Below are 72,089 nucleotides of genomic sequence, written 5' to 3'. Positions count from 1 at the left end.
AGGAGCTGAGAAGAAGGTATATCCTTTTGCATTAGGGTAGAACGTTCTATAAATATCCGTTAAGTCCATTTGGCTCATGACTTCTCTTAGTCTTTCTACGTCTCTGTTTAATTTCTGTTTCCATGATCTGTCCATTGATGAGAGTGGGGTGTTGAAATCTCCTACTATTATTGTGTGAGGTGCAATGTGTGTTTTGAGCTTTAGTAAGGTTTCTTTTTTACGTATGTAGGTGCCCTTGTATTTGGAGCATAGATATTTAGGATTGAGAGTTCATCTTGGTGGATTTTTCCTTTGATAAATATAAAGTGTCCTTCCTTATCTTTTTTGATGACTTTTAGTTGAAAATTGACTTTATTTGATATTAGAATGGCTACTCCAGCTTGCTTCTTCCGACCATTTGCCTGGAAAGTTGTTTTCCAGCCTTTCACTCTGAGGTAGTGTCTGTCTTTGTCTCTGAGGTGTGTTTCCTGTAGGCAGCAGAATGCAGGGTCCTCGTTGCGTATCCAGTTTGTTAATCTATGTCTTTTTATTGGGGAGTTGAGGCCATTGATGTTGAGAGATATTAAGGAATAGTGATTATTGCTTCCTGTTATATTCATACGTGGATGTGTTATGTTTGTGTGCTTTTCTTCTCTTTGTTTTGTTGCCAAGACGATTAGTTTCTTGCCTCTTCTTGGGTATAGCTTGCCTCCTTATGTTGGGCTTTACCATTTATTATCTTTTGTAGTCCTGGATTTGTAGAAAGATATTGTGTAAATTTGGTTTTGTCATGGAATATCTTGGTTTCTCCATCTATGTTAATTGAGAGTTTTGCAGGATACAGTAGCCTGGGTTGGCATTTGTGTTCTCTTAGGGTCTGTATGACATCAGTCCAGGATCTTCTGGCCTTCATAGTTTCTGGCGAAAAGTCTGGTGTGATTCTGATAGGTCTGCCTTTATATGTTACTTGACCTTTTTCCCTTACTGCTTTTAATATTCTTTCCTTATTTTGTGCGTTTGGTGTTTTGACTATTATGTGACGGGAGGTGTTTCTTTTCTGGTCGAATCTATTTGGAGTTCTGTAGGCTTCTTGTATGCCTATGGGTATCTCTTTTTTTAGGTTAGGGAAGTTTTCTTCTATGATTTTGTTGAAGATATGTACTGGTCCTTTGAGCTGGGAGTCTTCACTCTCTTCTATACCTATTATCCTTAGGTTTGATCTTCTCATTGAGTCCTGGATTTCCTGTATGTTTTGGACCAGTAGCTTTTTCCGCTTTACATTATCTTTGACAGTTGAGTCAATGATTTCTATGGAATCTTCTGCTCCTGAGATTCTCTCTTCCATCTCTTGTATTCTGTTGGTAAAGCTTGTATCTACAGCTCCTTGTCTCTTCTTTTGGTTTTCTATATCCAGGGTTGTTTCCATGTGTTCTTTCTTGATTGCTTCTATTTCCATTTTTAATTCCTTCCACTGTTTGATTGTGTTTTCCTTTAATTCTTTCAGGGATTTTTGTGTCTCCTCTGTATGGGCTTCTACTTGTTTATTTATGTTTTCCTGGAATTCTTTCATGCATTTTTACGATTCCTCTCTGTAGGCTTCTACTTGTTCTCTAAGGAGTTCATCATGTCTTTCTTGAAGTTCTCCAGCATCATGATCAAATATGATTTTGAATCTAGATCTTGCTTTTCTGGTGTGTTTGGATATTCCATGTTTGTTTTGATGGGAGAATTGGGCTCCGATGGTGCCATGTAGTCTTGGTTTCTGTTGCTTGGGTTCCTGCGCTTGCCTCTCGCCATCAAATTATCTCTAGTGTTACTTTGTTCTGCTATTTCTGACAGTGGCTAAACTGTCCTATAGGCCTGTGTGTCAGGAGTGCTGTAGACCTGTTTTCCTCTCTCTTTCAGTCAGTTATGGGGACAGAGTGTTCTGCTTTTCGGGCGTGTAGTTTTTCCTTTCTACTGGTCTTCAGCTGTTCCTGTGGACCTGTGCCTTGAGTTCACCAGGGTCACTTGCAGCAGAAAAGTTGGTCTTACCTGTGGTCCCGAGGCTCGAGTTCGCTCTCGGGGTTCTGCCCACGCGCTCTCCGTGGTGGCAGCGACCAGGAAGATCTGCGCCGCCTCTTCCGGGAGCCTCCGTGCACCAGGGTTCCAGATGGCCTCCGGTGTTTTCCTCTGGAATCAGTAATGTGTGCAGAGAGCAGTCTCTTCTGGTTTCGCAGGCGTGTCTGCCTCTCTGAAGGTTTAGCTCTCCCTCCCACGGGATTTGGGTGCAGAGAACTGTTTATCCGGTCTGTTTCCTTCAGGTTCCGGCGGTGTCTCAGGCAGGGCTCCTGCCGCTCCTGGGCCCTCCCCCACAGGAACCCAGAGGCCTTGTACAGTTTCCTCTTGGGTCAGGGATGTGGGCAGGGGTGGGCAGTGTTGGTGGTCTCTTCCGCTCTGCAGCCTCAGGAGTGCCCACCCGACCAGGCAGTAAGGTATCTCTCCCACGGGTTCTGGGAGCAGAGAGTGCAACATCTAGTTTTAACAAACTTATGCACTCACATGCTTTTCTGGTATGGGAGCTGTCATCACCCTGGTAGATTTTCTGGAAGGACAGGGTTCTACCGGCCCATGTCCCTTTCAGCCCTTTACTTTAAGCCAATTATCAGAAGATCAGTGCACAGGTTCTTCACTGGGTATGAGAGAAAGCAGGCAGGATAACCAAGAGGAGGTGTAGGCACAGGGTATGAGCTGCTTTGTACCCTCCACTTCCCTACCTCCCAGCTTTATTGATCCCAGTGAAGGAGATATCAGTTGGTGACAGTTGCTGTGACCCCACTGTAATGCTGCTCTTATGTTCTCAGGTCAACCTGGCCTATGCCTACGAGACCAAAGATGCGCTGTGCTTGGTTCTGACCATTATGAATGGGGGTGACCTGAAGTTTCACATCTACAACATGGGAAATCCTGGCTTTGAGGAAGAGCGAGCCTTGTTTTATGCAGCTGAGATCCTCTGTGGCCTGGAAGACTTACACCGTGAGAACACTGTCTATAGGTGAGCAGTGTTCCCAGACTCTGGCTGGGCCCCTGCATCCCTCCAGCAGTGTCCCAGGATCCCCAGGAACTCAGCTAGTGAGATGGACCACTCTCCTTATGGTGTCTCTGGTCTCTAATGATTAGAGAAATCAACCTTGTAAAATTATATTCTCCAAATTCCTCCTCCAAGGAGAGGCTGTGATCACTGCCACCCTGTCATCCTTTTCCCACTCAGAGGATCCTGGTAACTACTATCTGGAATCAGTCTCAGGGAGATGTGTGGAGGGTCACTGTCCAAGGACATCACATATTCTGCCATACCCAATCCTGAATCCGCTCTAACCTTCACCTTCCTTCCCTCTCAATACCGCCATGGCTTGGACTCTATAGAACCCCATACCAAAATGCTTCTCACAGGGAGCAGGGCTTCATGGTATCCTCAGAGTGCAGAGGATTTTTTAAAGCTTTGTTGCCGCTCCTGAACTTTTTTTTTATTTTATTTTATATTTTTGATAACAGGGTCTCATTATGTAGACCTGGAACTGGCCTGGAGCTCATTATGTAGACCAGGCAGTTCTCGAACTCAGAGAGGTCTGTCTGCCTCTGCTTCTAGAGAGCTGGCATTAAAGGCATGTGCCACCACACCCAATACATTATTTTTATTTATTTATTTTTTTAAACTTACACATGTATGTGTTCGTGGGTTTGTCTGCATCCATACCTGCTAAGTCTAGAAGGGGCAGTGGCTCCCCTGGAGCTGGAATTACAGATAATTGTAAGCTACCTTATATGGTGCTGGGAACCAAACTCTGGTCCTCTAGAAGAATATTAAATACTCTTAACCACTGAACCATCTCTCCTGCCTCCCCTACTGCATTTTGAATAAATATTGTCTTACTCCCTTATGTGTTCAGGAGAAGGGACTGATGTTTTGATTATTGGTTGTTACATCACATTTTTCAAGGGATCTACGGGAATACAATTGTTGTAGCAAATTAAATTCCACCACCGTCTGTTTAAAAAACTGTGATAAGTGCCTGAAAGGTAGGGACTGAGTGATATTATTAGTCACTGGGCACTGTCAGCATAGGGACCCTGCAGTCCTCACAGACACTCAGGCACCCACATGGTCTGTTGACGTTACATGGATTTCTGGGTAAAGATTATCTTGGTACTCCAAGAGGTTTTTACAAATGAATGTTCTCCATGGCTCCAAACTCTAGTCCCTGTGTTTCTGGGATTTGTTTTTTATTTTTTTAATTGAAGTAAGTTAGAAGATTCCCGCTAAGGGCTGAAAACAAAGAGCCTCCTTGATTGTCTTTATTTAAAAGAAAGGAGTTGGGTGGGCAACCCTGGAGTTCCACATTCCTTTCTTCTAGGGCAACACTAAGACCTAAGGCAGTGGTTCTCAACCTTCCTAACGCTTTTACCCTTAATACTGTTCTTCGTGTAGTGACCCCAACCAAACTTGCTTTCATTGCTACCTCATAACTAATTTTGCCACTGTTACGAATTGTAAGGTAAGCACTGCGTTTTCTGATGGTATTAAGCAACCCTTGTGAAAGGGCCACTTAACCCCTGCCCCGAAGGGGGTTGAGAATAACAGGTTGAGAACCACTGGCCTGAGGTATCTCTCCTTGTCCTGACCTCCTACTCTGGATTGTCTGTGAATTTGATCCTGTCTGGTGGTTTCTGACAAGCTGTGGTTTCCAACACATGGCCACTGGTATCTTGAGGTGAGAGTTCTTGTCCTTATTTAGAATTACTAGCATATCAAAAGAAACCCATGTAAATGATTTAAATCAGCAAAGGCAGTTTATAATTAAAAAAGGATATGTAAAATACCCACCTCATTTGGTAAGAATGCCCAGGATTAGGGTACATGAACCACCCACAAGGACACCTGCCATTAGGTAAACGAAGCTGGCTGGTGCAGAACTGGAGCCTCCATCCAGATGCCAGTATTATCACTCCTGGGATGTAACAACGTGGTACCTACCCCCATCTAAGCTGCTCCTTTACCCAGCGTTTACTGGGAAATCCAGCGTCTTCTGCATGTTCTCTCTAGTAAGACAGAGGTTCCCCTTTATGAGTAAGATCCTGTCTCTGAGGAAAGGAGATATTGGGGATAAGGTGAAGCGGCCCCATTGTACTGGCAGCTGTGTTTTCTGCCTGAGCTGCTTCCCAGGCTTTGATACAGCTGGACTTAGATATGCCAGCTCCCTGGGGCTCCAACTATAGGAGGAATGTTTGCTCTAGTCTATCTCTACCTTACAGCTTTCTTCCCAGTGGTAGAGCTGATGCTCTGGACTTTGTGACTTATTTCCAGGACCTGCTCTGACCGCAGGCTATTCTGTGATGTCCAGTCTTCCCAGGGAAGCCTCTTCCTCCAGGGAGTCTCTGACCATACTAGCCAGTATCCTCTGCCCCCTGAACTACTTGTGTAAAGGACAAGCACCAGAATTGGCCTTTACTAACCCCCTAGCCAATGGCAAACCCCAACATTTATGTTAAATTACCTGGAGGAGAAAAATAAGCCCATAATGGTCTTAACTTAGAGAAACCAGACTACCTCAGTCCAGAGATAGGAGGCAGATAACTTTTGATACCTAGGCCTACTGCCTGGAATGGCCATGTTCAGATGCCTGTTGTTTTCATCTTGCAGAGATCTAAAACCAGAAAACATCTTGCTGGATGATTATGGTAAGTCAGGGACTGGAAAACGGGGGGGGGGTCTTTTCAGTATCTGAGACTAGTGTTACAAGATACTCAGAGCAAGGGATTGCGGAGGCTCTTAGGAATGGAGGGGTGGGGCCAGGACCATGGGAAGGTCCATGGGACAGAGGACCTCTCTCCTGTACCTTACTCTTCGGCCTGAGGGAGGCTCCTACTTCATGAAGCGGAGTAGCTCAGTTTACTGTGACATCAGAGCCAGCGTCATCACTGAGCATCCATGCTATTTGATTTGCTCCTTGTTCTGTTTGTGAGGTAGAGTCCTCAGGACTATCCTGACCACTATGGAGAGGATACATGTATACATGCATACATACATAGATACATAGATACATACATACATACACACACACATGCATACGTGCATGGTGAGGGTACTTCATGATGGCCCAATGAAAACAGCTGTTGACACTAACCAGCTATAAATATGTCATTATTTGTGCACTATCATTATTACTTGCTCTTGGGTGCTAGCATGTGGGAAGCAGCTCCTCACACATTCAGTCTCTCATGCCTACAGAGTACTTTTCCCGTGTACCTGACTAGCTCTTCCCATCTCCATAGGAGAGGTGGCATCCAAGTGTCTATCTTGTGTATAATAGGCCTGAGGGCTCAGAGGAACCAGCTTGACCTTGACAGTAACACCAAGTCTTCTGCATATTCTTGGGACACACAGCATGTTCACCCACAATTGGTGACCTGGAGAGAGCTATGTGAGGAGGACTGGGGAGCACAGGGTCCTCTGGGAGGTCCAGGCTACATGTGTTCTATTATCTACTCACACTGAAGCCCCACAAGGGGCAGTCCACTGCTGGTACTCACAGGCCATCTGAGCCACTCAGGCCCGACAGGCATTTATGGACAAAGGCATGTTTTCCATCATGAGTATGAAATGTAGCCATCACCCTGCCTAGAAGGTGTGACAGAGATAGAAATAGAACGCTCAGTGTGATGCTGCCTGGGTCTTGGGAGTAGACTCTGAACTCAGATTCCAGGCCAGGCACCACCCTTCTCATTTCTCCATCTCTTTGAAGGGGAACAAACAAACCACCTCCAAAGACCAATCAGGAAGGCAGGGAGTGGCTTCCCAAATTGCTTTACAATTTTTTCCCCTTAAGCAAATTGTTGCAAAATGTCAAGAACCTCATATTTTTCCTGTGAAGCAACCACTGAATCAGCCAGGACATTTTAAACTCTGTGACCTCAGCCTTTCCGGAAGCTCATTGGGGCATTAAGTGTGTCAGGTCGGCCAGTGGCCAGCCTTGTCCAAGCGTCTTTCTGCATCTTTATTAATATTTCCCTCATCGTGTGCAGTTTCTACACATCTTACTTATACTCGTTAAACGGTTACCCTGAGAGAACAGACCAATGTCACATCTTCATTGGACAGAAGCCTAGAAAGTCTGTGGCCCTGACCAGGGTGTCCACATGACCTCAGGAACCCATTAACCCTGCTGTCCCCAACAGGCCACATCAGGATCTCAGACCTAGGACTGGCTGTGAAGATCCCTGAGGGAGACCTTATCCGTGGCCGGGTAGGCACTGTTGGCTACATGGGTGAGTAATACCTTGTGCCTATCACACACTGAGCCTCCCCAAGGGCATCTGTTCCCAAATCCCCCAGTTTTTGTTTTGCTGGTCAGAGTTGCTATGCTGGTCTTCCACAGAAATACCTGGTAGGGTGGTACACTAGGACTAAAGGTGTGACCTAAACTGAGTTCTCTGTAGTCCCTAAGCACAGGCCAACCTAGGTCTCAAAAACAAGCCACCCTAGGAGTTTGGTGACCAGAGCCTAACACCAGCATTTCTAGGGGAGCCCTTATTGAAGTAGGGTCTACTTGGATGAAGTGTCCAATAGAGATACCTTTTTGAGGAGACTCCTGAGAAGATCCTAGGGGATGTCAGAGTTCCCTGAAAGTTCTAGACCCAGCCCCAATTGCCCTCTGCCCAGGCCTGCACCCGCAGATGATATGCAGCATTCAATATATTATCTCTGGTTTTTGAGGGCCCAGACAACAAAACACTTGGCAAACTGGGATATGTGTGTGTGTGTGACGGTGAGAGTTCTGGTAGATCTGGTAAGTCTGAGAGCTATATAGAGAATAGATGGATAGGTGTTGGGTTCATAGCACAAAGGTTCTTATACCCACAAATCTGCAGAGAAACCAGGAATGTTAGACAAATGGGATCGTCTTTCCAGTGGGAAAGATGAAAAACCTGTTCTTCCATCCAGAAAGCTGAGAATTGGAAGTGGTTAAGAGCCTGGTGTTATCTGCTGAGCCAGGCCATATCAAGTTCCTACAACCAGGACTGGAGGTAGCTAGAAATCTAAATGACTCCTATAGCCAGAAGCTCCCCAAAAGCTCCTATAACCAGGATCAGAGGGGGCTAATAAGCCCAAATGACCTCTATGTTATCTCTTTGACTGAGACCAGGCCAGGCCCTTAGGCCCTTAAGCTAGAACAGGTAGCCTATCTCTAGAACCTATTTCCTTGGAAGGAATTACACTACCATAACTTGAATTTCAATGTAATTATGCTTTGTTGTGCACTGATTGTATTCCACCAGGAAAATTTTTTTTTTCAAAATAAATACATCGGGAATAAATCTGATCCAGGTTGATGAAGTCCATCTATACAAGGTTTTCATTCTTATCTGAAAACATAGTTCACTTCCCTTATGACACCTGTAAGGAGCTTCTCAGATGGGGGATGGATAAATGGATGGTGGATATATGCATCATGGAAGGACAGATGGGCAGACGTACAAATACAGATACACCTACCCATGTACCCATGTGGAAACATGCTTACACATTTGAATTGCTCTCCTTTTGAACACAGTGAATCATTTTGTCAAAGTGGTAGTGAAGATACAATAAGAGATTTTGTTTTATGTGTTTGTGGGTGGTGCTTGCATGTGTGTCTGTATACCCTGTGTGTATTTAGTGCCCACACTGGCCAGAAGAGAGTGTTGGGTCCCCTGAAACTGGAGTCACCTGCCACATGGAAGCTGGGAATCAAACCCAGGTCCTGTACAATAGCAGTCAGTTTATGCTGCTAACCACTGAGCCTTCTCTTACACCTCGCCCCCCAAAAGATGACCCAAAGTTCAAGTAGATTGAATTTAATCTTTAGATGAGCACTCTTCTTCATTGAAATTAATATGTATGCAATGTGTCATGCCTGTCACTGGGGACAAAGCAGTGAAAGCTATATTGTGTGTTCTGTCTGAGGAGACATTTCCATCCACCATAATCAGAGTTCTGAAGCTACTGCCAGAATTGGGCACAGTGAAGCACATTAGGGAAGGCTTTCTCTGGACAAAGTGGTGTTTACACACCTGCTGGGTTACAGTTGGAGGTTGAAAGGAAGCAGCCTCAGCTTAAAACTCCAGTATTTCTGTGAGAGTGCTACGCCCTGGGGCACTGCTGAGATGAGGAGCAGCATTGGACTGTGTGCTTAGGCTGCATTCTGCTGCCAGTCGTCCATTACTCTCTCCCCTCCTTCTGTCTCAGCCCCAGAAGTTCTGAACAACCAGCGATATGGCCTGAGCCCCGACTACTGGGGCCTGGGCTGCCTCATCTATGAGATGATCGAGGGCCAGTCACCATTCCGAGGCCGAAAGGAGAAGGTGAAGCGGGAAGAGGTGGATCGCCGGGTGCTGGAGACTGAGGAGGTGTATTCCCCCAAGTTCTCTGAAGAGGCCAAGTCCATCTGCAACATGGTAAGCTCCCGGAAAGCCAGATGCTGCCCAGAGGCTGCTGCCCAGCGGTGGCTCCAACCTCTGCTTAGAACACCTGGCATATCGGACAGGATACCCCATGAATCAAGGAATGGGGGTTTAGGTGAGCACCCATGAAGGTATGTATAGCCTTGTGGAAAAGTCAGCAAAGAATAAAGATAATGGCCAAAGTTGGTTCCCAAGCAAGTTCCTGCCCTGGAACTTGGCCTCCTGTCCCCTCAGCAGAAAGGTGGTCTCAGCTCAAGGTGGTTTAACAGCATCTACGGATGGGCGGGACCTTCAAGTGAAGAGGTTAGAATGACTGGGGTGTGTTGGGTCCAGTTGTGGATACTGGACAGCTAGAGAGAGGAAGTAGTGGTGGGGGCTATAAGATCTCCCCCTCAGCCAAGGTGGACTCTGGTCCTTAGGCCCCTCCTTGGATTTGGTATGAAGTCAGCTACTTCCTGCTCCTGCCTGGCTCTCAGTCTCCTAAGACTCACCACAGGAAGATGCCCTCTGATGCCAACCATATGGGAACAGAAAGGACCTGACTGCCTAGATCCACATACTTACAAGCTTATGTGGCAAAGTACCTTCCTCTAGAGCCACACTGTATGTACCCTGAGCAGCAGAGAAGCCTAGCCTGAAAGGGGCCTCTTTCCTGAGTCCTCAAGTAGCCCTGGGGAAAGTTCAAGTGCACACACACCAGTAGCCCAGGGTGGAGCTTAGAAGAGAGCAGGACTGGAAACTTGAAGGGAAGTAACTAAGCTTCTATATTCAGAGGACCAGGGAACCCTGGGGGCTTAGCTACCCCACTCCCAGGTAATCCCTTTTCTGCAACCGCCCTTGCCTTGGCTACTTCTGTGTCATAAAGCTATGGTAAGGATTTGGGGCTAGATCTGTCCTCTGATCATATCTACAGGAAGTGTCCCTCTGCCACTGACGTGTAAAAGACATGATGAAGAAACGCATGTAACATATAGACCCCAACCCCATAACCTGCTAACAAGTCTCAAAGAAGCACTGCAGCAAACTGTCAGAGCAGCACAATCAGGATGAGGTAGTGGAGGAATAGGCAGCAGAGGTTAGGGATGGGGAGAAATGGCGGCCAGTAATACTTGTTATGTCACGGTCAGCTATCTGTGTGGTATAACAAGTCTTAGGTCAGGGTTAGGAGTTCCAGGAAGCCAATCTCAAGAAACATCAACAGGGACATGAACATACTGAGAGAATGAGGCAAGCATGACCTCTGCTTCTAACCACTACCCCTATCACCAACACTCCACTTCCCCACAAACCTCCATTTCAACCCTAGGTTTTGTAAGCTGGAGCGCTTGCTGTAACGAGGACCAAAGCTGTCCCTCTCCTGCCCCCTTGTGGCCACTGGGGGAAAGGTGTTGGCTGAAAAGTACCAAATGATCTTTGCCACATGGAAGTACCACCAGAAACTTCAAGCCTTGCTCTTGGGGTCTTGGATTCTGGTCTGGACTTTATCCTCTTATAATCCAACAGAACCTCAGTCTGGCTACTCTGCTCTTATTCCTTTATTTATTCAGGCTACTGCAATGCCCGACCTGTAGACCATAAGGCAGCACAAACAGCAGGGAAGGTGTTCTCCATTCTGTCTTGGCCGACATGCCCCTTGAGATAGAGAAGTCCACACATCCAACTTCCCTGTCCCTTGGGTCAAATCCTGAAACTGAGGCCCCTGCTGAGTCCCATCCATGTACCTTCCCCACACTCCCTTGAGTTCTTTACCATTTGAATCTCCTAGTCATTCCAGATCATACTCCGGAGGGAGTCATTCCCTCCACATACAGGGAACCTACTCTGCCTTCTCCCACCTCACTCACACCTTCTCTCGTGCTAATGTACACCTGATATCATCCTTGACACCATATAGGTGGATAGTTTGTTCTACCTGGGTGGCATAATTTAGATATGGACAAATGTTAACAACCAAGCTTTCAAATGAAGAGATTTCATACTAAAAACCTGATTTTCTAGCACTTCCTTTGGAAAGCAGAAGTCTTGTTTAGCTGCCATTCCTTCCTGGTAGAAGCCGAGAAGCAACCCAGCCTTGGCTCTCATCCGTTTTTCAATCTTCTTATCCTAGATGATGTCACCAATCTGCTAGCACTGTGGGCTCTAGGGCCTGCATCGACAGGCTCAGCCACTGCACAGCCTTGCTTCTTGGCGTGTCTTGGAATGGATAGAGCATAGCCCAGTTACTTACATCTAGAATAGAGAAACTTGGAGCCAGAGAGGTGGCTCAGCAGGTGAAGCATTTTTTTTTAAATGCAAGCCTGGTGACCTGATTTTAAGTCTGGAACCCCTTTGACAGGTAGAGGGACAAAACTGACTCCACAAAGTTGTTCTCTGATCCCCATACACACACTGTGGCACATACATCCACACACAATAAGAAGTAAACATTATAAAACAAAATAAAATAGAAAAGAAGGCCAGATGTAGACACTAACATGATAGGGTATAGAAGGCAACGGAAAGCATGACAGAGGTATGATCTGGTGCTTTCTCTGCTGATACGTCAGTTCTTCTGACTGAGGAGATATCCCCCCCCCCTGCAGACTCCTGGGGAGGCTAGAGCTACAGTCACAGATGCCCCTTTGTCCTTCTGGCCTCTGGGCACATGGAAAGGCCCAATCGTATGGCCTCACAGGACTCTCTTGTCACAGCTGCTCACCAAAGACTCGAAGCAGAGGCTGGGCTGCCAGGAGGAGGGGGCTGCCGAGGTCAAGAGGCACCCCTTCTTCAGGAACATGAACTTTAAGCGCCTGGAGGCTGGGATGTTGGACCCTCCCTTCGTTCCAGATGTAAGTAGCCGCTGTTGCTCCCAGGAGCTCTAAAGTCATCTCTGCAAGCCATGCTTCCTATTGGATCCTGAGTGTGCCTTACACAGCACTTCAAATCGGCTAACCCATCTGCCCTCCTAGAGTACCAAAGATCGCTCACTGCCCCTTCCTACACTCTGGCTACTTTGTGGCCGTGTTACAGATCTCGATGTCAGAATGTACAGATGGCATGTGAACCCTGGAGCCCCCTTACTGGTTGTTCAGAGACTTAAGTACTCTCTCCAGAATAGGGTGCCTAGACAACCTTCAGGTCCTAGAAAATCCAGTGAAATCCAAGACACCTCCTGTTTCTGAATCTGCCAGATATACTGAAGGTTGAAATGAGACCAAAATGGAAAATGAGTATTGAGGACCATCCCAGTTTAACTGAACATCCACTGTCCGGTTCAATTAAGATTCTCCTGGAAGATACTGTACCGGGTCTGTATAGCATCAGGTTCACATTCACAAAGGAGCCCCACCCAGCAAGGACTTTTTGTGGTTGTGAACTTTCAAAGTCCCAGTAGATTAAGGTTCCTTGTTGGGGCCTTGGGGATGGAGCCAAGAACTATGGATGCTATAGAAACGTTGGGGATGGGAACTAGCTTGTGTTAGCTCATGAAAGTTGACGGATGTGGTAGGAATATCTTCCCAGCCCTCTTCTCAGTCACCTCAGGACAAGAGCCTGCAGTAGACCACGATGGGGATGTTGACACCTTAGCAACTGGTGAATAATACAAATCAGAGCTTTCTCAGACCCCTCTCCCAAAACCAGCTGTTAACCATTTGTTTGCACAGCAGTGAGGAAGTAAGGAACAATCTTTGCATCTTTGGTATTCTCCTGTAAGTGAAGGTTCCCTGATCATCCAGGGAGGAGGGCAGTAGCAGATTCGAGGAGCCAGGACTAGCTACTGGATGCTGAACAGTGTCCATGGTCACCCACTGGAGACCTCTGTAGCCAGATGTGGCATCCACATCATAGGTCCAACCAGCACCATACTAACCAGGTGTGACAGAATCACACTTGTGATCCCAGCACTGAGGAAGTGGAAGCAGAAGGATCAGAAATTCAAAATCGGGTTGGGGATTTAGCTCAGTGGTAGAGCGCTTGCCTAGGAAGCACAAGGCCCTGGGTTCGGTCCCCAGCTCCGAAAAAAAAAAAGAACCAAAAAAAACAAACAAACAAACAAACAAAAACAGAAATTCAAAATCATCCTTAGCTGTACAGCCTGTTTGAAAGGTCAGCCTGGACTACATGAGACCCTATCTCAAAAATGGGTAGAACAGCTGAGAAGATGTCTCGTTAATAACATGCTTGTTTGTCTTGCTAGTATGAGGACTTGAGTTCAATCCTCAGCACCCACATGAGGCTCTCTGGGGCTTACTGGCCAGCCAGTCGTGCAGAATTGGGAACTCCAAACCAAGAGGCCCTGTCTCAAAGGAAGGGTATGGTGTTCCTAAGAATGGCACCCAAAATTGCCCCACCCCAAGAAATACTAATCTTATACTTAGGTCCCAAATGGTCTTGGACCAAGCTTTGCCCATCAGAATTTTTCAAATTTTGTCGTTTGGTAGGTATTTTTAAGTTTGTTGAGAGCTGTGGTAGAGCCACTAATATCCCTAGACAATGTCTAGAGTAACAGCAAGGACACAACAGTTGTAGGCTGGGGCTTCGCAACCTCCTCCTGTCCTTGGACTACCTATTGCTATGGTGATGGGGTGAGATCACTCATGACATAGGATATATTTCAAAGCCTCTCCACATGCTCCAAGCTTTTTGCCGGGCTCCAAGGGATACTGGATTATTTCTTCCATGGAAATCTCAGTCTGAAGAAGTGAAATGTCAGCAAACACCCCTTAAATAAAATCGGGACTAGGAGTCACAGGAAAAGAATGGGAGGAGAGGGGAGGGGAGGTAGTGGAGGCAGCAGAGCTGAAAAAGTGTTACCCGGGACGTGGAGTGTTGCATGGGAGGGAGCATCTCTGATAATCAGTGCAGCTAGCCATCTGGGACTGTCCTTGTTTTATTGCCAGAAGTCTGAGGTACTGAACAAACAGGCATAGTTGTTCACCCTGGGTGTGACAGCACCCCCCCCCCACAACTAGGTTTCAGGGCTCCTCAGTGTACTGCATAGAAGTCAATATTCCCTTTCCCTGGCCCACAGTAAATGGTCCACATGGCACATGGCCCTTGCTCTGGACAGCCAAAGCCCTTAGCATATCATTGGGGTAGGTGGTGAAGGAAAATTGTGGGCCCCAGAAGATGATGACCACCCCCATCTTGTCTATCCTCTGCCCACAACCACCCATTCATAGTTCTCCTGACCTTCAGGTAGTAGCCACATTCATAATTCATAGGCACTATTACTGGCTTAATCTTTTTCACTTCACTTGACTTTTTTCAAAGCCAAAATAAATGTATCTAAAAAGAAAACCAGGAATATAATAGCCTGATAGGCTTTGGCTTGTTGAGATAAATTTTTATCAATACAAACATTTTTATCAATAAAAAAAATTTATCTGTATATCTCTGAGGGCAATCACAACTCCCAAGTTCCTGAACACATACCAGGGCCAGCTACATGAGCTTAGCATGTGTAGTGATCCTGGCCCTAGTTGACTCAATTTATTTATATTCACTTTATATCCTAATCACAGCCCCCTCCCTCTTCTCTTCCCAGTCCCACCCTTACAAATCCCTCCCCAGATAAAGGGAGCTCCCGGTGGGCAACCGCCCTTCTCTGGGGTATTTAGTTCCAGCAGGCACATCCTCTCTCATCGAGGCAGAGCCACATTGTCATAGCAGCTCATACTCAGCACAGCAGCAATATTCGAGCAGCACTATGGCCCAGGTGTTCCATTATTGCGATTTGCAGGAAGAAAACTAAGGCTCTGAAGACACAGATGGCTTTTCCCAAGGCCCCTAAATTTCACAGTGGAGACCACCTGCTTCAGAGTCTGTATTGAACACATGACTTCCTGCCCTGCATTTGAAGGAACTGGAACATACTCCGGCTGTCTTCTCTCTCTGGCATGTTTTGAAGCAGAGTCCCTCTTGTGCTTTTGCTCTGGTGCTAGGTCCAAAGCATCCATTCTATCTGTAGAAGAATGAACCACAGATTCCCAAAATGTAATGAGTACAACCTCTCTTCTAAAAGAGGAGGTATTCGAAATAGTGCTTGCTTCCTGATGCTCTGAGCTTCTCGGTGGCCAAGACAGCTGATGATTAAGGTGCCCAGAGATTCCAGAGAGTGTGAACTTAGACACAGAGGTAACCTCTCATCTACTTGGACTTACCTAGAAGGAGACCACAGGACTGTGATCTATGCGTATAAGCCGTAGTAAGAAGGAACTCTGGACTGGGCAGCTGGGTACCTCTAGCTCTCATTTCACTAGAACCTGGTCCCCTTGCTGGATCTGAGAGAGGGAAGCTCAGTCTGAGGACCCAAATGAGGAAGGCTAGGAACATGTCCCCACTGTTCTCCATCAAAGTCCTAAGGGCCAGGCTTGAGGACCTGACAGCCCCAGAGAGGGCCCATGTGATGGAGCCCTCTGTCTCTTATAGCCCCGGGCTGTATACTGCAAGGATGTGCTGGACATCGAGCAGTTCTCCACTGTGAAAGGTGTCAACTTGGACCATACGGACGATGACTTCTACTCAAAGTTCTCCACAGGCTCTGTGCCAATCCCATGGCAAAACGAGGTAGGCAAGGCATGCCACCAGCTTTTCTCCAAGAAGGGCGGATGTTCAGAGAAAATGGAAGTGCAAGTGCATAGAAGGGTCACTGGGTAGGGTAGAGGGGCTGACTGGGGTGGGTGTGGAAGCTAACAGCGTAGCTGAGAGAGAACAGGTGCTGAAAGCAGCAAGGTGCCTTCCCAGAAGGTCTACTGGAAATGGAAGGGAAAATGGAGTATTTTCTGGAGGCACAAATATTAAATTGAGGAAGTCAACCGATCTGAATGCTATAGGGATGATAGTCAAGTAAGCTGTAGAACTTGGTTTGGAGGGGGAAGAGTGTACCTCTGGTAGATTCTCTTCTTAGGGTAGAATTCTCTAGTAAGTTACAGAGGAGCCAGCAGGGCTGGAGAGAACGTATCCCAGAGGGAGGCGCTACAGGGGGAGCGCGGTTTTTCTGTTTTGCTTTTCAGATGATAGAAACAGAATGTTTCAAGGAGCTGAATGTGTTCGGACCCAACGGTACCCTCTCACCAGACCTGAACAGAAGTCAGCCTCCAGAACCACCAAAGAAAGGGCTGTTCCACAGACTCTTCAGGCGTCAGGTGAGAGAGCCAGCCTGGCCTTAGCGCTGGGGCTTCAGCCCCCTTCCATACCCCAGAGCTTCAGAATGCTTCCTGCCTGGGTGGCTTGGTAGCTTGGAATTGTTAGTTTGTCCAAAGCCCCAATACCCTTGTTGGTGATGGGACCCCTGCAGACAGAAGGGACCAGGACCCACATCAATACTGCTGGCACAGGGAAGTTGGTTCTTGTCACAGGGCTGTATTGTATACTGAAGGATGCTGAACATTACCAACCTCTGCCCACTAGACACAGGTAAACCCAGCTCCTCTTCTCCAATAGTCACCACTAAGTGCCCCTTGCATAGCAAAACCACCTCAGACTAGGAACACTGTCCTGTTGTTCAACCCTGGTACTTGCTAGCAGCCTAAGGAATTTTCCCATTGGAACAGACTTTTTTCCCTCAAAGTGTATGCCTAAAGGAAGGGTTGATATGGACCAAACGGAAGAACAACTCTGGGGAAGATAACCCAGGAGCCCCACTCCACAGCTACAAAGGTGCAGTTGCACCCCTTTTGTCCTGACCATTCAAGATGCTGGAGCCCTGTGATTCTCATCTTAGAGCTAGGGAGCCCCTCTCTACTTGTCTTCTACACAAGGGTGTGCCTGTGGTCCCTTGACCTGAAATCTTAGGTCTCTACCTCAGGTAACAGGGATGAAGGTAGTTATTTACAGAGATGCACTATATGAGACAGTTGTATCCACACACCTCAGCTTCCATCCAACAACTCATTCATCCTACCACCGTGTGTTAGGCACCTCCTGTGTACCAGGAGAGCAGCTGACTCACTACCTTTGGGTGTCCTTGTGAGGCGTGAACATGCCTATGGGCTCCATTGACCTGTTTCAGTTACATAAACTGAGGCTGAGAGAAGTCAAAGAACTTAACCCTAAGTCACATAGGATATTTGTTATCTGGGAAATGGCAGGAAGCATCTTCAGGCCCATGATAAGTGCAGTCTGAGCTCTGCCCCCTGCCAAGTTGTGTGTTTTCAATAAGAAGTTCATGTAAGTTTCACATCCTACTCTGTAATATAGTCATGGTTTTATAATACAATGAAATGTTTAAACGTTTCCATCAAGTAAAACTACAAGTTCTAGAAAGAAATTATTCTTTCCCTCTGCTTATAGATCATGGATCTTCCCAGGAACCAGATAAAATCCTCTGCTCAAGGAGCAGCCAGTAGACTCGGGTCTGCTGGGGAGAATGCACAAAAGCAAAGAGAGGCAGGCTGGAACATTCTGGCTTCTGCTTCCCCTGCTTCCATAGCTACCACTAATGAGTCATCCATTGACTTTGAGTTTACCAAGAACTGACTCTCTCCTTTCTTCTCCTCAGCATCAAAACAATTCCAAGAGTTCACCTACTCCTAAGACCAGTTGTAACCACCGCATAAATTCAAACCACATCAATTCAAACTCCACTGGAAGCAGCTAGTTTCAGCTCTGGCCTTGAAGTCAAAAGTGGAACCAGCTCAGAGCCTTCTACTTGGAAGCAGAACTTGTAACCAGGGGAGCTCCCACTGTGGCTCAGTGGCCAGGAAAGCTCCACTGGGAACCAGGATAGGATACTGTTCCCCCAATAACAAACCTCCAAGTTTCTCAAAGAAATTTCCACTCAGGTCTGTTTTCCAAGGTGGCCCCAAGCTGGGGTGGACTAGAATTTTCCTTGTTGAACATTGCAATAGAAACCCAATGGGATATGACAGCTTGCACGGATTTTAATAGCATCCCAACTAGAACTGAATTTTGTCTTTATTATTTTTAAAGGAAAGTTTTGTAAATTTCTCTATTGTCTCTGTTTACATTTTGTATATTTGTATTTAAATGAAAGTCAGACTTCGAGGGTGTATATTTTCTGTGCAGCCACTGTTAAGCCATGTGTTTTAAGACATTTTAGATTGGGGGGGGGTACAAAAATGTGACTCTAGATTTCCAGAGCCTCAAAAGAGAAAATGTTTTTATTAAATATAGAAAATATTTCACCTTTTACCTTTAAAGACCTGATTACATCTACCTACATCCACCTCTCTAGCTGTTTTCCCTTCCTTGTAGCTAATCACTCTCCTGTTGACTTGTAACAAGCTAAATGAAATGCCAGAATGCACTTGGGCCATCTCCCAACCCAAACACTCTTTATGAGCTATGACATCATTGGTAAGATGGGCAAGCTTTTGACATTGCAGCTTCATTGGCCTCGTTCTATAGGGCATCCAGCATGGAGGGTAAGGAATCCTAAATCATTGGAATAGAGATCTTGGCTGCTAAAAACAGTGGTTTTCTGTTGTGTTTGGGGACTTCTGTTATATATTCTTTGTAGGAGTTTGTACTGATGAAAATGACTAGTCATGGAAACCCAAGTGTTCTCAATTGTGGGACTATGGAAAAGTATGAATTAGGATCCATCCTGAGTGACTACCTCCAAGTTTGTTTAGTCCTTGGCTGGTCAGCAAACTGGTCACCAGACCATGAACCTTCATGCAACCCCACATATTTGTTGGCTTCTGTGAAGGAAGTCATCTCACCAGGAGTAGGATGCCTGAGAGCAAACCCAGGCACCAGTTGAATATAAGACAATCTCATTATCACTTCCCCAGGAGATGTGGACCAGAGGCTGGTTCTAATTGGGCACCTCAAAGTCACAGGCAAAAGTCACTCCTGTAAGACTTGCTGAGCTTACCTTTCTATCCCTGGGGAGCTGTCACCTAGCCCCTGAAGTCCTTGGAGGTGACAAGGTACACATTTGATCTCACCTTCCCACCAGGACAGGGTAAGCAGCTAGACTCATTGCTCCCTGGGAAGCTGAAACTCTGAGTATGCCTGTCTCAAAACTGGTCTCAGCCACCAATTACTGGGTTGTTTTTTTTTTAACAGGGTGAGAGAGGTGCTACCTGAATCAGCCCCTGTTACAATGCGGACTCCTGGTCTATACCCCAAGCTTACTATGTGATGATCCTCATTTTGTAGTTCAGGCTGGTTTCAAACACAAAATCCTCCTGCTTCAGCCTCTGGAGTTCTAAGATTACAAGTGCATACTATCATGGAAACTGTATCTTTACTAAGCATCTCAGACCTAGGTGCATATCCCCTTGCCCCCTTGCCCCATACTATAGTGTTGAGAACCATCCTCCAGGCCTGTGACTGTGGCCATTCCAAATGTGTCTTTTTGAGGGACCTACAACTTTGGGGCTTGGGTCTGTCAGGAGGAAAATCCCGAGCATGCCAGTCTCATATCTTTGATTCCAAGCTCTCCCAGGGCTCACTGCTAGAGAAGAGCCTTTGGGAATGATCACCCTGAAATCATTTAACCATGAGAGAAGAAACAGCCAGGCTCCGTGGTGCAAGATTAACTTCAAGCCAGGCTTCCAGGCTACTTCTGAACTTTTCTTGGGCTGAACATGAAGCAAATGCTAACGACCATATCCAGGCTCTACTGGGGCGCAGGACACTCAGTACCTCCAGATAATCGAGCCCTTGCTGACACTTCTTCCTTGAGGAAAAGAAGAATTATCATCTTCCTGGGATGGTCATCAGCCCTAGCTACACACAACCTCTGCCTCCTCCTTACAGGTTCGTTCCTATTTCCCCATCCATGGCCGTTTAACTCTTGCCTAGTAGGTAACTCTTAGGAAGCAGTTTTTCCTTAGGCCTCCAAGTCAAAGCAATGTCCATTTGCAGCAGAGAATCCCCAGTAAGCTAAAGAGTGAATGCAAGTCTGGCTGCCAAGAGCCATCATGAGGTCCTGAGAGGCCTGTGGGAGGTGAGGATAGTCATGTGTCAGTCTCTCACTCATGGCCTCATAACAAGAGAACTGGCTCTCCTGCCTGTTTCTATAGCTGCATTTTTAGAAGGTATTTTTTCTTTTGTTTAATGGAAACAAGCCCTCTGCTCTTTCACCTGTCCAGGAGAAAGTATGTGTAGATAAGTGAACAGATGACACTCTGTTGTGCATTTGAGCTTTTTGCAAAAGAGCCTTTCTTCGAGTGTGGCATTTTTTTCACAAAATTTCCACTGACTTGGACTGAGAAGCTTCTCCGCTTTTGCTGTTTGGGAGATGGGCCTTTTGCTATGATCATTCTGACTTACAATGTCCATTAAAACCTTTAGGAGAGGTCTCAGAATATCATTCCAGAGTATCAAGAAGGCCTGATCCCTGTCTTCCAGGAGGATGGTGTCTGTCCTCTACTTGAGCCTGAACCACACGGTTCTATGCTCACCCAACTGTCTAGGGGCTGAGTCTGGCTGCAGCTGCAGGGCTGGTCTCTAAAATGTGTTGTCCTCTTAGAGGGGCAGGCAGCAAGAGGCTTGCCACACAGACACAAGACAGGTAGCTACAGTAACAGCCATGCCTCACAGTTGCTGACCCATGATGTTTCTGATGAGTCCACATGCATGGGGGCATGTGCACAGCACATCTTTGCAGTAGAGGAGCAAATAAGATCATAACTGAGGCCAGCCCCTAAGAAAGCTGAGGTCAGAAAGTTTCCGTGGAACTTAGCCCCGCTGTTGAAGTTCATTCTTTTCTTTTGAACCATGTACTTTCTTGAAAACCTGGCTCTACTTTCTATCAAATTCACGGAGCTACTAACCTCAACATAGGGCAGGCATTGCAGCCTCCTGTAGCCTCACATTCTAAGCCTTGATAAAGGAAATGGTGGCAGCTTCTTTGGACAACTAGAGTTTACAAGAGAGGAAGAGAAAAAAAGACTCAACACTGGACTCTTCTCGTGAGCTATTGTGTGCTTGCTTTTCTCGCTCTACCCTTTCCAAGGGTCTCCAGTTTTCATAACCCAGTACCCTGAGATAAGACCTTATTGCTTCTTAGATTTTGCTATGGAAAAACAGTATAAAGCCTCTTCCTTCAGACTACAATTGGTATGCCTACCCTTGGACCACCTTCTGTACCTATTTATACAACCAGCCACCCAGCTATCGAAGTTGACAGGCATGTAGGCTAGATCCTGCATAGGCACATGTGGTGCCTCCTCTGAAAAGTCTCGACTCAGGACAATGATTTAATCTATGACAAACTAGCTCACCCTAGGAGAGAAGTATCCTTTATCCTACAAGAAGATGCTGGGCATTTTTCCAGTTCATTGACACACCATCCTATAATAGATCACAAGTAAATGTTGTCCATTAGAAGGGCATTGTGGCTACTGGCATTGTTATATTATTATAACTATTTTCCAAAGGTTTCTATTTTTCCCCAGGAGATTTTAGCATTAATAAATGATTGCGGTTCCATCTTGGAGGTTATTGTCAATGATTACAGCTTTTGTTGTGCTGCTCTGAACCTCTCATGTTCCGTTCACTATGTCACAGTGCCACCTTGTCTAGCCACAACCACTGTTATTTTATAGAGAAATAAATTCCTTAATGATCATGACATTGCAATTCTTTCCTTCTGTGGAGGCACTGACCTCTTTCTGTATGACAGTTGCCTGAAAAATGCCCACACTGTCTGCTGTGACCTTCCATTAATCTTTTCTCAAGCCAGTTCCACCCTGCCCAAATCTGGCCCACATACTGACCATATCTAGAACTGACATCACATGACCCAACTCTGGTAGACAGAACATAAGGAGGCCAGCAGAACTCGTATAGGCCGTCTGCTTTTGAACCCAAATGCTGTAGGTTCTTAGCCATGGGAACAAAGTTGACTGTCAGAGCTACACCAAGTGGCTCCTACAGGACACAGTAAAAACATGGGATTTGCAGCATACAGGCCTGTGCCTTGGAGGACCTGGTCCCCTGCCTATCTCTGGATCCTTAATGATATGGAGTGAAGATGGGGGCAGACCCCATGTTTTTCAGAGTAGTGGTGTTTAATTGTCCTGAGGAAGAGAACATTCCCTGTTTGACATTGGGGCCTGTGAGAGGTCCCCCTGGGAGTCTTTTGGTAAAGTGTTGCCCCATTTGTCTGTTGTTGATTTACATTCCCCAGTCCAAGGTTGGCCTTTGCCACATCTCTTGCACATTCCAAGCAGCTTTGGCTCCCTGTGGGGATTAATTGGGTTTTCTCTGCAGTTTCTTTTGAAATGACCCTACACACAACAATTAAGACACTTGAGATTTTGGATTGTCTCAAGGCCTCTAGTGATGGCTTCTGCTAAGGTCATATCAGGTGACCGAGGTCTAACATCAACTGTATGTCTGATCCACCCATCTATTGATGGCTGACCTTGCCTTCAATGGACTGATTACTTCTTTGCATTCAGGATTTGAATTTTCAAAAGCTAAGACTCAATTAGTGCCTTTCTCGCTAATGGATCCAGTATACTCCTTTCTGCAGTGGAAGTCAACCTTTGCAAAAGGCAAGGAATGTTTCTTTTGGACCTTGCATGACCTGAGAAAATGGTTCAAGTCTTTTCCCTGTCGCCACAACCTTGTCTCAGGACTTTATGGCTGCCAAGTGACATAATGTCAAGGTTTCTTCATCATATTCAGCCTGCACCTCTACCTCAGCAAAAGGACCCTTGCCAAGCAGCAGATCTGTAGAAATATTTATACCTCTGACTTTATTTTGTTGTGCTTCTTCTCCTTTGCTACTTCTCTCTACCATGAGAACCATTGTAAATGCGACCCAGGTTCTAATACTGCTTTTGCCATATCCTTCCAGTCCTGGGGGATTATTCTATAATAGCCCAAGAAGTCAGGATTTGTTTTACAGGCAACAGATGCATTCCAAAGTGACACTTTCCTTAAATTTTCTCAGTTCTAACACATCCACAGGTTGCCATTCAAATTCCTGATAATTTTGTGGATGATCATCATCTGCTGGTCTTTGTTGTATACTAACCAGATAAATTAAAATTTGTTTTCTGACAGCCTTTGGTTGGCTTTCTCTAATGTTAATCTTCTGTCTCTACTTGAGTATTTTCTCTAATATTTTAAGATCCTCCCTTAAGGTCTGTGCTTGTATTTCACACCTCTGCTTTTGTTGTTCATCCATAAGTTCCCGTATCCTCCAAGGTTATGCTTCCACATTTTAATTTTTCTTTATATTGTAATTCTAATACTCTGATGTTTATTTTGAGTAATTAAAAGATTCTCCTCCAAGTGTTGATTCTCATTATTATTTTCTCTCTCCTGCTCAGTCTGATATGTGAGCTGTTGCATCTCTTGCTCTAGTGCCCTCTCTAGCTCCCATCTCCAACCTTCATTTTCCTCTCTATTTTTCATCTTGACCTATAAATTCCTGTACCTTTAGTTCTAGTGTTTCCTCTAGGCCATGTTGCCATGTCTTAAATTTCTTTCTCTGTTGTTCAGTCTCATCTGTGAAGTTGTGCATCTTTTGTTCTAGCATCTTTTCCAGCTCCTTTCTACAACCTTCATTTTCCTGCATTTCGTCCTATAAGATCTTCTAATCCCTTTTCTAAGGTTAGTAATTTTTTTATCTAGGGCCCTGCCTTTTGAGAAGGCATAGTAAACCATACTTAACATTGTAATAACTGGCAAAGTGTCAATCTCCTTTAAATCTATCCCTTCCAAACAGGTCCAAATAGCATCCCATAAAAGCCAAAAGATATTTATTGTTTCTCATCTTTAGGTATCTAACAAATTTTTTTACTATCAGTTTATAATTCTTACTACCTGACCTGGAGCTTCTTATACCTTTGTCTCCCTCTGCTGTTCGATTAATGACACTACAATTCTTACTGAAGAAAGACCTGAGGCTTCTGTGCTTCTGAGCCATCTGTCTTTTGTTTGGGTTGCAGCTGGCAGCCTGTGCACTGATCTCAGGCAGCCTACAGTGCGAGTAGTTGTGAGAGCGAGTCTGACAGTTCTGTGTTCTGTTAAGACTCGGGAGAAACGGAAAAGTGAGCATGGGAGGGATCGCTTGGGGGAGATGCCTGGATCAGCCTGCTGTGCCTGTGAGAGGGCCTTGGAAAGTTAGCTGCTGGTTTTCCCCAACTGTTGGTTCTTAGCTGTGAAGGCAATCATGTCCCAGGGTCCTTGGTCCTCCCAACTGTGTTGTGGCACCCCTTAGACCTGCTCTGTGTTTAATTTCCATCCTGCTGCAGCTTTAGAGCTCAGCCCTAGTTGTTTATATTGGGGGGTGAGGGGGATAGGTTTTTATCTCAGGTTAGTTTGGTTCTAAGCCCAACGTAAGGTGCACCAATGAATAAGCCCATATTGAAAAACACACAATCCAGTTATTGTAATTATAAGCTATATGCCTAGATTGGTCAGATCTCATTCCCCAGCTATAAGACCCTTTGCTACTTAAAGACTTCTCCACATGGTTCTGGTCCATCATGGCTTCTCCTCTTCCTCTGTCCTCTCATTCTTCTCCCTCTCTCTACCTGCCCTACACTCTCAAACCTTCAGTCCCACCTTTCCCTTCCACTGCCCAATCATGCTCTAGCCTTTATTGACCAGTTAAAACGGAGAGAAGGTTCATACGTATCACCTGAGTACGTGATGGACTGCTCATCATTTAACATCAGAATACAAACAGTATCAGGCCAAGCCACTACCGTAGACATTTTAGTTAAAAGATAATACATTACTTCCCCTTCTATTGTCCTCCATCCACCCCTTCCCAAAAACTTTGCTTCCAATGTCTTCCTTGTTAAAAACATGAATAAATACGCTGAGATATATAAATATAACCTGCTAAGTCCATCTTTGTTGGTTGTATGTATATGGTTTCGTGGCTGACCACATTTGTATTGGATAAACAATTTAGGGAACTCATCCCTGCCTGAGGCGAATTCTCTCACCTGGAGAGCAATTCCACTTTTTAATAAGCAACAGATGTCTGAACTTCAACTAGGCTGCCTTATACGGGAAACATTATCAAAAACAGAAAACTTTTGGTGGAAAATACTTTAGAAGTTAAGAAGACTGAAATTTTTTCCAGAGCACCCAGGTTCTATTCTGAGTAAATATGAAAGCTCACTACTATCTGACTCCTGTTCCAAGGGTTCTAACAGCATCTTCTGACTAACATGCCTGAATGGGATACAAAGGGATGCAAGAAAGAAAACACCATACACATAAAACAAGGACTAAAATCTGTAAAATAAATAAATAATAAAAGAATGAGAGAATGTGAACCTTAAAACTTACTTTGCAGGCTGGCTGTCAGTGCATTTTTTAATACCAACACTCCAGACAGAGGCAGGACTATCTCTGTGAGTTTTAGAACTTGTGCTATATAGTCAGTGCATGTGCACTGAATTATAGGAAATGGAGTATTAGAGAATTGAGACAATATAATACCTCTTAAAGTCAGTTCAAGTGTCTGCTGCTACTGGTGCCTATACAATCATTTTCAAAAATTAGTATTTCCAAGCATGGTAACACATGTCATTAATTTCAACTATTGGGGGGCAAAGGCAGGCTGATATTGATGAATTTGAGGCCATGCTAATTGACATAGTGACTTCGTAAGACCCATCTCAAAAGTCCTAAACATTGAAAAGGGTATATATAACTTTCATTTTTTTTCTTTAAGACAGGGTCATTTTTGAAACTCCAGTTGGCATGGATTTACTAAGTATACTACAATGGATAATACATACTGTGTCTGTAGTAAATACCTATACATATATTTAATCCTATACCTTTGTACCAACATTCCTATCATGTCAGTCTTTTACAGAAGAGAAAGCTTACAAACAATTTGGTATTGGTATGGTTAGAAATAAAGAAGAGGGTTATTAACAAGGTTGTTTCTTCATGGAAGTCCATCCTCAAACACATGGGACTTATACTACCTGCTCTAGAGCTAAAGTGAGGACAAACTGGCTGGTTTGTGCAGTTGAAAAGGAAGACTTTTCTGCAATCAGATCTTTCACAGAACAATTCTATATAGTTGCCCTTCTATTGTTGTGATGAAATCTACACTGTCCAAGGCAATTTATAAAAAAGAAAGCATTGAACAAGTTTTACAGTTCCAAAGGGTTAGAGTCCATGATGGTCAAGCAATCACGTGGCAGGAGGAAACTATGAGTTCACATTGTGAACCTCAAGCAAGAAGTAAAGGGCACACTGCATGGTCAGAGGCGTTTGAGGTCTCAAGGCCCACTTCCATGACACACCTTCAAAACACCATACTTCTTCCCAAACAATTCCACCAACTATAGAAACAAGCATTCAAATACATGACTATGGTGCCATTCCCATTTAACCATATTTCTTCAAATCTTAGTGATAAATACTTTCTACCTGACCACACTGTACCTTATTCTTTTCTTATCCTTTTGTTTAAGGACCTTTGATGCCCAAATTGGCCACTGGGAAGTCTGAGTATTTGTTGTAGTTCCTGATAGGAGAGCTCAAGTCTCTATAACTAAAACTTACAGGCCAGCAGAACTTAAGATAACAGGAAAGGGGGCTGGAGAGATGGCTCAATGGTTAAGAGCACTGACTGCTCTTCCAGAGGTCCTGAGTTCAAATCCCAGCAACCACATGGTGGCTTACAACCACCTGTAATGACATCTGATGCCCTCTTCTGGTGTGTCTGAAGACAGCTGCAGTGTACTTATATATAATCTTAAAAAAAAAAGACAAAATAACCGATAGCAGGAAAGGGAAGCAATTTTTCCCTAGTGGGCCACTAAGAATGATAGTGAGTGGAACGATTCCCTTTTCCAGCCTTTGACATGGGTCTCCTTTTTCCTTGGTGGTTGTTAGTCACCAACCAGTGAGGACAAGGGGAGCAGCAGTAGCAAACAGAGTTCAGACAGCCGTGAGCATGATGGAATGATCTCCAGAGACCAATATAGTGAGTCAACTCTGTTATTGCTCCAGAAATAGGATTATCTCTAGTACTGGAGATTTTCGTGTCCTTCTCTTAGAGGCTCTGCACATCTATGTTTGACCTCTGCAGCTGGGCTATAAATGCGTATTAGCAATCATTTCTTTAATCCATAGGAATCAGAATGAAATTATACACATTACCGGCCACAGCTGCTCTGCACTCTGTCACAGCTTTTGGTTTTGATTAAGCTGCACAAGTAATCCATGTTTGATACAGAAAATGATGAAATACAGATGCAAAAGAGAAGAGCCAAAAGCTAAAGAAAACTAATTCTCCACCACAGAGCTTTAATATTTTATTAGAGATTCTCCTTGTTTTCCCAATGCTTCTATAGATGAAACATTTAGAAAGGGATATGTATGTATGTATGCATTCATGTAACATTTTTCTATATCCTTGCTGATGAAAATATTTTGGGGTGGAGGTGAGGCAGGGTTTTATTTAGTGCAGGACTAGCCTCAAATTCATCATGTAGCTGATGCTGGTCTTGAACTCATGATCCTTCTGCCTTGTCTCTCGAGTACTGAGATTATAGGCGTGCACCATCGCAGGTAGCTTCACCCCTGCCTTTCAACTCTAGTGTCTAATAATGAGTTACTGGGACAATCCCTCCCTCATCTCCTTTAAAGGAGAGGTGTCTAAAAAACAATATGACAGTTTCTAGGAAGAACAAGAGCCCTGACTACTGAGGACCTTCTGCAATCTTATTTTCCATTCTTTTTCAATCATTGGATACAAACAATAACTACAGTCATCTTGTTGTGGTAAATATTATTTGGTTTCTTACTCCACTTAGATCATATAGTCTTCAAATAAAAGACACAAAAGCCTTTATATTTATAACCCTTAAAGCACTGGAGTTGAGCATATATCAATCCTCTATGCTATTATTCTACTTACCTGTCAATAACCCCAAAACGTTACTTGCCATATTCCTCCTAGGCCACGCCTACTCCCAGGCCAGCCCCATGGCCATGCATTCATCATCCACCTATCCCATGGGGCCTTCCTCCTCCTCTCTTTCCCTAGTGGTCTCCCCTCAGACCCTAAGCCTAGGAACCGAAGCCCCACCTACCTCTTTTCTGCCCAACTACAGGCTGTAGGGGACTTTAGTAACCAATCTCAGAAAGCAGTAAAGAGATGGCAGAAATTATGTAATTATAATCCCAAAAAATGTTGTAAAAAGTTGAACCAGGTTTTATGGCCATGTGCTCCAGAGACTAAGGACTTGTACTAGAGCACACCAAACATTGCTTACACCTCTTCTCTCAGCTAAACATCTTAAACCTGGAAAAGTAATAGTTCTTAGACAGGGCCATATCATTTTACCCAGATCTCCTATCTTGGTTGAACTAGTGTAACTAATTTGGTTTCACTAATCAATGTAACTAATTTGGTTTCACAGTAAGTTCAGTTTTTTTAATCCAGATTCTTGATTGCCTGTTCTGTGGACCCAATAGATGGCCAGTCAGGACATTTATTGATCATCTAAAATTGATTACCTCACTACTTCTTGCTATTATCAACTACTGTCAAGAAAGCTTTCACCCTCCTTGTTCATTCCTTTTTGTACTATGACTAACCCTGCTTCAAAGTTGGTCATAGAATTAATTTCTTGTGCCCCTCTTCATTTTAAGACCAAATAAAAGCCAGAGAGTTAAGAGCACACTCATTCACTGTTTTATTGTTCCTTTTCATTGACCAGTCAAAGACTAGCCTGGGAGAGTCGCAAGACTCTGTTTCCAGCACTGAGCAGCAGAGGCAGGATTGGGTGCTCAAAGCAATTATCAATTACGTAGCATGAAGCAAGCCTCAGCTACAGGAGACATTGCTCTGAACAGAGTCAACAGCACTTGAGAAAAATGGAAAGAAATTCTTAACGACCTGGAAATATTGGGGAATAAAAACAAATACGAGATTAGAACAGTAATGCATTTAAAGAAGATCAAATTTAAAAAGTGAAATCAGTAATTGAGTTTTTAATTGACTTTTAAATGAAAAATAATTCCCTCTCCTGGGAAATGACCTGTTACTTATGTATTATAATACTGTTTGACCTTGATGCTGTGTGCTATGTTAGCTGCTGAGATCTGTAACTTGACACACACAGCTACAGCCAATGGCCTGTATCTCAACCCTCTGAGCTGACTTAACTGTGTAAATGGATTGGGAATATCTGCAAAAGACAGTTACCTAGTTGGAAATTCAGTATTCATTGGATCAAGCTAAAGTCCCCAAATTGTACACCTACCAATCTGGTCTGTCTTCATTCACCTGACGTGAATAAATGCATGCTGTCAAATTACAAAATCACTCACCCTGCCACGATCAGGTCCTTTTTCATAATGGTGACTCCGGAAGTTGATTGGTACTCTATTCCTCCCTGTGATGTACACATAAGTTAGTCCTCCTGGTCTGGGCTGAAGACAGAAGCCATGCTCCACATGCAAATCCTTTTCCTGTTATTACAGTGGACAGTTGACTATATGACTCAAATGAGTAATTTTAAACTGAGTGGGTGATACAGCTGTTTAATTAGGAATTTAGTTAGTTTAATTAAAAGGAGAACAAGGTCATTGCCCTAGAGAGCAAAAAACTGGGATCAAGGCCACCTGAGTCAAACATAGGAGAGCTTATCTCAGAAACATTTTTCTAAACAACTGGAGGTACAGCTATTCTAGAATTAATATCTCTTCTTAGGTTGAAATCACTCCACATACTTAAGAGATTAACTTAAAAAACGTTCCTTCAATGATAGCTGCTTGATCCAGCATGGCCTTGGTAGAGGTGGAATGACGTGGTTCCAGTCCGTGGGATAGGGACAGCAGACGTGGGCTCCATGAGGGTTGATGGCTGCTGTGGGTATAAGGTTGGTTTGTGTAATAATTATGTTCCTTTGAGGAATGTCCTCATGACTTCATGATAATTAGAAACAGCACAAGCCAGGAGTCTGGGGTATGTTTATGTCCTTAGCAAAATGGTAAATGCTAGGGCCTTCAGGACAGCCCTTAAGCCTGTGAGAAAGAACTCTTGGGTTGGAGAGATGGCTCAGTGGTTAAGAGTACTGATTGCTCTTCCAGAGGTCCTGAGTTCAAATCGCAGCAACCACATGGTGGCTCACAACCATCTGTAATGAGATCTGATGCCCTCTTCTGGTGTGCCTGAAAACAGCTACAGTGTACTTATAAATAATAAATAAATCTTTTTTAAAAAGGAACTCTTAAAAACATGACTTAGAAAATATGTAATTTCTCAACTGTGCAGAAAATAAGGATGTACTACGAATTATATGATGGGCTTCCAAAATCTAAAGAAACAAAGGCAGCAGTATTAATGAGGCAGCTCGTCAGAAAGATACAAAGGCAGGCCAATTCCTGAGTTCAAGGTCAGCCTGGGACACATTGAATCCAGGCACAGGCATGGTGGAAATGGTAATTCCACAGCAGGGTCCCACCCAGCTACCTTATTGTCTGTGCTCATGCTTGCTGTCTGTTCCTAAGTAAGTGTCACAGGGCTAAGTGTCCTGGAATGCTGAATCACAGGATGGTCAAAAGAAAACCTGGAATAAATAACTGAATTGATATATAAATTAAAAACTGGGCTTTTGGTCTGCATAAGATAAGCTAGCAGAGGGGCTGGAGAGATGGCTCAGTGGTTAAGAGCATTGACTGCTCTTCCAGAGGTCCTGAGTTCAAATCCCAGCAACCACATGGTGGCTCACAACCACCTGTAATGAGACCTGATTCCCTCTTCTGGTGTGTCTGAAGACATAAATAGTGTATTTATACTTTAAAAAAAAAAGATGAGCTAGCAGAAAGTGATACCAATTCTTTAGAATGTCCTCTAGTGAGAGCTGAGCTACCTGGAGATCTCTGGAGAGTGAACACAGCTCTTCAACAATTTTTTTTCTAAAAGGATTTCTGATTTTGGACAGAAAATGCATGGAGATGGATGAAACATAACTCTTTTAGAATTTTTTTCTGGCTTTCTGATTTTGATTGGAAAACCCAAAAATTACTTTTAGAATTTTTCTAACAAGATGTCTGGCTTGGTCAGAAGAGTCAACAATTTTTTTTTAATAGTAGCTTTTTCTGACTTTTGTCAGAAACCCATGAGCTATCCAGAGAGCTTTAGCATTTTTACTATCAGGAGAGCTGTCTCAAGCAGAGTTTTAAGGATAGCAAGGATGTCTAGAGCAGAGCAGAACAGAACAGAACGTGCGTGCGCGCATGTGCACGCACGCACACACACACACACACACACACACACACACACACACAGAGGGGAAGGAGGAGGAGGAGAAGGAGGAGGAGGAGGAGGAGGAGGAGGAGGAGGAGGAAGAGGAGGAGGAGGAGGAGAGAGCAGACTGAAAAGCTGTCTCGAGCAGACTATAGAGCCAAGAGTGCTACAGAGTGCTCCCTAGGGAGCCTCTTGAACAGAATATATAGGCCACCAGCCTGGACCCATGATCTGACTTGAGTTGTTTGTTTTTGATGCTCCAAGATACCCCTTCTCTTAGGAACCCAGACCTAGCAAAGGCTGGTCCTTGGCAGACAGCATGCATTCAGCAATGTCTAATGCTCCAAAGAGGAGCAGGCTGAAAAACGAATTTTGCATTCCAGATATACTGTCATTCTTAAGTCTCTTTTAGGTTCAGGCCTCAGGGTATACTTTGGAAATTTAAATAGGGACAGGACATTGTAAGTCTACCCACTGAGGCAGATGTTGATTTACTAAGGAAATCTATCTTCTAAATGATAATGTATTATCAAAAAGGTAGATTTAAAAGATGTATCAATGCATAATTCTCATACATACAAAGGACAGAGAACTCAAATACAGAAAACATCAAGGAAAAGTGATCTAACAACACTGTGGTTGCAGTTCTTAGATGAATGGCTATACTGAGCTAATCTGACCTCAGAATGAAGCTGGTTTTGCCTCTGAGCAGGCTGGCTCAAAGGAAGGCCACAGCTGCCTTCGTGCAGGACCCAAAGGGGTTCATTTAGTAGCCCTGATTGCTCTCTGTCTCAGGATTAAGACACCATTTTAGAGAAATCCATTTAAGCTTAGTTTTTATGCTGTGTATTTAAATGTTTTGCCTACCTACAGAGGCCAGAAGGGGCATCAGATCCCTTGCAACTGGAGTTACAGGAGATGATTAGCTACCAAGTGGTTTCTTGGAATGGAACCTGTGTCTTCTCTAACAATGTCCAGTGCTCTTACGTGCTGTCCTATGTATCTAGCTGCTTTAATTTAAATTTTATTTTTATACATTTTATATAAAATATATCACATCACTTTCTCCCTTTCTTGTTTTTTCTTCAAACCTTTCTAAATTCATCCCTTCCAATTTCTTCCTTTTAAGTATGTGCTAATATATGAATAAAACCTGGTAAGTCCATTTCTGTTGGTTGTGTGTATATGGTTTTGGGGATGAACACTTTGCATTGAATATGCAATGGAGAACTCATCCCTGCCTGAGGCTCATTCTCCCATTAAAGAGAGAGAATTTCTCTTTTATGAGCAACAGAAATCTGACCCCAATGTGACCTAGGCAGCCTTGGACAGTGAACAGTATCTAGAATACAAACATGGGGTGGTATATACTTCAGCTAACACTTGCTGATGTCATGGCCCCGAAGTTCTGGAGATGCAGGGAGCTCTATGGACATTGGCCTCCCTTGGTTCCATCACACACCACTGACCATTCGCACCTTGGATGACTTTGAAACCCTGAGACTCCTGCCCCCACTTTCTAACCACCATGATTATTACAGGCATGTGCTACTGTGCCTGCCTTAGGTGAATTCAACTTCATTTAGTGAGTCATGACAATGATGGGATGAGTAAGATGACCAGTCGCACTTAACTCTATTATAAAACCACTTATCTCTGTGAGCCTGGCTTTCACCATCTGTAGAACACGGACAGAACTCTGCCCGAGTCCTTTGACGATTTGTAATAGACTCTATGGAAGACAGTGGAGTTTAAGGCAGGAAGGCTGGATTTGATGGAAGCCTTCTCCTGTTACTGGAGTTAGGACCTCAGCCACTCATCCTAAATAAGCCAATTAAAAGATATAATTAAACACAATTAAAAGATTATAAGGTACATACTCAGGAGGCAAAAGGGCAGATCTCTCTCATGTCCAAGGACAGCCTAGTCTATATACTAAGTTCCAGACCAGCCAGAGGTTCATAGTGAGACTATTCTTTAAAATTAAAAAAAGAAAACAGGAAAGGATAAAAAAAAACAAATTATTAATGAAAAGTGAAAACATATTAACATACTTATTCAATGTGACTAATTTGAAACAGTGATGAAGATATAAGGTAACTAATTCGTCCTTATGGTCCTAACAGGTTTAGATAGAACACAAGAGATATGCATAACTAAGAAGTCTAAATTATTCAATAAAAGAAAAAAGAAAAATCTAACAAGTTATATAATGAATTTTTCCCATCTTTTAAATTCTTCCCTAATTCTCAGATCCTTTATTTGAATCAGTATTTAGATAATAAGTTGATATCTATTCAGCAGAAAACTTTCCATCTCGAAGAATCAGTCTTTTCCCAGAATAAGATTCCAGAGGAAATTCAAATTTTATGGGAGTCCACTGTTTCACTAGATGTTAGTCTAAGGGAGAGATGCAAATATCTCTTTAGAATATCCTTACTCCTAATAGGCATGTAGGTTACAGGGATTAAGGTCTAATTGGAGACCACTAAGTTGGAGCCTGCAGGGTGCTGTCACTGATAGCTACATGTAATTGTCAAGAAAAAAAAGTGGAAGATTTGGAGGGGGCCGGGCCACCACAGCTGGGTGAATACAAAGCATACAGTAGGAATGAGCCCCAAGCATTGGTCTAGCCTTTTAATTCTCTTCCTTTCACATCCAAAGCTTCCTCCTTAATACTTCATCCATACTCCACAGCTCTTTATAAATGCCTGATTTCCCCAGCCTTAGAGGACTTCTGTTTGAGGTTCAGGTTCCCCTGACAACAATCTCAATGTTCTCTGGAGTCACTATCACTCAAGGTTCCTAACTGAATGTGTTGAAGGCATTAGGGACACAGAACACAATCCCATTCAGACAAGTCAGTCTTCATGCCTGCAAAGTCTTTTTCTTTCTTAGAGCAGTGTACATCTGCCGTGTCCTTGTGGGCTCTCATTGTTGGGTATTTACCAAAAGTAAGATACTTAATTTTGTAGATTTGGTCAAGTGGTCAACCACTTTGTAAATACTCCCATTGTCAGTTCCTCTCCTAATTATTTTATTTTATTTTATTTTATTTTACTCTCCCCTATTTATTTGGGCTGAGAAACTTCTTTAAGCACTAAGTCTAAGTTTCTGACACTACCGATTTTATATTACTTCTGGGGGCATAGGGCTAAGGTAAAGATGAACTTAGGATCAACAATTCCCACATTACTGTTATTAATAACATATTCATGGGACTGAATAGATGACTCAACCACTAAAAGCACTGGCTGTTCATCAACGGAGGATGTTTACTATACTCTCTTCTATAAGCATTTTAAAACTAACATGTTTAAAATGTGCTGACAAAACAGGACACATTGTGGGTACATTTCTACACCTGGACTTGTGCACAGGAGGCTGACACATGATAGACAAGAGTTAAAATGTAGCCTTGACTAATGACTGACATTCAAGCCAGGCTGGATAACAAACAGCGTCTGAAGGGAATTTGGGAAAATATGAAAAACAAAACCAGGGACTACCCACTGTGGGGCAAGTGGATCATGACACCAGATAGATGAATTGGTAAGGTTGAGTAAGCTCAGACCCCAGGAGACTCAGAGACTTGAGATAGGCAGGAGTCAAGCCACTCCCTACCCATTTCTGTACTTGGAACATGGAACATGGAACATGAAACCATGACATCCCACTGAGATGATCATGGCAGACAATCACATGGGGCAAAGACTTGGAGTACTCCCCCATGCAAATAGAGTATCACTAATATCTCAAATTGAGCCAATAGGAAACACCTACCCCTAAATCCCACCCCATTCCTCAGTGTTTATATAGTCCCTGTCCATATGGAATACAGCACAACTTATTTTACTGAGGGATCATCTGAGAGTGGCTGTTTACAGGAGCTGTAACACGTGAGAAGAAGTTTCTCCCAAAAGCATTCATTGTAGTTCTTGGACCTTCCTGGCTAGCCAGACTCACACCTCTGCCTCAGTAGTGGGACCTTGGCTACCTGCCTCATACAGGCCAACATGCCTTCTCTTCTGAGAACTGTAACACTTCTGGCACTCCTGGCCAGACCCAAGCCTTGTGGATCATTTCCCCTCACCCTTCAGGAGGACAGATGATAACAACCCACCAGCCTTTCACATACACCCTTACTTGGAAAGTATAATCACTCACTGCCCAATATTTAAATAAACAATGAACCACTTAGATGATGGGCATCCCATTCTATCCATTGCAGCAGAACCTATCACCTAGTGAAAGCACAATGTTAGATGAACAGAAGCTATAGAAATAATATAATGGCCTAATAAACGTCTGTGAGTGGATTTACTGTATATACAGTGTCCTAGGGTTTCCATTGCTGTGAAGAGGCAACATGACCAAAGCAACTCTTACAAAAGACTACATTTAATTGGGGCTGGCTTATAGTTTTAGAGCTTGAGTCCATTATCATCGTAGCAAGAAGCATGGCCACATATAGGCAGACATAGGGCTAGAGGAGCCAAGGGTCCTATATCTTGATCTAAAGGTAACCAGGAAGAGACTTTCCACACTGGATAAAGCTTCAAAGACTACACCCAAGTGATGCACTTCCTCCAACAAGGCCACACCTCCTAATAGTGCTACTTCCCATGGGCCAAGCACATTCAAACCACATTCCACTACCTGTTCCTCACAGGCTTGTTCAAACACGAGTCTATAGGGGGTCATACCTAAACGTAGGTAATGCAAAATACATTTAGTCTAGCTTCCAAAGTCCCCATAGTCTATAGCAGTCTTAACAATGTTAAAAAACCCAAACTTCAAAGTCTCTTCTGAGACTCCTGCAATCTCCTACTATAATACTTCATAAAACCAAAATGCAGATCACATACTTCCAATATATCATGTCACAGGATATGCATTGTATTGTACCAAAGAAAGACAGAAAACCATCTGAACTGCACTTCCATGTCTGATATCCTTTCAGCTTTGTTGACTGCAACAAATTTCTTCCTCAAGGGCTGGTTCCACTCCTTGCTAGCAACTTTCCATGGCAAGTATCCCATGGGTTTCACAGCTTTAACATCTAGGGGTATCCACTGCAACATTAACTTTACAGCTTTTTATTCCAATGTCTGGGATCTACAGTTGATCTTCTGGGCTCCTCCAAAGGGCTTGGGTCATTTCTCTAACTCTACCCTCTTGTAGAACTCTAGGTTCAGGTAGATCCACTCCACTGTTGCTGCTCTTGGTGGTCATCCCATGGTACTGGCATCTCCAATGGTACTGGCTGGTGTCTTCTGCTGCAATTGGCTTCACCCATAGCCTCTCATATGCTCTCTTCTTGATGCCAAGGCTCAACTTCTTTGTATGACCCCTTCAGTCCTGGGCTGTCAACTGCACCTTTACCAATGACCTTTCCTGGCCTCTTGCTGAGGTCCAGCCTCAGCCAGAGAGAGGATCCTGAGGAAGGGGTTGATGGGAGTATTGAAAGAATGACTCAGAGTCAGTGATGGATGCAAGCTGACAGCTCTATAATTTGCTTATGATAGCTCTCTTGCAGACCAACGACAACTCTGTAATCTGCTCAAGATAGCTAGCTCTTGCAGATTAAGGCCATTCTCTTATTTGCCTAAGATACTTCCTCAGTAACTGTTTACACCAGGTTCCTTTTTGATCATTCCATAAGTCTGCATTTTATGACCTTATCCCTTTGACTCTTAAAAATAGAAACTGAAATATAGAGCACATTCAAAGCCAATGAATCAGACAGCAAGTACATTTAGCGTAGCAAGACCTAAATGGTTCGCTGGGCACAGTGCTTATGGTTGAGAAGTCTAGACATAGAGGCTGTTTTCATGTGAGAAAGTTAACTTTAAGTATCACGCTTTTTTTTTTTTTTTTTTTTTGCAATTTTATCAAGCTCTTACTATGCTGATGCAAGCACATTGAAGTTCATTTTTATAATTCTTAGCTACCTCAATATATTCTTTTAATCCTTGGATTTTTTTTCTTCTTTATCTCAGCAACTCCAAGGCTACCAAAACGTAGGAATATCATTAAGCCTTTTTTCCTGACATTAGGCTTTTGTCTGTCCCTAACCTCTTTTTGGATCACACATAAAACTATGTCCCTTAGGAAGTAAAATATCTGGATCAAATTTAGTTGTTGATGGCTTCTGTGGAGGAGACAACCACTTTCCACTAATACTATCTGAGCCTTATTTTTAACTATTCCTTTTTCTTTTGTGATCCAGGTTTTTTTTTGTTTGTTTGTTTTTTGGTCTATTAACCAAATCATTGTCTCCTTCCTTAGTATCTTTCTGACTGAGCTCATTCATTAGTGCAGCTGTGTAGTGAGCCATATTGGATTTGGGCCTGGCCGCTTTGTAACTGTATGGCCACAGTTAAGATTACTGCCATAAAGTCATGGGATTGTCGGACAGAGGCCTCTCCCATGTATTCTACGGCACAGGAAGAAAAAAGACCAAGTAGTAAACACCAGGTGTCTCCACTGCATGACCTCTGCTGAGCCTGATGCATGTGGAACCCACACCTGGACCACACCTGGGTGGTGGTTAATTTTACTTCTGCCTTTTGCTTCCTCAACCTTTGTATCATGAGATTTAGGCTGGTCTTCTCGAGTTTCTCCCTAATTAATTCAGGTCTGTGGTGTTACCGAAGTCACGAGCCAGGGTTTCCCACTGTGCTTCCCAGATATGTTCTACCTGGAGACTTGGGTATATAAGTGGTGAATAAAGCTACAGGAGACTCTCACTCTTCTTCCGCTCTTCCACTCTTCCACTCCTCTGCTCTTCCTCTCCTCCCCTCCCTCTCTCTCTCTCTCTCTCTCTCTCTCTCTCTCTCTCTCTCTCTCTCTCTCTCTCTCTCAATTCCTTCTTCCTCTCCTGGCTTGGCACGATAACCTCTGTGTGTGTGTGTGTGTGTGTTTCTTTCATCCTGTAGGCTTTCGCCCGATTCTCGGTACCGTGTCGGTGCTGGCGCTGACACAGCTGTCTCTGTTCTTTCGGGTCTGTGAAGCCCCTCATATAATTTATATTTCATCCTTATATTTTGCATAGTTGAGAAATCCTATAAAGGACAGCTCTTACACTGACTCATGTATTCCTGAACTTCTGTTGAACTCATGTTCTCAGAGTTCCTTCTGACAGCCTAAAGGTCACAGTGAGTCCTAAAGGTCACAGTGTAACCATCTTGCTGAGGATCACCAGACACATTTTTGCTTCCTGAAATTGTGCTATTTCTGATTATCATAGAGTCACTGACCTTGGCAGAGAGAACATTCTCCTGAAAAAGGAAGCAATATATACATTATTATACAAACAAATTTTGTGACTGTGGCAACCATCAGCACTCAAGGAGAGCCAAATCCTGCTAGCTCTGCTCCATGGGTGAGAACCCTGTCATACCTTCCTTCTTGCCTTCTTCCTTCTGCCCACTTGCAGCCTCTCAGAGTGCCAGGCATCAGCTGCTCTCCCTGACCCCTTCATGCTTCAAAACCAGTACTACCTGGGTTTCTTACACATTACCAAGTCCAACTGCAACACAAGGTACAACCTTGGCTATTTCTGAAGCATAGCTTCTTTGTACTCTTAGAAAACACTTCTCAGATTTCACCTCATTGATGCTGGTCTCCTCTTAATCACTGCTAATTTCTTAGTTCCAGCTAACCAGCATCAATTGTCCCATTAGTCCCTTCTATTCCTGACTCTATTGCCAGAGCCACATGGCCGTAGCTGCCAAGTTCTGTTGCTTACTGGAGCTGGAACATGCCTCCCTTGTTCTATTACATTATTACCAGATTTTTGTTTTCCAACTCTTTTACTGCCTAACCTTGCTATCCTGAAGCTTGCTCTGTGGATAGACCTTCAACTCAGATATCTGCATGACTCTGTCTACATGGTACATGAATTAAAGGCATGTGTCACCATGCCTGTACCTAATCTCTTCATGCTAATTATGCCTAAAGATCCAGATCAAAAGCTTGAGTCATCCCATGTCAATCTGACACACAATCATATCTCTTACGTCCAAATGAAATAAGAAATCAGGTCATAATAATACATTAGTTGAGTATAGTTCCACATTGGGTGGAACTTCAAAGCCCACGCTCACAGTGATGCACTTTCTCCTGAAAGATAAAAGTTTTAAAGTTGCCCCCCTAGACACAAAGTTTAGAGCAGAAAAAAAAAAGAAAACAGGTTAGGCCCCAGAATTGTATGTTCCAAGAAGCCTCTCCTAGGGCTATAGAATGGATAATTACATTGGCCAGCTCAACAGCTTTCTCCCAGAAACTAGCTGACCATAAATCTTAGAGAACAATTTTGAGAAGCAGGAAACAACGTCTCCTAAGAACTAGTGGACCATGAAGTTAAACAATCTGAGAAGTAAGAGACAGCTTCTCCTAGGAAACAATCTTGGGAGACAGAGAGTTCTTCCTTGTGATTTTTTCACTGTTATTCTATGACGCCATCCCTGCCCCCTCAGGTTGTGGTTTCTCCCTTTAAATATCTCTTTTTCCAGCCTCTCGGGGTCGAACTCCACTGCCCCTGCGTGGGATACGAGTCTCGACCCCAGTGCACTGGTTGCTATCGATAAACCTCATGTAATTACAACAAGGACGGTCTTGTGTGAGTTCTTGGGGGGTTGCGTCATCCCGAGACTTGAGTGAGGGTCTCCCTACTCCGGGGGTCTTTCACTCCAACAAACCACTTACTCCAACAGGGCCACACCTAACAGTGCTACTTCCCATGAGCCAAGTATACTCAAAGCACCATATATAGCAAACTCCAAAACCTCCAAATATTTCAAAATACAAACTACAACCATCATTTGTGATCTCGTTCATTACATTTGAGTGAAGTTGGTAAATAATATCCTTCCTTCAAGGCTATGATGAAAAAGAGATGAGACAAGATTTTTTTTTTCTTGAAACTGAAGATAACTATAATGTTTAAAGTCTTTATCAAGTCATTCACATGAATAGTGTTTTTCTATTGTCTGAGTTCCTACTTTCTGACATGAAGATGTTATATACAGGCTTTAAACTATTTACAGGGTTAGACACATGGCTGTGCAGTGAAGACAAGTTCATTCCTAGGTTTAAGGTCAGTTTTTGTTTTTGTTTTTGTTTTTAACAACTTCCTATAATTCCTGCTACAAGATCTAAGGGTCTAATATTCTTGGGAACAAGCATGTATTCGCACACAGACACACACATACACACACATACATCACAAAGACACACTGACATCACATAATTAAAACAAATTGTTAAATAAATTTTTACTCATAAAAATTTTTCTCGTATAAGCATTCATTGTATAACTCAGGTGTTGAGGCTTACCTACAGAGTTTTTCTTCATCATGAATTGGCTCATGTAACAAAGTTCTAGTTCCATTTCTAGATCCCACTCTCTGCTTCTTGCTGTTCAGCTTCCAAGTATTTTCTGTAGCCCCAATCAATCAGTAGCAGCTTGATTACAATAAATTCTTGTCACTTCCATTGACCTGAGTTTGAGTTGTGTTGGATCTCAGCAGACTCCATAACACAAAGGCTTTATACCACATTGCTTACATTCATAGAATTTCTAAGCTGTATGAATAATGATGAAGACTATAGTGTGCAAAGGCTTCACCATATAAATACATTCATAAGGTTTCTCTCCAGTACAATTCTTTCATAATGATGATGAAGACTATAGAAATGTGCAAAGGCTTTACTGTATATTAAATACACTCACGGGGTTTCCTTTCAGTATGATTTCTTTCATGCCTTTGAAGATGACTGTGACGTGTTAAGTCTTTACCACACTGCTTACAATTCATAGGATTTCTCTCCAGTACGTTTTCTTTTATGTACCTGGAGACTACTGTGTTGTGAAAAGGCTTTACCAGAATGGTTACATTCATAGGGTTTCTCTCCAGTATGTTTTCTTTTATGTACTCGGAGATTTCTGTGGCATGCAAAGGCTTTACCACATTGATTACATACATAAGGTTTCTCTCCTGTATGAATTCTTCCATGCACCTGAAGATGACTGTGATATGCAAAGGTTTTACCACATTGATTACACTCATAGGGTTTCTCTCCAGTATGTGTTCTTTTATGTATATGAAGAAGATTATGAGAAGGAAAGGCTTTACCACATTGACTACATTCATAAGGTTTCTCTCCAGCATGTTTCCTTTTATGTAGTTGTAGAGTACTGTGACGTGCAAAGGCTTTACCACATTGATTACATTCATGAGGTTTTTCTCCTGTATGAATTCTTTTATGCCTTTGAAGATGACTGTTACGTGCAAAGGCTTTACCACATTCATTACATTTATAAGGTTTCTCTCCAGTATGTGTTTTTTTATGTACACAGAGACCACTGCGTTGTGAAAAGGCTTTACCACAATGGTTACATTCATAGGGTTTCTCTCCAGTATGTATTCTTTTATGTACTAGGAGATGATTGTTATATACAAAGGCTTTACCACATTGGTTACATTGAAAGGGTTTCTTTCCAGTATGTGTTGTTTTATGTATTTGAAGATGACTGTGATATGCAAAGGCTTCACCACATTGGCTACATTCATAGGGTTTCTCTCCAGTATGTGTTCTTTTATGTACTCGGAGACTACTGTGTTGTGAAAAGGCTTTACCACAATGGTTACATTCATAAGGTTTCTCTCCTGTATGAATTCTTTCATGCATTTGAAGATAACTGTGATATGCAAAGGTTTTACCACATTGATTACATTCATAGGGTTTCTCTCCTGTATGTGTTCTCTTATGTATTTGAAGAAGATTGTGACACGGAAAGGCTTTACCACAGTGATTACATTCATAAGGTTTCTCTCCAGCATGTTTTCTTTTATGTATATGGAGATTACTGTCATGTGCAAAGGTTTTACCACATTGATTACACTCATAAGGTTTCTCTCCTGTATGAATTCTTTCATGCCTTTGAAGATGACTGTGCCATGCAAAGGCTTTACCACATTGATTACATTCATAGGGTTTCTCTCCTGTATGAATTCTTTCATGCCTTTGAAGATTTCTGTGCCATGCGAAGGCTTTACCACATTGATTACATTCATAGGGTTTCTCTCCTGTATGAATTCTTTCATGCCTTTGAAGATTACTGTGATATGCAAAGGCTTTACCACATTGATTACACTCATAGGGTTTCTCTCCAGTATGTGTTCTTTTATGTATTTGGAGATCACTGTGAGTTACAAAGGCTTTACCACATTGATTACATTCATAGGGTTTCTCTCCTGTATGAATTCTTTCATGCCTTTGGAGATTACTAGGATATGCAAAGGCTTTACCACAATGGTTGCATTCATAGGGCTTCACTCCAGTATGTATTCTTTTGTGTACTAGATTACTGTGGCACGCAAAGGCTTCACCACATTGAGTATCATCATAGGGCTTCTTTCCAGTATGAATTCTTTCATGCTTTTGAGGATGACTCTGATATGCCAAAACTTTACCACAATGAGTATATTCAGAGGGTTTCTCTCCAGGATGACTTGTTTCATGCCTGTGAAGATAATTGGCATATGTGAAAGCTTTACCACATTCATTACACTGATCAACTGTTTTATATGTATGAATACATTTTACAATTTGATCTAATCGTTAAGAAGAATCAGATCTGTGCTCACCTCGGCAGCATATATACTAAAATTGGAACGATACAGAGAAGATTAGCATGACCCCTGCATAAGGATGACACACAAATTCATGAAGCGTTCCATATTAAAAAAAAAAGAAAGAAAAATAATCAGATCTTAATCCCTTTTTTATGTTCATGGTGTTCCCCCTCATTATGGGTTGTTTTACATTTCTGAAGATAACTATAACGGTAAGAGCAATTATTATATGGCTCACATTTATAGCATAACTTTCTATATAATTTTTTCCACATATTTGAAGAGAACTGGAAGAACTCAAAGCTTTACCACATTGATTGCATTCATAATTTTTTCTATACCACATTTGTCTTAGTGAACAAGGACAAACAGAAGAATTTCCACATTTGTAACACCTATAGGAATTTTCTGCAGTGTGAGTTTGTGAATATTCCCAATAAAGTTGGAAAACTGCTGGGGTCCATGGGTTGCCTCACAAAGCACACAAGCACCGATCTCAGTCAAATTGGGATAGTTTATTGAGTATGCACCACAAGACTGATTGATCAGAGCCACAGTTCAGACTCAGGAGCTGAACCATGATATTGAGTTAAGGTCCTAAGGGCTTTTTAAGCCTGAGAACTATAAACATCTGTGCCAGAGTATTCCAGTCAAAATTTAGGAATAAGGGGCCGGAGAGATAGCTCAGCGGTTCAGAGCACCAACTGCTCTTCCAGAGGTCCTGAGTTCAATTCCCAGCAAGTACATGGTGACTCACAACCAACTGTAATGGGATCTGATGCTCTCTACTGGTGTGTCTGAAGACAGCTACAGTGTACTTATATACATAAAATAAATAAATCTTTTTTAAAAAATATTTAGAATAAGGAATTTCCTTAGGAACATGTCTTTGTTGTACATTTATCCTGCTCCCATTGCTTGGGGAATTCAACTATGCCAGGAGAACTGCCTGTCTAACATTCATTTCTTAACTTGTCAACCAGGATTGGACTTACCTTCTCTAACATTCATGTCCTAACTTGCCAGCCAGGAGGTCAGTTACACACATGCATGTCTCTTTCTGCCAACTAGGATCTCAGTTCCTAGGGAGGTCTTGGGAACTTAAACTTTACTCAACACCTACTCAAAATGAAAGTCTTATAATAGAGGCAGGTGTTTCTCTTTCATTGGAGTCCACCCCAGGGGCAGCTTCTAAAGACAAATACCATAAACGCTTATATACAGGTGCAGAAAGTGTTGCTGGGTGATTGATTTGGGTCCAAGCTTATACAAAGCAGTTCTAACTGACTTCTCTTGTGATTGGTTTCCAAGAACACAGAATATAACAGAGTATGCAATCAACTTGGGCATGAGAAGTTTCCTAGTAACACCAGGAAAAAAAAAACATAAGAAATTTCCTTATAACATTAGCAACAGCACAGAATGTCAGACTATCCATGTAACAGTTACTTAGGCCTTAACATCCCACTTAGGCCTTAATATTTTACTTAGGCCTTAACAAAAACCAATTAATTGCAAACTTGTATCACATTCAGAAAGTCTACTCATATTGATACTACTATATATCTCTAATCGTTCTAGAAGAAAGAGAGGTACCTTACTTCTTTCAGTAGCACTGTGCTCACATGGCTTGTATTCATTGTGACACATGATAATCCTATTTAAAGAGTAACAAACTCACATAGTTTACCTTTTTATTCTTCACAGACATGTGGTATGGTAGTAAGGTTTCCCCACAACATTCTTGACTCACATACATTGCCCATCTCATCAAACTTAGCAGTGTTACTACAATTATATGAGTAATTCCAGCTGTACTATGGCCTATTTGCTTAGGACTATTAGAAGGTTGTGGACATGTACCTATCACCTATTCAGTGTGTATATCTTTTGCAATATCTAAGTGATATGAGACTAAACAGATTGGAAGTTATACAGCATAGCTCTACTGGGGTTATGATTCTGTTAAGGCATTTTTTCCTTCTTCTTTCTTTGAGGAATGCCTTGCAAATACACAAGATATCTGACATTGAGTTACATAGTTCTGTGAGAATTTAATTGTTGTAGAAATTTTTAATCTCAATCTGGGGTTTCTATCCTGCTTTGATCATTCAATTCATGGATAAAAGATATAAAACTTTTATTATTCCTAATAACCCTTAAACAGCACATGAGCTGGGCAGAAATCTTAACTTCTATACTACTAGAGTTGGCCTGATGCTATTCGAATACTGGTTCCTGAAGATCCGGTCGTCCCATACACAAGAGCGTTCACATGTAGACCCAAGGGTTTAGTGTTGCCTGGCTTGGGGGTCAAAGGAGAACCACGAGGGGGAAAAGATGAATGGAGGAGAAGCCTTCATAAAAATGTGGCCCCAAGGCCTGGTCAGTTAGAGTTAAGAACAGCCCAAACAAAATTCAGTAATAACTCAGGGTTATCAATAAAAAAATTAATTATTAATCTTCAAAGAAGGGAGAAATAAATGGGAATATAAATGCTTTTAAGCACACACGGATAAATAATTAAATCCAGGTCTTTGATCTCAATGTTTGTAAGACAAAAGCAAGAATAGTTAGTTCTTGTGAGTCAGGCTAACTTAATCTACAAACAAATCCAGTGAGTTTGGGCTACACATAAAAAAGAAACCTATCTCAATAAATAATAATAATTGTTTATAATTGTTTTAATTATCAAAATAAAGGTGGTTATAAATTCAGTGGTTATAATGATATTACAAATCCTCTTTGACAGAGGTCAAAGTAGAGCAGATCTAAATAAAAGAGAGACTGCTAAATTAAATCAATCTATATTTTTGATGCCTTTGTGTTACTGGACCAAAAGGATGCTATTTTGGGAAAGAGACTCTATATTTGCGTTAATAAACAAATAAACAAACAAACAACAATAACAAAAAAGCTTTAGACTCCTAAGATAATAAGGATCAGATTTCATAGAGGAAGACCCCCTGAAGATCATGACTACAGACGAAGGAAAAAAATAAAAATTAAAAAAAAAACCAAACAAACAGGACAGGTAACATGATTTGTTGATCCCTCTACATGACATCAGCCATAAAACTTCAGCCACAAATAGCCTATAAATATTGTTGGTTACAGAGTCCTCAAAATTCTTCATGCCATTCTTCATATGGCTTAAGTAAAATTTTATATAACAATTTGGTTATTGATTGACCTACTTCATAAAAAGATAGTTGCTTTCACCTGCTCTAAAAACAAACAAAAAAATGAATCCCTAACTAATCTGTACACCTTGCACATTTCATAAATATCTTTATAAAACTAAACATTGGTTGTAAGGCTTCCATATTGCAAAATAAAAGACCAAGCGGGGAGAGATAGCTCAGTGGTTAAAAGCACTAACTGCTCTTACAGAGGACCTGAGTTCAATTCCCAGCAACCACATGGTGGCTCACAACCATCTGTAATGGGATCTGATGCCCTCTTGTGATGTGTCTGAAGACAGCTACAGTGCACTTACTTAGAATAAATAAATCTTAAAAAAAAAAAAGACCAAGCGGGCAGCCCTGACAAAATTCACCCTTGGGGATGCTGAGACAGTGAGATGTGCTGTCCCCCTCCCTGCTTAATCCTACCTCAACTGCATCAAAGCTGTTTCCTCTAAAGACTTGCTTCCAAGACAGCTTCAGAAAAGACTGCTGATCCCAGATGACCTTGGTTCATCCAGTCTTTCACACGACTCCAGTCAGGACTTAGGTAAGCCCTCAACTTTCTCAACACGAAGACTGGACAGCGCATAATCCCAGCTACTTTATTTTCACTTAACCATTTTTCCAACTCCCCAAAATTTTTTTGCCCCCAATCTACAAAAAACAATTATAAAAAGACATCCTCCTCCTAATCCCTTAAGTTGGGGTGGATGGTTTTGGTCATTTTATAAATTATAGATATATTAAGAGATGGTTGCAAATAATTGTGCTTTTAGAAAGGGAGGTAACAAAATTAGGGAGCTTAGACACAGAGATTCATATATTTCTTTCCTAGGTAAGGGAAAGAGAGTTGAAAGGGGGAGATATAAAAATATTATGAAAAATTAAATAGGGATAGATTATTAAACCTACTCTCAAACCAAAAGACATTTTATAGCCATAATCTTAACATTGATACAAAATTTTATATATTAATATAAAAATAAGGTTATATTTTGTTACAGTGGTACAAATTTTTGTATATTTATAATTAGATAGATTTAAGGTTTTCACTGTATAAATCATTATATACAAATTTTAAGATTAATTTTGTTATTTTTAGATAGGCATTGTGCCTATACAACTCATTGAGAAAAAAATGTTTGATCCCAGTCATTTTAATAGCCGCTATTACAAACTGTTTAGGATAATTAAATAATATAAGTTAAAGGTCAGTCAATCAAACACATAGTTGTATTGCATACTACTCTAGAGTATCACAAAAATATATATCCTGGACTGTACAGATAACAGATACCTAGACAGGCATTCTTTGCTTGTTCAAATATGCTATAAATAAATAAGTGGTCTTCAAAAGCATTAGAGATCCATGAAATGACATTTAATGTTATTTTATTATCAAAAGATCTTTTAACTATGGGACATGCCTGCTCCTGACAATATCCACTTCAGAAAAGAGAATGAACATCGATGCTTCCATGTGGAGTTGCTTCAGCAGTGGCAAGTTAGGCACTGGCCAAGAAATGCCCTAACTTTACCTGCAGACAAAATGCTGTCCAAAAGGACAAATGGGTACAAGAAGGTTGACTTCTAAGCTCTGCCAAGACAGGAAAATATTTTAAATATTATAGGAAATATTGGGGACTGTCCAAGCAGTAAGCTATCTCTGTCATCTCCATGATTTTTAAAATCTGTGACCCTACACTTTCGTATACTCAGTGTTTATTCTTTCTCAAATCTCTAATGGGGTTAAAGATTAAATAGTTGTAGCATTACTGTAACTTAAATTGTTTACATTTTAAAAGTATGTTCTAGGTCCACAAAGGTAATTTTAGGAGAGTTATACAAGTTAGGATAAAAACTGATTTACATACAAAACTCTAAACTCACCAGGATAAAATAGATGATAAAATATTTTCTCCTAAATTGCCAAATACAGACGAGATTTTTTTAAATGTCACTATTACTTAATAATTCAATTTTGTAATTATTCCTAGTTTTTTTTTTTTTTTTTTTTTTCCGGGCTGGGGACCAACCAGGGCCTTGCACTTCCTAGGCAAGCGCTACCACTGAGCTTAGTTTTTTTTTTTTTAAGGAGCCTTTTTATTTAGACAAAGGAGGGGAATTGTTAAGCTTTGGTCTGTAGCTATGCATTGTAATGCTGAATTCTATACCTGAAGATCTAGGCCTGTGAGTGATTTCACACACTTACAAGCTTTTGTTGTGCAAACTTTATTCTCTGATTTAAAACTATTGGTAAAAGAAACTTGGCTACAGCCAATTACTGGACGGATTAGAGGTAGACGAGTTTGGAGTGACCTGGTTAGGGGAGGAGAGATGAAAAGGAGGAAGATCAGGAAGAGAGAAGCAGTCATGAGGGGAGATGGACCAGAATCTCAGGGCCAGGAGAAACAGCAAGTATGTGGGGTACATGACTGGGGAGGCAGCCAGGCCAGCAGTTAAAAGAGTAGATTAGGGCTTATACCCCAGTAATTGTCAAAGCCAAATAAAATAATCATACCCTGAGCCTCATTTCTTTGCAAGCTCGTCAGGGCTAGTTTAAATTAGTTGTACTACACTTAATAACCCTCACTGCACTGTTTGCACTGTTGCTTCTCTTTAAAACTTCCAAGACACATTAAAATTCTTCCAGAGGCATACTTGTATCAGCTTGCACATGAAAATTACCTTTCACGTCTTCTAGAACTTTGACAATGTTCTTCAATATTATGGTCTTCCCAATTGTAGCCTAAAATATAGTATCAGAAAATGTATGATATATTATTGGAAATTAGGCAAAATTCAAATTACTATATTTAGTGAACCTTAGAACTATGGCCGATTTATTCTTCTCATTTTTCCTGATTCTCAATTGAAATTACAGATCATCAATAACAAAGACACATTTGTCTACTTACTTTAAAAAGGGAAAGAAAATCCACAGCCTTACCTATAGCAGTGAGGTTCCTGTAGGTCTCCAGCATCACATCTCTGTAGAGACTCTTCTGGGAACGATCCAGCAAAGCCCACTCTTCCTGAGTGAAGTTCACATGCACTTCATCGTAGGTCACTGCATCCTAAAATACCCCATACATGTGTACAACAGAAAGCATGATACCAACAACATATATTCATATAATTCTAGTGCTTCCTCCACTTACTTCCTGACATAGAAGTTCTAATATATTAACCAAATCATTTTATAGGGAAAATTGAATAATGAGATTCATCTCTGTGCCTTTTGAATAGGATATAGCCTTGCAAATGAAATGCCAATTAACAGAGACAGACAGACAGACAGACAAACAGAGGCAAACAGAGCAGTACTAAGCACACATGGGCAAGCTGGGTGTGTTTCTTATGCCTTTAATCCCAATGCTCAGGAGGCAGACGTAGGTGCACCTAATTTAGTTGGACACCATTCAGGTCTATGCTACAAGTTCTAGAGTAGCAAGAGGTACATATTAAGACTCTGACTCCTTTACAAAAATTAATCAAGCAAACAAAAAATATAGAAAGAACTCAGGGGTCTTTACTGTGCTGGGGACCTGACAGCCCTTTAGGGGAGGCCTTTAGGGGAATGGTACTGGGCAGGACACGATGTTATTTGAAGGTCAAAGACTGATGATCTCTGGTTTATAACCCTCTCTTACTGTTTTGTGCTAATAAATGCTGGTTTCTTTTCTCTCTGGCTCAAGGACCTCTTGTTAACTCTTTGTGAACCAGAGAGAAAAGAAAAGGAAATCATTTTACACAGACAACATGCACAGACACACACACTCATACACATATACACACTGGCTGGGCCCAACAACCTGTCTCATTAATTGCACAAGTGTTCATGCATACTTACATATACACATATATTTATATATGCATGCATGTACATAAATTTAGACAGATAGACAGACAGACAGACAGACAGACAGACACACACACACACACACACACACACACACACACACACACACACATTTGGATGGATGGGGCAGAGCCCCCAAGCCATCATCTTATTTCTTTTCTCTGGCCTTTTTATACCTTCTTAGACAAAAAAGGTCTTTAGAAAATTACCTCATAGATAAAATGTTTCACAAAAGGGGAGTTACAGAAGGATGCTGATAGTAAGTTCAAAGCAGTTTCATTCTATAAGCTCATCATAAGGCCAAAGCAACAGTCAAACATGGCCTTGCTTAATCATAGTGCACACCTGTGGCCTCATCCTAGGCCCTGACCTCGAATGAATGTTTTTCCTTGATCACAAATTTGTCCCAAGCCTATTTCTCCTCTTAGTATAACTGTGAAAGCTCATTGTATTTCTGACTATGTAGCCTTTACTTACTATTCTATGAGGAGTAGGCACATTCTATTCTTGATTCTAATTTTATTACATCTTTCTGGCAAAAGACTAAACCAACTAAAACCATCTCCTTAAATCTTTTCTTAAAAAATATTTTAATCTAATCGGGAATTCTATAAAATCAATAATTCATCTAAACAGCATTAATTCATAAGAGTTCATCTTCATGTTGATCTGCAAGAAATTTGCTTACTAAGGTGGGCTGATACTTAGGAATCATAAGGTCATGTAATAGTGACAGGAAAGGTATATTGGCGGCAAGAAGCAATCCTGAGAGGAAGTGTCTAAGGACCCTGCATTCTCAGAGCTCACCCTACCTCAAGCCATGCAAAATGGTGGGCCATCTCCAGAAAATTTACTTGCACACCTTCCAAGCCCAATCAGCTATCATATAAAAAGAAAGCAAGCCAGGCGTGCTGGCCCACATCTAATCCCAGCACTCTGGAGCCAGAGCCAGGTGGATATCTAAGTTCAAGTCCTGCCTGGTCTACATTCCTACTTTCAGGACACCCAGGACTGCACAGAGAACTTTGTCTTCAAAATGAAAACAACAAAATTAAGAATATGAAAATGTTAAGGTAGCAAAATAGACTAGCATTGACTAGCAATTGCTTCTACCATATCTTATGTGATCGGGGATAGTCTATAATGGTGAAGGAATGACAGCACAAGAAGGAAGCTGACTGATCAGTTTGAACCACAATACAGAAGAAACAAAGAATAGGAAATGGGTTGAGTCTATACACAATCATATCCCATCTCCAATAAGGAGTCTAGAAAGGTTCCTCCTTTAGAAGCTTCCATTCGCTCCCCAAAGAATGCCAAAAAGGCAAGACAAGAGTTCAAAGACATCACCCTATCTAGGAATTTTTTGATTCAATCAACTACACTCTGAACCTGCTCACTATAGGCTCATAGTCATCCCAATTATCCTAATAGTTTACAGCAGCCTGTACACATGTCATTAAAATGTCCTGAGACTCTTTTGACACTCAAGGCAATCTCTTGATTGCCACATCTTGTAAAAATCAGAAAGCAATTGCATCTTTCCAACATACAGTGACATAGAATACCCTTTCCCATTCCAATAGAGTGGAATGTGTCCATAGTGATGGAAGATTGGACCAAGACAAGAAACCCAACAGGGCAAACACCAAATCCTGTGCTTCTATCTCTGATACGTGAGGCTTCGGTTTCAAAGGGTTAAGATGGCCCTAACCCTGCAACTTCTCAAACTTCTCTCAGTTTGGTTACTTCCACTTCTTATTCGCATCTCTCCATGGCAGATTTCTCATAGCTTAGGTATCTTAACATCTTGTGGTCTCAAAATTCAACTCAGGATTCATCCTCACAGCTTCATACAGTGAACTCAGTGTCCTCACTGGGGCTCTGACTTTGCCAAACACAGATGGCTGGACCAGTGCTGAACTGCAACCACAGAGGAAGAATTTAAATTTTTCATCTTTCTTCTTTCCAGAACTAGCACAATATGGCTTCTATATTGGGATGGAACCCACATTTGCACCAGGTTTTATATGAAGTTCCTTCCTGGGACTAGGAATCACTTTGCCTACTCCCATTAATTGAAGGCTTTGCAGGAGGGAATGTTGCCCATGGGGCTTAGACTTTGAATCCAGAGCAAGGACCTTCTGTTTAAAAGTGATAATTTCCATGATGATTCCTGTCTCTGTTTCAGCATTTGGATGCCATCTGAAACTTCACAGTGTTGTTTTTTCTCTACAAACCACAGACTTTGCATTTATTTCTGCCCAACTTGTTGCTTTTATTTTTCACTGTAGCCCCCAATGAGTCTTAACTATCCAACAGATTCAATATACTATCTAAGAAATCAGCCCATTATTTTTTAATTCTGCCTTATTCAGATCCTCAGAACATGGCCCGAATAAGAAAGACTTTGGGCCAAAATATCACACAAATGACCTCTGGCTGAATTTATCAGGGAGTCCATTTTCCACTGAAATCCTATGACTTCGATTTCTTCTGTCCGCATTACTATCAACACACTGATCTTCCAAGTACTACAGGAATATCCAGTTAAGCTCTATGTACGAACCTTTTGCCTTCTGGAGTCCTTATGTCTTCCACATTTCACCGAAAGGGAACGTTATCAGGTTCTGCTCAGCAGCAAAACTACCTCTTGCGTTCCATTTTTTGTTCTAACTTGCTCCTCTGCTGCTGTGATCGAATCCTCTAACCAAACCCATCTCAAGCAATGAACAGGGATTTTTTTGTTTTGTTTTGTTTTTTGGATAGTTTGTCAGATCACAGTGCATCACTTTGGGAGCTTAGGTTAGAACTCACACCAAAATATGAAGGCAAAAACCATGGAAAAATATTGTTTCCTGGCTTGCCGTCTTGCTTGGTCCCTGTCTCATGCTCAGCCAGCTCTCTTACCCAGCCCAGGCCCACTTGCTTAGGGACCCTGCCACCCTCAGTGTAGCGCCTTCCCACATCAGCCATCACTCAACACAATCTCTCACTGATATAGCATCCAGCCATGCTGATGGGGGGACACCCTCAAGTGAGGCTCCCTCAGAGGACTGTAGGCTCTGAAACGTTGAGAGCTGAAGCTAATTAGGACACACAGACAATAATATATGAGAAAGCTTTAAAAACCCAAATCCAACGTCTTAACCATATCAATCACTTAGTAGCAAAACCCCAAACGTTGATGATTGCAACAAGTAGAAAAGACATATTTGCCAAGAAATGAGGAGGGGCAAGTTTTTAGGTTCAAGGAAAGAAAATTAAAATTGTTTCTCCACAGAAAGTCCCCAAACCAAAAATGCTGACATCATTTTCCAGAGAAACAACAATATAATTAAATTATAATTAATATCAAGACAGATGATCAAAATGCGAATGTTTCACTCCTTCTTTAAAAAGGGAACAAGAATACCCTTGGCAGGGAATAGGGAGGCAAAGATTAAAACAAAGTTAGAAGGAACACCCATTCAGAGCCTGCCCCACATGAGGCCAATACATATACAGCCACCCAATTAGACAAGATGGATGAAGTAAAGAAGTGCAGGCCGACAGGAACCGGATGTGTCTCCTGAGAGACACAGCCAGAATACAGCAAATACAGAGGCGAATGCCAGCAGCAAACCACTGAACTGAGAACGGGACCCCCGTTGAAGGAATCAGAGAAAGGACTGGAAGAGCTTGAAGGGGCTTGAGACCCCATATGAACAACAATGCCAAGCAACCATAGCTTCCAGGGACTAAGCCACTACCCAAAAGACTATACATGGACTGACCCGGGGCTCGTGACCTAAAGAGGTAGCAAGAATATCCATAGTAAGACCACCAGTGGAAGGGGAAGCCCTGGGTCCTGCAAAGACTGAACCCCCAGTGAACGGATTGTGGGGGGGGGGGGGGTAATGGGGGGAGGATGGGGAGGGGAACACCCATATAGAAGGGGAGGGGGAGGGGTTAGGGGATGTTGGCCAGGAAACCCTGGAAAGGGAATAACAATTGAAATGTAAATAAGAAATACTCAAGTTAATAAAGAAAAAAAATAAAAAAATTTAAAAAAAATTAATAAAATCCCAAACATAGATGGCATCACTGATAAAAGTAAACACAAAGGCAGATCTATAAATATAACACTGTTCTTTAAACAAGAACTGCAGGATTAGTCAAAACCAAAATCAAAGAAGTCACTGGCCAGCACTCACCCCATGCACTCTGGTTCACTCCTTTGCCAGTAATATAAAATGGACAGAATGGAGAGCTATTCCAATTGAAGAGATTCATTTAAAGAACACAGATGTTTCCATTTTGACTACTAAAAGGATCTCATTCTTTTACAATAAAGAAAAGGACGTCTATTACAGTCACTTAGAAAACACTTTATTTTCCTATGACTGATGCTTGGATACAAGTCTGCACCAGTATGAGGAAATGCAAAGTTTTAAAAACTAAATGCAAGAAAACAGATTTTTAAAGAGAGTATATATTTGTACCTAACAGCTTGCTTTGCATCAACTGCTTTATAAGTCATAAGCACTTTAGAAAACAAGTCTATCCCCATTTTTATATGTATGGTTAAGTGTACAAAAGAAAAGTTCATTTCCTCATCCAGAGTCTTGCCTTGGTCTGTGACCCTCCCAAAATGGCCAGTTGGACTTTTACTGGTCATCTAAAGGTGATTACCTAACTACTTGTCAAAGCAGGAAAGCTCTCACTTTACTTCCCCCAGCCCTTTCTGTGCTGTGACTACACCAGCTTCAAAGTTGGTCAGTACGCAATTCTTACATAAGACACTCTTTATTTGTAATTCCCCTCCAAAATCCAGGGAGGTTGGAAGACACTCATTCACTAATCACTTTTCCTTTGCACTGGCCAATCCGGACCAGCATGAAAGGAATTGCAAAACTGTCCTCCAAGCACAGAGTAGTAGAGACAGGATTAAGTGTGTTCAAAGCAAGTCTTAACTACATACCATAAGGAATGGCTGAGCTTCAGGAGATGTTGCTCTAAACAGAAACAAATATGAAAGCCCTTGAGAAAAAGGAATGAAAAATTTTTTTTGCATAGGACATGTAATTGCCATTTTTTTTCATGAGCCAATGAAACCTCTGTCTTTTAATGAGTTGTTAGAAAGCCAAAAAATCTGCCTCGTTTCCACAGGAACACTCTTCCCTTGCATATTAGATGACAGAATCCTCTTTTCAGCCCAAGTACAAAATCAATAGAACCCTCCCTTAAAATGACAGGTGAGTAGCTCTCATATGTCATTGAACAAGACGGTTTTTTTAAATTCACTTTACATCCCAATATCAGTTCCTCTCCTCCCAGTACCCCCTATGCAAATCCTCGCCCTGTTCCTCCCTTCTCATCCCCTCACTCACTGCACCCCTATCCAGGCCATCAAGTCACTGCAGCACTAGGTGTATCCTCTCCCACTGAACCCACAGGCGAACAGGATCCACAGGCAGGCAACAGATTCAGGGACAGCTTCTCCTACCCCCACTCCCTGCTCCAGTTGTTGGACCAAGCTGCACATCTGTTACATACATTAGGGGCTTAGGTCCAGCCCTGGATCACTGTTTGGTGGGTAGCTCAGTCTCTGGGGGCCCCCAAGAGTCCAGGTCAGTTGACTCTGATGGCCTTCCCGTGGAGTCCCTGTCCTCTTCAGGTCCCTCAATCCTTCAACTCCATAAGACACCCAACTGCCATATAATGTTTGGCTGTGGGTCTCTGCATCTCTTCCCATTGGCTGCTGGGTAGAGCCTCTCACAGGACAATTGTGCTAGACTCTTGTCTGCAAGCATGACAGAGTATCATTAATAGTATTAGTGGATCGGTTCTTGCCCATGGGATGGGTCTCAATTTGGGGCAGCCATCAGTTGGCCAAGGAATGTAATTCTTAATGACTGGAAAACATGGGAAAATAAAAACAAGCAATTAGAGTGGTGGTACATAAAGAAAAAGAAATACCAACAATTGACTTTTTCAAAAGATAAATATAATTGAAAACTCACATAGGTATAATGACTTTGAAAAGGAACAGGCCCTTCCCTGGTAGAAGGGAAGATAATAAGACAATGAGATACTCTTTGACCTTCTCCTATGTGTAATGTTAGTTGCTGAGATCTGTAACCTGATGCACACAGCTATAGCCAATAGCCTGTATCTCAAATTTCTGAACTGACTTAAATGTGTCAAGGAGGAGTGTACATATCTGCATAGTACAATTTTTTAATTGGAAACTCAATACTCGTTGGCTCAAGCTAACCTTCATAAATTGTATAGCCACTAATCTAGTCTGTTTTCATTCATATGCATGAATTAATACGTGCTGGGAAATTACAAAATTACTTACCCTACCTGAGTCAGGTCCTTCTTCATATTAGTGACTCCTGTAGCTGACGACCTTAAACCTGAGTATTCGATCTCGCTATTGTCTATCCTGTTTCACCATGCAGTGTACACAGTAAACTGTTCCTCCTATTCTGGTCTGTTCCACCATGCTGCACATACAAATCTTTTTCCTGTTATTGCAATGGGCAATTCAATACATTACTCGAATGGGTAACTTTAAAACTCTGCTGTGGTACAGCCTTTTAACTAAAGAATTCGGGAGGTTTAATCAAGAGGAAAGTAAGGTCACTGCCCTATGTGACCTGAGTCAACATAGATTATCTCAGAAACATTTTTCTAAAAGGTTGAAAATACAGCTGTCCTAGAATAAACACATCTTCCCATGGAGAAATCACTGTACACATAAAGGATTAGTTAAGAAAAGTGTCTTTAATGACAGGATTCATGCAGAGCTGACTATTGCTTAAAGAGGAGGCAACAGAGAAGACATTTTGCATTCCACATTTGCTTAAGTCTCTTTTAGGTTCAGTTCCCACGTTATGTTTTGAACAATTTAAACATGGACCGGAGACTGAAAGACTAGCCACTTAAATGGGAGATTTACACAGCAAAGATATTAACATAATTATTTCTTAAGTACACCAGTGCCCTGAAACAGCTTGTTATTCTTGAGTAACAGGGTCCTAAGTGGAAGAGTCCAGAGAATGAAAAAGATAGGAAAAGTAGAAGGTTAGACGTATAAAGGCTGCAGTCGGGAGGTCTTACACAAGCTATGTCTTATGCTAAGGAAGCTTCTTAAAAATAGCATCTTGGATACTACTAACAGGGGGGAAATGGAAAAAATGGTAGACTTCTATGAAGTCAGCAGAAACTATTATACAATAGGACAAACTTAGGAGGAGCCTAAAACAATGGTGCACAGCAGGACACAGGGTATCTCAAGAACATTACTGATCAAACCTATAGTGGACTTAGGACTGATAGCCACAGCCCCATGTGGTGGGATGAGTTGGGGTCTCAGAATGTGAAGCAATCCCTTCTAAAGGCCTTGGCGACCTGGAGACCATCACTAGTTCTCACAAGCATACTCCTTGCTTTAGAGCAGTTCTATTTTATTCTCAGTACATCAGGGCCTTAGGGAAAACTCTCAAGGCCTCAGTCTTATACTGGCTCTGACAAGCATGCTCCTGGGTTTCCTTCTCTATGCATGAGGGCCTCATGGAAAGCCTTGCTTGATCAGGCCAGACCTCAACACAACAGTGTTTTTCCTTGCCTGTGTGGCAGAACTATGCTTTTCTCAAGAAGAAATCTGGGTCTTTATGCCACACCAGGCCTTAATGTTGGTTATGATCCTGTAATGCTCCCTTGGGCAGCGTGTTAGAGGCCTGTTCTTTGATATGAGGATGGGCTTAGTGGCTAGCTGTAGGGGTGTCCTGGTGAACAAACATGTGTATCCTAGCACACTAATCTCTAACAAGCCTGGTTAGCATACTGCTTATCTGTGGGGTGTTTTAGAAGCAGTCCTCCCTCAGCTAAATTCTACTATCCCCTAAGCACTGGTAGTTCCTTCACATCATGGATTTCTTCTCTGTTACATCACAGTTTAATATTGGATCGCTACCCAACACATGAAATTTCTTTTACAGCCTCCATGAACTTAACTCCAAATGGATTGTACACCTAAATATTAAATGCTAAGGACAGAACCTGTAGAAGATACTACACAAACGATGGCTCCCCGAGTTTGGCATCCTGCCAAGGATGTTTCTACACACAAGTCCCTGCTCCAAATGTTTTGCCCATACACAATCCCCATAGGGAAGTTATTCAGAGGCCACCGCTGGATTCAGCGAGTGACTAGGACCACAGGGGACCTCACGGGTCAGCATCTGGCTGACACTTCCCACCCAGCCCCAGGGAGGACCCACCACACCAGCTTCCGCTGCTCAGCTGCCTGCTCCTCCCCATTGTGGCCATTGACCCTGCGCTCACCATGTCGCGACTTCAGAGCGGGCCTGAGCTCCCCTCTCAGTGCCCAGTAGCAGAGTTGAGAGCACAACACACGAAAACATTCAAGACTGCTCAGGAACAGAGCGGAACTTACAGCGTGACACCCGGAAGGATCCTCCCCCTTTTCTGACTGGCAGGTCCATCTGAAGGCTCTGATTGGCCAGTGAGTCTTGAGTAACAAAAGCACTGCCCTTAGGGTTAGAGTACGCTGATGGGACACAGCATAGAAGTTCCCGGCTCAGACTTCCAGGTCAGAGCCAAAACTTTTCCAGATGTGCAGAGATGTGCATTTCAGTAGCACTTGTGCCTGTCCTCCAATATTCTACCTGTCTTGTCTTCCCACCCAGCCCCGGGAGGGACCCACCACTCCAGTTCCTCTGCTCAGCCGCCTTCTCCTCCCCTTGTGGCAATTGACCGAGCCCTCACTACTTGTCACTTCATCCCTTGCTTGAACTCTCCTCAGGACTCAGTAGGCACTTCCCCTTCTTCCTCCTGGAATCAAGGTAAATAACTTACATAGCCCAATTCTCAACTTGCAGTGGAGTTCTCAATCTGGCCCTCAAGTGGAAGGATGGCCAGGATATTAACAAAGAGAGAGAGACTTTAGGAAACAAGATATCTGTTTTGTGCCTTCATGGTGGGTTCAGGTAAACTGCAACTATTTTTCACCAAGCAAGAAATCGATGACAAACACTGTGGAGCGCTATTGTTAGCCAGCACATCTTCCTCAGTGGGAAGGAGGAAAGAACAAAAACAAACAAGCAAAATAGCTGAGGTACTTAAGATTCTCTAGATAAACAATCCACAAAACTGATAGAATGAATCCCTTTTTACATGTGTAAAAAGTGGGTTTATTAGCATGGCTAACAGGCTGTGGTCCAACTACTCTAACAATGGCTGTCAACCAATGGAAAGTGGTTGAGTCCATGTTGCTAGATGTCTCAGATGATCATCCATATGCATCAGAATTCTTTAGTGCCAGAAAAAAAACAAACAAACAAAAACAAACCAAAAACCGAACAACAAACAAACAAAACAAAACAAAACTGGCAAGCCAGAGCTAGGGCAAGCAGACAAAGGGAAAGAGCTACTATCTCCAATGTCCTTTATATATGTAGGCTACCACCAGAAGCTGTGGTTAGATCTAAATTAAAGGTGGATCATACCACCTCAAAAGATCCAGATTGAAGAACTGTTTTCCCACTTCCAAAATTATAATTAAGAAAAATCTCTCAGTGGTTAAGAGCACTGACTACTCTTCCAGAGGTCCTGAGTTCAATTCCCAGCAACCATATGGTGGCTCACAACCATCTGAGGTGGGATCAGATGCTCTCTTCTGATGTGTCTGAAAACTGCTACAATGTACTCATATACACAAAATAAATAAATCTTAAAAAATAAAGAAAAATCTCTCACAGTACCCAACTCTGAATTTTAGTCACTTTGACTACCAAGAGTAGCCATGACAAAAGTCAAGGCAGGAGAACTGAGAAAGATTTTTCCCCCTGTGGCAGGCAAGGAGAGCATGGGAGTCATTTCCAAAGCAATGCTTTTCTTCAACAAAGGAAGCATTAGAGATTTTACTTAGGAAGTCTAGGTACATTCACATACAGGTTTGCCTACTCTTAAGCATGCTAAGTTAAATCCTCTTCTAAACGTGGTCACAATTTAACAACAAAGATATTTAGTAGCATTCTTAGTTCAAAGTCCGCAGAAACAGATGTAAATTATAAAAATAATAGTCAGAAATGCTTCTGGAATTTTCATCTTATACCACAAGTTCTTAGCTGAAAATCAAGTAAGTGACACTGTGAAGGTAGATTTTTTTCAGGAGCCAATGCTACCTGCTAATCATGATGTATTGAAAGGGCAAATAAACTCCATTTGTCTCCATTTAAGGACCAAACCTGATTTCAAAAAATGGTGTAAGACAACAGCTTCAGGAATAGATCACAAGTCCCAGAAACTAGGTCATAAGACACCAGCTCTAGAAACAGACCATAAAACCCAGAACGAGGTTACAAAACCTTTTCCCAAAGAACAGCCCGGAATAGCCACAAAAATGGGGAAATTTCTTATTTCAGAATGGGCCATCTACATGGGCTGCACTATTTCATGACATAGTTGAATGTTCATGACACAGGAGTGCAGACCACTGACCACACATGATTGAACATTCATGACATAGGAATGTAGACCACTGATCACCCACCAACAAAAATTTAGATTACCTAATCCTCCTAGAGAGTTAGTTCCCTTGGTTCCCTATAAGAAGATCTGTGTGCCTTTTTCTGGGGACATTTCAAAGAATGGTTGACACCTGAAAGCTGGTTGTTTCTCTTTGTTTTTGCATACTATCTGTGTACTAAGAAACAAGGAATGTCAAAACATACAGGAGCTTTTCTATGAAGAAGATAAAATTCCTGCATTCAATCCAAAAGTCTGGGAGTGGATTTTGTTAATGACCTGGCGACTTCTTTGCTATCTGTGGAGACAGACTTCACCCAAATTCCCCAGAATGATTATCTGAGACTTTTCCCCCCTAGACTATTACCCATCCTTTGGGGAGCTATCATATGTACTTTGTGGCTAGCTGACCTCTATGCTATTGGTCAGATTCCACATTAAATTCTAGACCTTTTAGCTATAGAACCTGTCAGGTGCAACATGGTTGCAAACTCGGCTGCATAACCTGAATAATTCATCTCTGGCTTTCTAGTATACAGATGGTGTTGATCTTTCCTGTGTGCTTGTCTGTTTTGGCTTTTTCATAGCATATTTGTCCTCAAACATAACTCTGGTAAAAAAAAATTCTGGAAAGGGGATTGAGGGCTTTACTAGAGAAGGAAATGGCTCTGATGTCTATTAGGAACAAACTGCTTTGGCCCTGGCTATTCCAGTAGTCAACCCAGGCAAATCCAGACAAGAGGTTCTGAATGTGGAGGCTGACTGCCTTAATGTTCTCTGGGAAATTTTAGCCAACTCATGGTAATTAAGTTGTACTAGGAAATATTTGAAGCAGGAAATGTTTTTGAGAAACTTGAAGTTTTAGTAGTTAAGAAAAGTAAAGACCCCAGGAAAAAGCAACACTGGGCCTGGGTCACTAAGGACAGGGATGTCCATGGAATACAAGGGACAAGACAGAGAGAGAAATAGCTGGGTCTACTGCGTTAATGAGCAATGGTGAGAGCCCCCGTGTGGGGAGATCTCTAATAACAGAAAGTTTGATCCAGAATTATTATTGGGGAAAACTGGAAGACACATGGATAATAAAAAAGATAAAAGAGTGGGTAGAAAAGTTTGAACCCCATAAGAGGGCCATTGGATTAATGAACTGACTTCCTGGAAAAATTCGAATATATACTGATTTGACCCCCTGGTCAGGACTTCAGTTTTCAAATCCCATTTTATTTCCACCTAAAAATTAGGCCTCAAGCCACTTGCTAAGGTACTCTGCAGCTGATCTGCCTGACTGGGTCCTTTCAAGGTTGGAAACTGCAGTCTCTGGTTAGCACCTCAAAGTGATGTAGAGGAGGGCGGGGGAGAAAGAAAGCAGCCTGTGGGATCTAAGTTGAAGTATGGGGAGAAAAGAGGAGAGGACTCTCTGCGCTTTGTTCTCAGTACTTGTACTACTCTCAGAGCATGGGAAAAAGTTCACTTTGAGTCTGCATAAATTCAGTCATAAATTGAATAAGAGGTTATAACAGAGAATGCCTAGGTGCATATACACTGGGAGCAATTGTCTAGGTTAACTTTCACCATTTGTTACTAGCTTAGAGGGTCATGGAAAGTTTAAGACTGTAACTAAGCCATCCTTGAAATTTTGTTTAGACAAACCCAGCCAATATCTTATCTCCTGTTTTTTGTACCTGGGGTCCTATGGGGTATATCTTCTTTAAGACCTTCCGTTAATGGTTTCTGTAATCCCTTGGAATGTGACCTAAGTTTAGAAGTCTGCTGTTATCTCAGAAGTAAATAAGCAGTCCTGTTATAAAAGGAACTAAACGTCCATTTGTGTGTTGACATTTGGAAACACAATGATAACCCTTATGTGCTAGATGTTTCTGTAGAATACACGATCTTTGTCTTTGCACACTATTTGAGTCTGGGGTCTTCCTTCAGCAATATTCCAACCCTTACACGGATGTCACCTGTTAAGGAAAGTAGGGTACAGGTTTTAAGAGACAGAATTTAGGCTTGTGAAGGAGCCCTGGGGGGAAGTTGTAAGAGGAATTTATATTGTATATGAAAAAGAGTTTGAAAAGTACTGTAGAAATAGACATTTGAATAAGTTTTATAATGAGATTCTGTAAATTTAGACAAGTTAAAAATATTAACATTACCCTGACCTGTTTAGCACCTTTCTGTTCTCGTGTCAATGCTGTAACTGCAAGTTCATGCCCAGCTGACCTGTGATCTGGAAGCTTTTCTGAAAGTTAAAAGTTAATGTATAACTTGCTTTTTGTAGACACTGAGCTGTGACTTTGTGTGAGAATTGTGCTTTCTGGTGACATAGTTACATAGGGCTTTTGGGGGGGAATAAGGAAACTGAAGAAAAATGAAAAGGTTCTTGATTATATATTATTGTACAACAAGGAAGTACATAACCAATAAAAATCTGAGGTAAAATGAGAGAGGGCGAGGGGGAGAGGGGGACAGGGAGGGGAGGGGGAGAAGCTGCAAGCTGTCTCCCAGTACAGCTTCAGGACAGCTATAACTCACCTGTCAGCTTGCACCTGAAACATTGCCTAAGACCCTGATTTTGAACTGCTCCAATCCTCCTATTCCGAAGAAGCCCAAAAATGGCTGAGGCTTGTCCTCAGCAAGAACCCACCCTCATGGTCACATGTCCGTTCTAAGAGTTTTTATGTAGTCATACCTTACACTTTATTGTGCACCTGGAGTTGGACTGATTGGACTGACTGTTGCCTGGAAATCTTTTCCCAAATTGTACTGTGTTTTAGTCTGGCAGTGTACTGCCTAGTGCTAGACTCCCCCAAGCCTGATCCAAGTTGACAAAGTCAATCTGCACCGGGCTTTCATTCTCATCTTTTAGCACGATCTGCTTCTGTTTCTGACACCTGCAGGGACCCCCTCAACACAAGTCTGACCCTTCCCCAAGTGACCTACAATGCCTTGGACAGGAAACATTATTGGGAATAGAAAACATGGGGTGGGAAATACCTCAGAAGCTAAGAGCACTGAAGCTTCTTCCAGAGCACCCAGGTGTCATTCCCAGAATGTACAGCAGCTCACTACCATCTGTAACTCAAGTTCCAGGCCTTCTGACATCCTCCCCTGACCTCCCTGGCCGACAGACATGAATGTGTTCCAAAGACACACATACAGGCAAAATACTCATACAAATACAATAACAATTAACATCCCTCTGTGTGTGTGTGTGTGTGTGTGTGTGTGTGTGTGTGTGTGTGTGTGAGAGAGAGAGAGAGAGAGAGAGAGAGAGAGAGAGAGAGAGAGAATATGCAATAAAACTTACTGTTGAATCTGAGCATAGTAGTGCATTTCTTCAATACCAGCAGCACTCAGAATATGGAGAAAGATCACTGCGAGTTTCAGGAAAGCCTGTGTTGCCTAGTAAACACACACACACACACACACACACACACACACACACACACACACACACACACACACCACATTGGAAAAGAAGAGCAAATTTAAATAACAGATAAAAGGGGGCACTGGAGAATTGGGACAATACGATATCTCTTAAAGTCATTTCAGGTGTTTGTCATCAATGCCCATACAATTATTTTTTTAAAAAATGAATATTTCCATGTATGGTAGCATATGCCATTAATCCCAGTACTTTTGAAGCAAATTCATATTCATGAAGTTGAGGCCACACTGGTCTACCAGTCACTTCCATAGTATAGCCCATCTCAAATGAACAGAAATTTTTTTAAGGTGAATATTTTTGTGGTCAAGAACAAAGGAGGAACCACCAAAATCTTGTGAGGTCAAAATTTATTTTATGTCATAGCCAAACTTGCAGACTCTTCTAAAGTAAGAGAGAGAGGTGTCTCTGATTAAAGTGGGGGAGCCTTTTTATAGTCAAGCTCAGGGCTGAGATACATAGCAAGTGATTATAGAAGTGGAATATTTGCAGTTAGTAACTTAGTTAACTATCAGCCCATTCTCAGAACATACCATGAACAATAAAAACCATTGTAAATCATAAGATTATAGAGGAAGAATAGTCAAAAAACAAGTTGACCTTAACCTGGGACATGATTAGAGAAAACACCATAGGGAACAATATAGGAATAAATTCAATTATTATATAAACCTATTAACATTAGGTTTAATTTAGAAAAAAAGCAAAAAATGTAGTCAGTTGGCTCTTCACAAATACAATTTTCATTTGTTTTCTTTGTTTGAGACAGGGTCTCATTTAGAACCCCAGATGACCTTGTTTCACTAAGTACACTATTATGTATGATACAAATTGAATCTGTAACCAGTAGCAGTATATATGTAACCCTGTGTCTTTGGACCATCACTCCTAGCATCTATATCACTCCTAGTCTTCTATAGAAATGGGATCTGAGAATGTATTTGATACATTCTGGTTAGCAGAAAAAGAGAATGTTCCTAACAGGGTTACCTCTTCATGAAGTCCAGACTTATTAATCTTGGGATCATTCCTAACCTCAAAGGCCTGGGGTTGTTGGCTAACTGCTCTGGGGCATAAGTTAGAAGAAATTCCTCCTTGGTTTCTGTAGTTGGAAGGGGAGATCGTCAGTGTTCTGGTCTTCCACAGAATGCTTCTGTATAGACCTTTCTATTGCTGACATAAAACACACCATGGACAAGGCAAACTATAATTGAAGGCATCAAATTGAGATCACAATTCCAAAGAGTTAGAGTCGATGGCAGCATAAACCCAAGCCAGCAGGAAGAGCAGAGAGCTTTATTTTGATAAGAGGTAGTGAATACAATGGACATGGTCAGAAGCTTTTAAAACCTCGAAGTGCAGCCCTGTGACACCGTTCTTTCAAAAAGGCCACACCTGTGCTCCTTCCCAAACAGTTCCACCAACTAAAAAATAAGTATTCAAATATGTGGGAGCCATTCTCATTTAACATCTTTCTTCAACTCTTAAATAGTGAAAACTACTTTTTATCTGACCACACTCTACCATTAAGTGAGATGGTTATGTTTCCAATATACAATGTCACAGAATAAACAATTCAATTCCACAAAGCATCAGAGCAAAGACTGAACAGACCAAAACAATACCAAAATCCAGCAGGGAAAACATCAAATCTTGCAGCTCCTTGTTCAGCTACTTGAGATTATGATGAAATCGCTTGGACTCCAAAAGACTTGGGTATTCCCACTCCTCAATCTCTATCTGCTGCAGCACACATGGCCTCTCTTTTAGGCTACTCCACTACCTGCCTGACTGAAGCTCTCCTCATAACTGGTCCTTGTATCCCAAATCTCTTGTGTATGGTATTGCATTTTATTTTATTTTATTATTATTGAGAGTGGGTTGGTGGGGCTGGAGCAATCATTCAGTTGTTAAGAGCTCTGTTAGAACCAGTTTCATTCCTAGCACTCACATGGCAGCTCACAACAGTCTGTAATTACAGTTCCATAGGAATCATAAATCTAAATAGTTGGATAAAAGCTGGTACCTGTCATTAATTGGGGTAATTACACAAATAAGAGACTTTCTATGAGTCCAGATATATAGATTCAAAAATTAGTGATATAAAAATGTACTTCAGTCCTTCAAGGGAACATGAGAAAGTTGTCCTCTGACAGTAATCGACAACACATGTTGTAAAGAATGAAAGGTGTATTCTAGCTGATAGTTCCACGGAAAAATGTTTAAGTATAGTAGGAGAGTTTTAGGACCAGTGTTTGGAATCTAGCTCAATAACTGGATCTGAGTGATGAATCAGAGAACAGGGAGAAACTTACAACAGTTATGAACCTTGAGAACTTGACAGCAATCCATCTCTCAAAGGAGGCTCCATTTCCTACAGTTTGCACAACTGCAAAATAGCTTTGTCAGCTTGGGATCCATTGTTCAAACACATGAACTTTGGAGAATATTTGACATTCAAACCATAAAAGTTATGGAGCCAAATGTCAGTGACCATGACTATTAAAACAGATTAGATTAGGGTTGGGGATTTAGCTCAGTGGTAGAGCGCTTGCCTAGCAAGCACAAAGCCCTGGGTTCGGTCCTCAGCTCTGAAAAAAAAAAAACAGATTAGATTAATACAAAATCCATGTACATGAATAATAACAGTCTCATAGGTATTTTTCACCTATAAGAGAACAAAGAATGTTATGAATATAAGCATTTAAAATATATTAGTCAAAGCATGATATAGGTGGGAAACATCAAAGTGGGGAAATCCCTCTTACAGACTTCAGACTGGACCTCAAGACAATGTTAGTCTATCCATGGGTGAACATTAGAATCGCAATGGGAACTATGATTATCTTACAAGTTACCTGGATTTCAGGAACAAATAACTTACAATGTCACCAGAGAGTTCAGTGTTTCCTTACTTTTCTATTTGCTAGGCTCATTTGTAAGTGGAAAGGTCATGCTAGTGGATCAAGCTTTTTTTTTTTTAAGATTTATTTATTCTATATATAATACACTGTAGCTGTCTTCAGACACACCAGAAGAGGGTATCAGATCCCATTACAGATGGCTGTGAGCCACCATGTGGTTGCTGGGATTTGAACTCAGGACCTCTGGAAGAGCAGTCAGTGCTCTTAACCACTGAGCCATATCTCCAGCCCTGGATCAAGCTTTATATTAGTGACAACTAAACCATTTCTCTTCTCTTTTAGAAAGAATGTCCAAGTGTAATATGATTTTGTAACTAGAGTACCACTAAGTACTTGTTCCCCTTATATGGTGGCCAGAATATTTTGTAGAAAAAGAGGAAGGCACTATCTCTTTAGGTTATCAAGATCAAATTATAGTCAATAAGTAAGATTATAGCTAATTTAGATTTTGGCAATATTAGGGGTGTTTCTCTGGAAATTCTAAATGAGATACTCAAACAAGAACAGTGGAGTTCCTAGGGGTATAAAGTCACTTGTCAGATATCCCTCACTGTTCTATAGAGTCTACAATATGCCCATTTGGTTATCCTATCCACAATTTGGCATTGTACTCCCTGGAGTCTCCACCACTGGTTAAAAATTGATACCAGTTCACTTGGAGTAACTTTTCCTGATTAGTTCCTATCACCAACCACTGAGAGCCTCACTTTTGCTTTGTCTGACCATGGAGACCCAGTATCCTCCTCATTGCAATCTTGGTTCAGCATCTTGTCAGGTGAGAAGTCAGCTCTGCTTTACTGGAGGCAGTGTTGAACGTTTGTGTTATTGTTGCTGTTGATTTACTTACGTGGTTAGGTTTCAAAAAGACTTTTTATAAAAGCCAATTTATTATATACAGAGCAACCCTGCATGCATTTAGGAAGGTTGTACATGTGGTCACTGCATCTCCACTAATTTTCACTGTAAAAAGGAGACTTAACACAAATAGTTTTGACAATTGTACAAATTTATCTGCCTGTGTGACGCACTTTTAGGAAAAGATCTTGATCATTATCTTGTTTATATTGTATTTTGTTGAAATGTTTAAGGAAATCTTGAAGGCACTCATATCTCTTTTGCACAGACAAAATACTTCATATAGTGGGCTCAACTAGTATGTAATACCACCCAACCTCATGTATAATTATGAAAAACAACAGAAAGTTTTGTTTTCATATTTTCAAGAATGTTTAATATTCTAAAACATATGTTAGAAACGACTTAATGATGTGTTCAAATAAATAAGTATTTTTTTCTTTTTTTTCAGAGCTGAGGACAAACCCAGGGCCTTGTGCTTGCTAGGCAAGCACGCTACCACTGTGCTAAATCCCTAACCCCTAAGTATTTTCATAGTCACTGAAATTCAGCTCTGTGAATGCTATAGCTAAGAAAGGTGGTAGGGAGGTAGGGTATAATAAGGTCCTTAATGAATTCATGGTCTCCTCGTAATAAAACAACACAAAAGAAGATAGTAGAAAGCAATTTTAGAGTGTAGATTTTCAGCTGTTGGGAAATAACCCTACTCTGACACGGCAAGATAATTATCTGCAGTTGCTCATGAAATCCAATATGCAACACACTCAACATAAGAATGAGAAAGTTGGGTATATTCATCATCCAAAATTAGAACTGACATAGGAATGAGGAGAAGCAACTTATGCTTAAGATCATCACTATAAAGGAAATCTGGGCCCTGATAAATTTCCTCCCAAATTTATATATATATATATATATATATATATATATATATATATATATTTTATTAACTTGAGTATTTCTTATTTACATTTCGAGTGTTATTCCCTTTCCCGGTTTCCGGGCAAACATCCCCCTAATCCTTCCCCTTCCCCTTCTTTATGGGTGTTCCCCTCCCCATCATCTGCCCATTGCCGCCCTCCCCCCAACAATCACGTTCACTGGGGGTTCAGTCTTAGTAGGACCAAGGGCTTCCCCTTCCACAGGTGATCTTACTAGAATATTCATTGCTACCTATGAGGTCAGAGTCCAGGGTCAGTCCATGTATAGTCTTTAGGTAGTGGCTTAGTCCCTGGAAGCTATGGTTGCTTGGCATTGTTGTTCATATGGGGTCTCGAACTCCTTCAAGCTCTTCCAGTTCTTTCTCTGATTCCTTCAACGGGGGTCCCGTTCTCAGTTCAGTGGTTTGCTGCTGGCATTCGCCTCTGTATTTGCTGTATTCTGGCTGTGTCTCTCAGGAGCGATCTACATCCGGCTCCTGTCGGCCTGCACTTCTTTGCTTCATCCATCTTATATAATTGGATGGCTGTATATGTATGGGCCACATGTGGGGCAGGCTCTGAATGGGTGTTCCTTCTGTCTCTGTTTTAATCTTTGCCTCTCTATTCCCTGCCAAGGGTATTCTTGTTCCCCTTTTAAAGAAGGAGTGAAGCATTCACATTTTGATCATCCGTCTTGAGTTTCATTTGTTCTTGAGTAGCATTTGGGCTAATAGCCACTTATCAATGAGTGCATACCATGTGTGTTTTTCTGTGATTGGGTTACCTCACTCAGGATGATATTTTCCAGTTCCAACCATTTGCCTACGAATTTCATAAACTCGTTGTTTTTGATAGCTGAGTAATATTCCATTGTGTAGATGAACCACATTTTCTGTATCCATTCCTCTGTTGAAGGGCATCTGGGTTCTTTCCAGCTTCTGGCTATTATAAATAAGGCTGCTATGAACATAGTGGAGCACGTGTCTTTTTTATATGTTGGGGCATCTTTTGGGTATATGCCCAAGAGAGGTATAGCTGGATCCTCAGGCAGTTCAATGTCCAATTTTCTGAGGAACCTCAAGACTGATTTCCAGAATGGTTGTACCAGTCTGCAATCCCACCAACAATGGAGGAATGTTCCTCTTTCTCCTCATCCTCGCCAGCATTTGCTGTCACCTAAGTTTTTGATCTTAGCCATTCTCACTGGTGTGAGGTGAAATCTCAGGGTTGTTTTGATTTGCATTTCCCTTATGACTAAAGATGTTGAACATTTCCTTAGGTGTTTCTCAGCCATTCGGCATTCCTCAGCTGTGAATTCTTTGTTTAGCTCTGAGCCCCATTTTTTAATAGGGTTATTTGTCTCCCTGCGGTCTAACTTCTTGAGTTCTTTGTATATTTTGGATATAAGGCCTCTATCAGTTGTAGGATTGGTAAAGATCTTTTCCCAATCTGTTGGTTGCCGTTTTGTCCTAACCACAGTGTCCTTTGCCTTACAGAAGCTTTGCAGTTTTATGAGATCCCATTTGTCCATTCTTGATCTTAGAGCATAAGCCATTGGTGTTTTGTTCAGGAAATTTTTTCCAGTGCCCATGTGTTCCAGATGTTTCCCTAGTTTTTCTTCTATTAGTTTGAGTGTATCTGGTTTGATGTGGAGGTCCTTGATCCACTTGGACTTAAGCTTTGTACAGGTGATAAGCATGGATCGATCTGCATTCTTCTGTATGTTGACCTCCAGTTGAACCAGCACCATTTGCTGAAAATGCTATCTTTTTTTCCATTGGATGGTTTTGGCTCCTTTGTCAAAAATCAAGTGCCCATAGGTGTGTGGGTTCATTTCTGGGTCTTCAATTCTGTTCCATTGGTCTATCTGTCTGTCTCTGTACCAATACTATGCAGTTTTTATCACTATTGCTCTGTAATACTGCTTGAGATCTGGGATAGTGATTCCCCCTGAAGTCCTTTTATTGTTGAGGATAGTTTTAGCTATCCTGGGTTTTTTGTTATTCCAGATGAATTTGCAAATTGTTCTGTCTAACTCTTTGAAGAATTGGATTGTTATTTTGATGGGGATTGCATTGAATCTGTAGATCGCTTTTTGTAGAATGGCCATTTTTACTGTATTAATCCTGCCAATCCATGAGCATGGGAGATCTTTCCATCTTCTGAGGTCTTCTTCAATTTCTTTCTTCAGAGTCTTGAAGTTCTTATTGTACAGATCTTTTACTTGCTTGTTTAAAGTCACACCGAGGTACTTTATATTATTTGGGTCTATTATGAAGGGTGTCGTTTCCCTAATTTCTTTCTTGGCTTATTTCTCTTTTGTGTAGAGGAAGGCTACTGATTTATTTGAGTTAATTTTATACCCAGCCACTTTGCTGAAGTTGTTTATCAGCTTTAGTAGTTCTCTGGTAGAACTTTTGGGATCGCTTAAATATACTATCATATCATCTGCAAATAGTGATATTTTGACTTCCTCTTTTCTGATCTGTATCCCCTTGACCTCCTTTTGTTGTCTGATTGCTCTGGCTAGAACTTCAAGAACTATATTGAATAAGTAGGGAGAGAGTGGGCCGCCTTGTCTAGTCCCTGATTTTAGTGGGATTGCTTCAAGTTTCTCCCATTTAGTTTAATGTTAGCAACTGGTTTGCTGTATATGGCTTTTACTATGTTTATGTATGGGCCCTGAATTCCTATTCTTTCCAGGACTTTTATCATGAAGGGGTGTTGAATTTTGTCAAATGCTTTCTCAGCATCTAATGAAATGATCATGTGGTTTTGTTCTTTCAGTTTGTTTATATAATGGATTACGTTGATGGTTTTCCGTATATTAAACCATCCCTGCATGCCTGGGATGAAGCCTACTTGATCATGGTGGATGATTGTTTTGATGTGCTCTTGGATTCGGTTTGCCAGAATTTTATTGAGTATTTTTGCAATGATATTCATAAGGGAAATTGGTCTGAAGTTCTCTTTCTTTGTTGGGTCTTTGTGTGGTTTAGGTATAAAGTAATTGTGGCTTCATAGAAGGAATTCGGTAGTGCTCCATCTGTTTCAATTTTGTGGAATAGTTTGGATAATATTGGTATG

At 41.9% G+C, this 72,089-nt stretch overlaps 2 protein-coding genes, 1 non-coding gene and 1 pseudogene across 4 annotated transcripts in view; 2 read left to right on the top strand and 2 right to left on the bottom strand.

Moving 5' to 3' along the window:
- Grk5 (G protein-coupled receptor kinase 5) overlaps window positions 1-21,991 on the top strand; it is a 199,532-nt gene extending 177,541 nt beyond the window's left edge. For both annotated transcript variants that reach the window (XM_032892211.1, XM_032892210.1), the window contains 8 exons: window positions 2,823-3,013; window positions 5,660-5,697; window positions 7,195-7,284; window positions 9,245-9,453; window positions 12,150-12,287; window positions 15,871-16,008; window positions 16,455-16,586; window positions 17,942-21,991. In XM_032892211.1, the coding sequence (XP_032748102.1) occupies window positions 2,823-3,013; window positions 5,660-5,697; window positions 7,195-7,284; window positions 9,245-9,453; window positions 12,150-12,287; window positions 15,871-16,008; window positions 16,455-16,586; window positions 17,942-18,040 (1,035 nt within the window). In that variant the 3' untranslated portion in view covers window positions 18,041-21,991. The remainder of the gene's footprint in view (window positions 1-2,822; window positions 3,014-5,659; window positions 5,698-7,194; window positions 7,285-9,244; window positions 9,454-12,149; window positions 12,288-15,870; window positions 16,009-16,454; window positions 16,587-17,941) is intronic.
- Window positions 21,992-40,868: 18,877 nt separating this feature from the next.
- LOC116891299 lies at window positions 40,869-49,454 on the bottom strand (annotated as a pseudogene).
- LOC116894850 lies at window positions 43,265-43,371 on the top strand. Its single transcript, XR_004387065.1, has one exon. It is a non-coding gene; the product is annotated as a U6 spliceosomal RNA (small nuclear RNA).
- Window positions 49,133-58,749, bottom strand: LOC116891300 (zinc finger protein 431-like). The gene is made up of 3 exons (XM_032892209.1): window positions 58,648-58,749; window positions 49,399-49,525; window positions 49,133-49,197 (listed from the first exon to the last, which is right to left on the bottom strand). The coding sequence occupies exons 1-3, from the start codon at window positions 58,648-58,650 to the stop codon at window positions 49,133-49,135; spliced, it is 195 nt and encodes a 64-aa protein (XP_032748100.1). The 5' UTR covers window positions 58,651-58,749.
- Window positions 58,750-72,089: the final 13,340 nt, after the last annotated feature.

The sequence above is a fragment of the Rattus rattus genome, chromosome 2, assembly GCF_011064425.1.
Source record: "Rattus rattus isolate New Zealand chromosome 2, Rrattus_CSIRO_v1, whole genome shotgun sequence".
Lineage (NCBI taxonomy): Eukaryota > Metazoa > Chordata > Mammalia > Rodentia > Muridae > Rattus > Rattus rattus.
The sequence above is the reverse complement of the archived record's forward strand: the minus strand, read 5'-3'. Positions and strand labels throughout refer to the sequence as shown.

Bases quoted from the DNA above. Each gene is read 5' to 3' on its own strand.
- LOC116891300 (XM_032892209.1), bottom strand. The intron at 49,198-49,398 runs GTAAGGCTGTGG...ACTATATTTTAG, and splicing joins CAGGAACCTCACTGCTATAG to GCTACAATTGGGAAGACCAT.